The 72,089-nt window shown below is 39.9% G+C and overlaps 1 long non-coding RNA gene across 2 annotated transcripts; it reads right to left on the reverse strand.

Annotated features, from left to right (window-relative positions):
• Positions 1-7,526: 7,526 nt before the first annotated feature.
• On the reverse strand, positions 7,527-31,825 carry LOC135983749 (uncharacterized). 2 transcript variants are annotated; one of them, XR_010601528.1, is made up of 4 exons: positions 31,590-31,825; positions 20,298-20,395; positions 11,171-11,864; positions 7,527-10,383 (listed from the first exon to the last, which is right to left on the reverse strand). It is a non-coding gene; the product is annotated as an uncharacterized LOC135983749 (long non-coding RNA). The 2 variants fall into 2 exon arrangements; XR_010601527.1 differs by lacking the exon at positions 7,527-10,383 and having other exon boundaries at positions 10,824-11,864; positions 31,590-31,824.
• Positions 31,826-72,089: the final 40,264 nt, after the last annotated feature.

Consider the following 72,089-nt stretch of genomic DNA (forward strand, 5'->3'; position numbering starts at 1 on the left):
GCAGTCAGAGATCACAGTAACAAGGTATATAAAATATTATCAGTATTGAGGTAAGCAGGGTCTGAATGAACTCTCCTCTGACAATAAATTGGGGAGGGAAAGAGACTTCAGAGCATTTACATGAACACACTTACTATGCCAAAATATCCAGCAGATAGAGCTGTGTTGCTCAAAGTGATCAGCTTTGGCTGGTGTTAGCTTAAAAATCACTTTAGTACTGAATGCAGAGATAGTGAAATGTTATCAATGTTGTTGTCTTTATTGTGTGAATAAAGGGGAGAAGAACTGTGATTGACCTGTCCCTAATGAAGGGGTCACCCTCAGCTGAAAGGACTTTGTTAAGTCAGGTGTTCGAATGCCAGACCCTTGTGAAAGTAAGAGGAGTGGGGACAGGTGGGACAGGTGCCCTAGCAAGGAAGTGTGGACTTTCTCTAAGGGTCCCCAGTCTGGTTTAACCTGTTTCTCCCCACTGTTCAAAAATAGACCTAAATAGGCTTCATTAGGAGCCTTTTGTTATTTAAAGTACTCAATAAAAGCTGAAATCATTTGTGCTAGGGTAGTGTTTCTGCCCAGTCTGCTGAGAGCTAAAAATCATGAAGAAACAGTCATACAGAGGTCACAGCAGAGAGACAGGTAGCAGCAGAAGGTAACTGATGGGTGACTGGCGAAAATGGCAAGCAGGAGCAGCTGGCAGGGTAGACAGGTGGCGAGGAACAGTGGCTGGCAGGGCAGCAAGGAACAGCAACTGGCAGGGGGCCAGGTGGCATGAAACAGCAGCTGGCGGGGAGGCCAGCGGAAAGGAGCCATGACTGATGGGGCCAACAGAGAGGAGCTGCAGCTGGCGAGCAAGTGCTCAGATAGCAGAGCAACCAAGATGCCTTCTTCCCTGGCGTGACAGGTTTGGGCCCTTTAGGGTGCCACCTGATGTGCTGGGATGCCACTGAGTCAGCCTATTCTGTCAGCCTGGGTCCCCTTTATCTGGCTTTGCTGGGTTAGACTCACCCGCCTTTTCCAGCCAAGCACTCAAGCAGGGCCACACCCAGCGGCACAGAGAGTCAGAGATCCGCTTTGGAAAGATTCAGCCTTAGGGGCTTGCCCCAACACTCTGGTGCCCACTACCTTTAAGGGGTACAAACCCAAAGGTTTTATGACATTCAGCCCCTCCCTCAATGTGGAGGGAGATATGCACAACTCCTTCCTCCTCCCCCCAGTTAGTAATTACATAAACTGGGTTATATTATAAACAAGAAATAAGTTTAATTACAAAAGGTGAATTTTAACTGAATATAAGGGATAAGAGACAAAAAAAGCTGATTACTGACCAAATAAAGCAAAATACGCAAGCTAAGCTCAATATACATAAAAAACAGGTTACAAAATGTAAATTCTCACCCTAAATGTTATTTTAGGCAGGTTGCAAAGTTTCTGTGGTTTAGAGTTCCAATTATATTCATTTTCAGACTGGACCCCAGTCTCTGTCTAAAGACTCCCTCCTTGCCTTCCCTTCAGGTGGCTTTAGCAGTCTTTCTTCTTGGGCAAACAGGCCATGGAGGGGAGGAGTCCCATTTGCCTTCCTCCCCACCCTTAAATAGGATTTACATAAGGAGGGAATCCTTTGTTCCCCAAACTTTACCCCCCTTCCCTTCCAGTGGAAAGTTGCAAGAAGTCCTAGATAATGTTTAGTATCAGGTGACAAGACCACCTGACGCTGTAGTATCACAGTGTCCATGAGTCAGTGGCAGTATGGAGCAGCCGCAGGAAGGCCAAGCCTTTTTACAGTCCATTGTCCTTGCTGATGGGTCATCAGCCCTCTCTGGTTTTTCCATTGTTATACCTGAAGTGTTAGCAGTGGGCATCACCCAAAGTAGCATAGTTGAAATACAGATGCATAGTCAATATTCCTAACTTCAGATAGAAAAGTGATACAGACATACAAATTGGATAATCACATTCAGTAAATCATAACTTTTCCAATGATAGCTTACAAGAACCATCTTGCATAAAGTACATCTCAGTTATGTCTTATTCATATCATAAGCATATTTTCATAAATAATATGGAGTGGCATGTCATACCCAATTGGGAGATGAACTTACACAGATGCACCTCTGAACCCTGGGTCCTCAATGAACAAGGACAACCATTGTGAGTAGGGTATGGTGAGGGAGCAGAGGGGGGCACAGTAAAGGAACTTTTGGTTGTAGAACTCAAGAAAATGAGCCAGAAGACTCTGTCCCATGCACTCTGGGGTGGGTGTCCTGCTCACAGGTTTATGTTTATGAATCCTGCTTGTGGCATTTTCCCTAATTAATCTCGGGTGACTTCTTGCCTTTCATTCAAAGTTTGTTTTCTACACTCAGACTCTGTGCTTGCGAGTGGGGAAGTATTGCCTCTCAGAGACACCCAGGGGTGGTGGCAATTTTTCCAGATTACTGTGTGGGGGCTTGAGCTGGTTCTATGTTGTATTGTTGAAAAGGAACCCCTAGATATTGAACCCGGCCCTGGTTGCTGCTGGGTCCACCTGGCAGAAGGGTTATGTCAATAACATAAGAGTGTTAAATGTTAGAAGAGGCCTTCATACCTGGTGCTTACTGAAACTGTATATATATGTATTTTTAAAAAATCAGAAAAAATAGTTAACTTTTGACATATTAGCTCTCATATTTGGAGACTTTCTACATATTTTGAATGTATGTATTTAACAGTTGACTGAAATCTCATATTCAGTCATAGAGCCATAGAAATGTAGGGCTGGAAGGTCCTTGAGAGATCATCTGCCCCTTTGCTGCGGCAGAACCAAGTAAACTTAGACCATCCCCTACACATGTTTGTCCAACATGTTCTTTAGAGCCTCTAATTATGGGGATTCTACACCCTTTCTTTAGAAGCCTATTACAGAATTTAGCTACTCTTACAGTTAGAAAGTTTTTACTAATATCTAAGCTAAATCTCCCTTATTGCAGATTCAGCCCACTGCTGTTTCTCCTACCTTCAGTAGTCACAAAGAACAATTGATTCCCATCCTCTTTATAACAGCCCTTAATGTATTTGAAGGTTGTTATCAAGTCCCCCTCAGTCCTCTTTTCTGAAGACTAGACATGCCAAGTTTTTTAAACCTTTCCTCATGGTCAAGTTTTCAGAAATTTTTATAATGATTGTTGCTCTCCTCTGGACTCTCTTCAATTTGTCCAGCTCTTTCCTGCAGTGTGGCACCCAGAACTGGACACAGTATTCCAGCTGAGGCTTCACCAGTGCTAGAACAGGAAAATTGCCTCATGTGTCTTACATATGACACTCCCATTAATACACCCCAGAATGATATTAATCTTCTTCACAACTGTATCACACTGTTGACTCATATTCAACTTGTGATCCAGTAGATCCCCAATCCCTTTTAGGAGTAATACCACACAGCCAGTTTTTCCCCATTTTAGAGGGATGCATTTGATTTTTGTCCTTCCTAAGCGTAGAACTTTGCACTTATCTTTATTTAATGTCATCTTGTTGATTTCAGACCAATTCTCCAATTATTCAAGGTTGTTTTGAATTCTACTCCTATTCTCCAAAATGTTTGCAACCCATCACAGCTTGGTGTCATTTGCAAATTTTGTAAGCATACTCTCCACTCCATTGTCAAAGTCATTAATGAAAATATTGAATAGTACTGGACCCAGGACTGACATAGCCCACTAGATATACCCTCCCAGTTTGACAGTGAACCATTTATAACTACTTTTTTGAACATGGTCTTACAATCAGCTGTGCACCCATCTTATAGTAATTCCATCTAGACCCCATTTCCCTAATTTGCTTATGTTTAATTTATAGAGCTAAATTCAGCATGATGAGAGTGGGCTTTGCCAAGTAATATAACAATACTCGCCTTTTAAAAATATTTTTTTTCAGCCATAAACCTCAAAGTGCTTTCTAAGAAGGTAAGTATCACTACCCCCATTTTAGAGATGGTGAATCTGAGGCACAGGAGAGAAGTGACTTTCTAAAGTTATCCAGCAGGTCAAGGGTGGATCTGGGAATAGAGCCCAGGTCTCCCATGTGCTCACCAAGTACTCTATCCACTAGACAACACTGCCTAATAATGCATAAATAAACCTAATAAAACACATTAATAAATATTCATTCAAGTTTATTTATGATATTCTTTACTTTCCCTAGGTTATTTTGTTTTAGCACTCTCTCATTATTTCATTTATTACTTCAAGATTCCAGATCTTCATACACTGTTATATGTGGAATTTATCTCTCAGATTGCCTCCAATTACTGTAATTCACAAATGGATAAATCAAACTCTCACTGAAACCAATGAAAATGTTTCCATTGACTTCAGAAAGTGAAGGAAAGAAATCTAGATTCCTGACTTCCTTGAAGTGGCTAGTACAGTGCATTCTTCTGTGCTACAATACAATACAATATCATGTTGCATTTTGTTCTTTTTAACTACTACAGTTGCATTGGTTTCAGACACTGCTTTCTGATTTGTAATTTGGTAGCTATGCATGAAAATAGCTGGTTTGCTTTAGCTAAAGTTCTTGATAAAAATGAGAAGTCTTTAATAAAAATATAATTCTTAGCAAAACCTAAGTTCTCTTTTCAAATCTGGACTCTGACTTAAAATGAGTAGAATTTTGGATTTTGTGTGGATTTGTAATTTAAGGTAAATATTAAAGGGGACTAAAATGTGTAATATTGGAATTTGCATGGGGATCTTAGCATTTCATTCAATAATGCTTTGACAGAACCTATATTTTGAACTAGAGAAACTCAAGATAACTGAGTTTTTTCCCCCTCTAATATTTGGGATTCAGATATTTAAGGAAGTAACAACATTACAAGCGGTGGCTCTTAGTAGTTTGTGATAAAAAATGTTTTGTTAATATGACTCTAAGGAGAATCCTCCATGGAAATAAGTAATTTGTTTTTGTGAAGTTAGAAGCTTATGGTCGTAAGAGAACTTTAGGTGTGGAGGGGAAAAGTTTTCACCTGGGGCTGTGGATCTCAAAAAGAATATTTTTTTATTGGGAACACAGGTTTGAGAGATTCAGAGAAGGAGACATAAATTAGAGAAGTAATTTTTGTTGGCACTGGTGCTTTTGACAGATTCATGACAAGATGGAAGAATAATTTTTGTTAGGAACAGTGGGTTGAAAGATTCATGATAAGAAATAGAAAAATCATTTTTTATTTGGAGATATGGGTGTAAGAGAGTTGTGATTTAAGACTCCTTGTGGGGAACTTTGGGTCTGAGAGATTCATGCTAAATATAATTTTAATTGCTAACAGTAGCTCTTAGTAACAACAGCTAATAATTTTGTTGAAGCTAACTTTAAAAAAAAATAAGATTATCTTAAGGCTATCATGTCAAACTCATTTTTCTATACATGCCTTCTTTTCTCTTTCCTACCCTGCTTAACATTTAAAAATCCAAAGAATGAGGGGGGTTTAAAATCTTCAAAGGTCAATCATTAATTGTTTTTCCCCCTTGCATTTACTATATCACAGTGTTATTCATCTGGCCCTCTGTAAGATAAAAGCATTCAACTGTTGCACAAAATATTTTGTTTGTAAATCAATATCCTCATTGGACTTTTCCTATTGATCATCTCACATACTAGATAAATGCAGTTGTTCAACCCTATATTTTTTTAATTTTGTTTTAAAATTCAGTTCCAAGACTCTTTTTGACGGAATATATTGTTTTCTGATAGTATTGTTAATTAGTATAATACCAAAGACATCAAGCAGGATCTAGGAACTGTATAAACACATATGATGAAATAGTCCCTGTCCTAAAGATCTGACAACCTGATTTGAAACAAGATGCAACAAGGCAGTGTAAGAATCACTTATTTAACATCTCTATTGTCACTTCTTTTCTCCTGCTCTTTGTCTATTCTGCCTATTTAAACTGCAAGATCTTCCGTGCACGACTCTTAAATTTTAAACTTTTCTGACTTAATCATAGAGGCTTTATTCCAGAATGTTTCATAAAGAAAAGTGTAATATTAGTGGATCTGGCTGGTGCTTTAAAAGCTGAATGACCATTTGCAAAACAGAGAGTACACAACAGTAAATTTAAAGCTGCATTTTTTCAGCACTTAAAAACTTTTACAAAAGTCCTCTGATTCTATTATAAATATAACATAACTGGAAATCTTAAGACATACACACAGGCTAGATCTGTTGTCACAGCAGGAAATTTCTTATTTTAAAGCAAGTGCCACAGCAGGACCTTCTTCAACTGTCACAGCAACATGTTTGGCTTCTAATATGTAAGTGATTTTTTACGTTTTCCAGCAGCAGTTCAGTTAATCCAAAATTCACCATTAAAATTCTTATTGTTTGCAGAAATGTTTAATGTAACACTGCCTCTACAGTACAAGAAATGAACAGAAATATCAGCAATTAGATGATGCCAGAAACCCAAAACACGTCAAGATACAGCAGTCATTTCTTCAGGACAGGGTAAAAAGAAGATGAGCTGGTTGGATTCTAGCGGACTACATTTCAGGTATTTAAACTGAAGATACAAGCCACAATCAGAAAACAGAGATAATTGTTTAAAGAGAAATACATACAAATTTTAACCATCCTAACTTTGAACATCAGACAATCCCAAGACTGAATTTATTGTGTCATCACCAGGTTATTGAAGTAGGACTCAAAATTCAGCCCACTTGTTTGATTAATGGTGCAATAGCAGTCTTGTTTTGAAAAAAAATATTTAGGACTAAATTAAACAAACCTACCTTGGCTGTTTTTAGGCCTGCTGGAGTAGGGGGTGTAATGGCAAAAAAGAATGGTGAGGTATAGAAGAGAAACCAAGAGAATAACTCCTTAGTTGATGTCATGCACTGCAGTAAGGAAGGAATGGATGGCTGGGATAGGTGGAGATAGTACAGTGCAGAATGATTAGTGAAGAATGATTAACACTATTGTGGGACTGAGCAGCTATCATTTCCCTCCATGCCAGTGTTTCCTTGACATAGATGACATCAGTAGAGATGGAGATGAGCTGAATACTTGCTTCAAGTTCTACCCCAGCTGAAGCAATATTCGTGTGCATCTTTGGTGGATGTCAGATGTCTTAGATGAGCTGAAGGTTTTATATGTTGTAACCACCATAGAAACTTTATTTTCTCCTGCAGTAATTACAGGTCCATTTTTAAATCAAGGATTGGATTTTTCTCTAAAAAATATGCTCTAGTTCAAACAGGAATTACTGCAGGCTTGTGTTATGCAGGAGATCATACTAATACTCTTGGGGAAATTCTGCGCCCAAAACTAAAACATTCTGCACCAAAAAATTTAAAATTCTGGAAAATTCTGTATATATTATTTGTCAAAATAATGCAATATAATCACACCAGTTTCATGTATTTTGATAATTTATTTAAACTTCCATACAGAAAAAAAATCATAATAAGTGTTCAGCATTTCCTAAACTCATGAAAGTTAAATTACAAATACTTGGTAACCAATACCCTGCATTCCAGTTATAATCCTGGATTTTCATTTAAATTACATTACAGAATACCAAACACCAAAATAAAAGTAAAGTAGAATGTCACTTTAAATTGCTCAGACTTTCACACATGAAAATCATTCACATTTTCTAATTATTGTCCTGCATCTTTTTTTAAATGGTTAAGTAAAATACATCCTGAGCTGTAATCTGACCCCATTGTGCCACTTTGGCACACGAAAAGAGGGGGAAAGCACATACATCTCTCTAGCTGAGGATTCCCTTGCTGTCATTTACAGTAAGGCTCCTTTACAACACTCTGGCAATGGAAAGGAGTCTTAATTGACTAAAAATGGGAACAATTAACTGACAGTGGGAACATTAGCAGCCTGTCTGCTTAGTTGTTACATTTCTGCTCTACCTCAGAGACAGAGCCTGTCTCACACAACCTTACGCCTCCAAGCCTGGGATGCCTCAACAGCGAGCGAGAGAGTGAGTAAGGGCTAGTCTACACTGGCAACGCCAAAGTGCTGCCGTGGCAGCGCTTTAATGTGCCTTGTGTGGTCACGGCGCAGCACTGGCAGAGAGCTCTCCCAGCGCTCTAAAAATCCCACCTCCACAAGAGGCATAGCTCCCAGCGCTGGGAGCACGGCTCCGAGCACTGGTGCACTGTCTACACTGGCGCTTTACAGTGCTGAAACTTGCTGCGCTCGGGGGGGGCGGGTTTCACACCCCTGAGCGAGAAAGTTGCAGTGCTGTAAATTGCTAGTGTAGATGAGCTCTTAGTCTTTCTCACTCATTGGCACGCTGGCATGTGCCCAGCCCCACCCCCTGGCGTCTCTCCATGGACACACACATGTCCAGCCTCCCCTCACCCATGTGGATCTGCGTCTTTGCGGGCTGCTTCCAGCAGACGCGCTTTGGCTGCCAGGGAATATGTGCATGTTCCCCACAGATTTCTTTGCTCTCCCATTTTTCTGTTGGGGGAGCAAAGAAATCTGTGGATGGTATGAATGGATGAGCAGAATTCCCCCCAGGAGCATACTAGATCATCTCAGTGGTCTCTTCAGGCCTTGGAATTTATGATGCTCCATGTGTAGTTGGCAATTAATTTATAGTGATATTACAAAAAGAGAAATATAATGTACGACAAAGGCAGTAACACATTTATATTGTGTAGTGACTTACACACGTATTAAATCAAACAAAGACAGTGTGACTAACTGAATTAAGGATAACAACCTGAAAGATGACTGTTTTATTAATGGCTTTAGTCTATTTAAGCTTAACGTTTAGAGCTATCAATCCCGCAACTATGCTGCGGATATGAGCACCCATGTTTCAGATCATCATATAAGTTCATGATAAATTTCTTTTCAGTCTGCTGAGAGGTACTCAAGTTTTATTTTTTTCCCCCTCTAGAGACACAGTATCGTCACAGTGAATGTCATGTAGCTAATTCTGCATTTTCCTAGCTAAATATGACTTACTATAATTACATCTTATTAACGGTGTTGGAAATCTGGATTGCTGGTTATGAGTACTATACTTTGCCAGAGATCATATCACACAAGGTCACAGATTTTTATGGATTCATTTAAGAGTAATGAAATATCTGTGACACTGAATGATTTTGCTCGGGTATTTTTAGATAACTGAGTTTGAAATGAAATGAATTTAAAAGCCTGCATTTCATGTAAAGCCTCTTGAACTTAAGTGGGTGAGTCTGGGAGAACAGAGAAGTTTGCTATTAAACTATGTAGACCTTGAGGTGGGTGTTTTAGCTCACAGGATGGGGTAAAAATGCTTTTGAATCTAATTATTTTCTTTCTCAAGGGCTGTTTAGAGTAACAAATATGAATAATAGAAATCCAAATAACACAACAGTGGCTGCAATAATTTCCTTTTTTTCCTATTGGGAAATCTATCACTCTTTTGAGAGAGACTCCTTGTGCTTTTAGGAGAATGCAGCTCAAACCAGTAATATCTTTCATAGTGTAAATAATAACTGTGTCCACTCTATAAGCTAAAAAATGCCCATGGAAAGTTCAACTTTTCTATGGCCAAGGAGACTGTCTCCTGCACACACACACATCTCATTCTTGAGGCTGACAATTCCATTATTCCAGTGGAATGTAGCTCAAAGCCTTCTGAAATAGCAAAGGTGGACTTGTTCTTTAAAATGTACTTATCAACATGGAGATAATCCTTCAAATTAAAGCAAGACAGAACAGAGAAAGAAGAGGGTGAGGAGGCCTAAGAAATGTAAGGAAAAAGCCATGAGTTTGTGCCTTCTTTGTCCCGGTGTTCAAATGTCTGACATTTGGAGACAAGGTAGGTGAGGTGTCAAGGGAAGTAAACTAAGATTTAATACATCTCAGTACTATTTCCTACTACGAGTTCTGCCAAAATCACATAGGTATTGGTAATGCATTTACTGTATAATACATTTATATTTTTGTGGTTTACTGTGTTTAGACTTGTACACATGTAAAATTAGTTAAATGACATATGTTGTGAACAGGAGTTAAGGGAGTATACCAGGTCTTGGGTTTCAATAGCCCCCCCATATGGTGACCCCATTTTCTACCCAATGTCCTGGACCCTCCATTGCCAGAGGTCGAAGCAAGCTGCAGTGACCACTTCAGAACAGTTTTTGCTACACTCTGGTCTGTACAGAGTAACATGGATCATGTTCCTAAAGCAGCTGCCTGGTCCACTGAGCACACAGGGGTCCTCATCATTGTGTGGTCAGAGTACACCATCCTCCACAGTTTCACTCAGAACAGCAGGTACCTTCACTTGTACTGGGAGATTTCATGGTGGCTGAAGAAGCTGGGTATTGCATTGACTGGACTGCAGCACACTGCCAGGAACACAGTAAGCACCTCAGGGTCCTGTACTGGAAAGTGAAGAATTTGCATAAACACTCCAGGAGAGACTTCATATTTACCCATGATGCAATAGGTTGGATTGGGTGATCTCCAGAACAACCAGTACAGAGTCTGCAGTGGTTCATGACCCCCTCCAAAAGCCTGCCGGTCTCATCGTATGATGGAGTACCTATGATGGGGAAAGCAAGGAGGAAGCCCTGGGAGACCTGAAGGAAGAGGGACATATGATTCTTCCCCTTTGACCAGAGGGAGCTGATTGAGCAGCTACCCCCAAGAGGACTGCAAGCCGCAGCCAGAACCAGAATACAAGGTTTATACATTTTATGATGCATCCCAACCCTCCCCACCAATATCTTCTCTTGGTCTGATGCTATATGCCCAAAGCCCAGTCCCTGCTCTACTCCACCCCAAAATGGTGCCGGAGCCAGACACAGGTATAAATGAAAGCTTTTATTGAAATCCCATGAACCACAGTTATGTATTTAGTGGAAGTTCTAACAAAGTTTATTAACAAGATGTCATTGTCCTCCCCTCCCCTGTCTTTGCATTTCTTGGCCAGAACACTGCCAGTGCTAGTCCAGGGTAGCGTGGACTGGGAGAAAGGGAGGGTTGAGGTGGGATTGAAAAGGGGATGGCTGCGGAAGGACATTGTAGAAAACATAGAGTAATTCACGGATCCCCAAAAACACCCTTCCCTGCTCCTGGTTTTCCCACCCCTATGAATGGAAGCCACACGGAATGCAGGCGGTGGGATTGGGATGCAGGAATACTTAGGTCCAGGAAGGGAGAGTTTACCTTTGATTGATTGTCCAAAGAACATCAGAGCAGTTCTTTCTCCCTGTGAATTGGAAATATTTTTAACCATTCCCAGTCCCTGGTGTCTGGCCTCTCTCTGCTCTGAGGCACTCTGCAGGACCAGGGAGAAGTGGGGGTGGATGATGAATCTGCTCTGGCAGCTGCACAAACACAATGCTGTGCCACTTAGCTCTGGAGGCAACTGGCTTGCAGTGTTAATTGGCACATTCAGGGGACAAAATTAAGTTGGGGTACGTCTCTTTCTTCGCTGTCCCTTTAACTGCTGTTCAATGGACACAGGGGCTGCATATGCAGAGGATGCTGGTAGGATGTTAGGGTGTGTGTGGCCATCTTCAGTAGTTCACTATTCCTCTGCCTTAGGATCTCCATCTGCTAGCTTAGAATACTGTCAATTCCCCTTAAAAATGCTTCCCAGTCCTGTAAGTATATTTCAGTAATTTTTTGTTGTAGCAGAAATTCAAGTTGCTTCTTAAGGTTCAACAGCAGCACAGATGTGCTTGGTCCATCTTAATAGCTGACTAAACCCCTCTATTCAGCAATATGGAGAGGGGTGACCATTAGCAGAAACATCGCTTTGGCATAGATTGTTGGATCTTCTCCAGAGGACTGGAAAGCCACCACTTGTCCATTCTGGTATCTTGAAAACTGCTGTGTTCTCCAGATAATGGCAACCCTTTACAGAAAAATATAGGTAACAGTTAATGTCACCCAGTAAGAAGACAAACCCTACCCCAATTGGGCCCTTGATACACTGTAAGCATTATATTAAAAAAAAAAAACAAAAAAAAACCCATGAGTACAGTTATCTTACATTATTAACCTGTGCTCCTTTCCCAGTAGCACCTAAAGTTATCTGAGAATGCAGGAAAATGTAACAATTACATTCCTAAAATGCTAAAACGTATCAATGTTGTGGCCTTTGGCAGCACTGTTATGTTATGTGGGGGGATTCTTTGCTTCCTTCACAGGGAAAATATATATAATGATACTCTTGTCTTTTCACTGCCAATGGGGAAAACAGTTCCACCAGGAGGGCAGGAATGGTACCCAGAGACAGCAAATGAAGAAGGACCTTAGAGAACCTGCTAATTGGCATGGACAGAAGAATCCAGGAACAGTTTGATTTCCTCAGAGCACAGGAGGATCATACTCTTCAGCAGGAGAAGGCACTGATAAACTGGTTCCTGGAGCAGGAGACATGCCTCAGGTTCTGGGACTATGCCCAGAGGGAATGGGAGTTTGCCCAAAGGGAACGGGATCATGCATTGATGCAATCATGTATTCAACTGGTGGTGGAACACATTCAGGGCCCACCTGCCATCATGGCTGCAGCCCCTCTCTCAGAACTTCACCACCTCCTTTTGCTTCTCCTCCTCCCCCACTCCTCCGGTTGCTTCTCAGGGTGTTGTTGTTCGGAGAATCCAACCCCAACCAGTGACAGGAAGGAGTCTGCTGGAGAACGGGCAGAACACGAGCTGCTAGCACCTGAAACCCCTTGCAGAGGAAACCACCATAGCATGCAGGTAGGGGAAGATAAGCCCATGGCTGTCCACGAAGCCCAGTAGGTGTCCGGTCCCCAGACCCCACACAGGAGAAATCCCTGTTTGTCCCTCTGGGCAATTTTCCACAGCCATTCCCCAGGTGGTGGGCAAGGAGATGGGTTTAGAAACAATAAAATGTACACATTGCTCAAGGAGTCTGAACCATTGTGTTTTCATTTGCATTTTTTTTTAAGGTTTACCGTTATGTTACATGGGTCACTTTCAATAAATATTACGATTTGATTTACTTCTGTGTGTACACCCTCCTTACTGATTTGATAATTTCTCAAGGTGTAGCATAGGTTTTCTTGATTCATAGCACAGGAATTTGATTTCTGTAAGTGTCTCTTACCATAACACTGGGAAGAATTCTCTGTCTCTCCCATGCCACTTTCCTTCCCCACCCCGCAAGCCCTAAACATTTAATTTAAAAGAAAAAAACAGAGAGCTAAGGACAGTGAACTGCACTCAGAACTAACTGCTCCTTTCACCAGCAGCAAAATAAAAAAACACAGGAAAGGTTTACATGCATGTCTTTTTGGCTTTGGTTATACATTAACTGTCCATACAGAAGGGAACAAAACTAAATTAACAGCAAAGACATCATGCAGTGAAGAGTGCTTAATCAGACCCCGGCCCTGCTGCCCCCAGCAAACCTTCAGAACTTGGGTGTAGTCATGCATAATAGGCAAAAAAAGTGCTATAATCACTGCTGTAAGGGATCAGTGTAAAGAAAGGAGTTCTGAAGCCTCTCCCAACCCTTTACAGAACTGTTTTTCTAGTCATTAAAATTGAGTGCTCTGGATAAGACACTGTTAAGACCGGTTTAAACATGAAAACAGAAATGTTGCACTATGATGGCAGTAGAACTGTATAGACACACTGCACAGCACAAACCCACCCCCAAAGGTGTCAGCCTTGAGGAGGCACCTGTGACGGGTTAGGCCCACGCTTCGGGGATGCCATCTGACGTACTGATGCCTCTCCTGCTCCACTAGGTTGGATTCCCTCTCCCTGTTTTGCTCTCCGGCCTCTTGCAGCACACACACAGAGGTAGGGCCATACCCAGCTGCAGACCCAGACTGAAGCCAGCTCTGTGTGAGAGGAATCACCCAGTACTCACGCGCACACCCCTTTTGGAGAATAAACCCAAAATAATACTGTCTTGCACTGTACAGAAAGAATTGCACAGTGCAAACTCATAAAAATTCACCCTCTCCATCAATCAAAGAGAGATATGCACAACTTCTCCCCCCCACCGTTAGAAATTGCACTAACTGGGTTTAATAATAAACAAAACAAATTTATTAAATATAAAAGGCAGATTTTAAGTGATTATAAGCAAAAAGAACAAAGCAGATTACTGAGCAAATAAAGCAAACCACGCATACTAATCTTAAGATCTTAAAGAGACTAGTTTCAAGAAGTAATCTCTTACCTAAATGTTATTTTAGATATGTTGCAGAGTCTCAGTAGCTTAGAGTTCCAGTTATTTTACTTACAGACTGGACCCCTGTCTCAATCTGGACTCACTCCGGCCTTTCCCTTCAGGTTAGTTCCTTTGTCCATTCAGTTTTTTTCAGCAGTCCTTCTTCTTGGGTAGGCAATGAAGGAGAGTCCCAATCAACTCCCGCCCCAGCCTTTAAAAAGGATATACGTAAGGCAGGAATCCGTTGTTTGATCCCCATCCCTCTATAGAGGAAAAGTACCAGCAGTGTCCAAAGTGGTATTTTGCATCAGGTCACCTTATCACCTGACCTGGTAGTGTCACAGCTAAGTCCCAGGATGCCTCTCAGGAAGGAGAGAGATTAGTATCTTCACAGTCTTATTGTTTCTTTTTAATGGGTCATTCAGGAGGATTGCCTACTGTTGGGCGTTCCCCCCAAGAACACACCCAGTTGTAATTGTTACATAGTCAATATTCCTAACTTTAGATACCTAAATGATACATGCATAAAAATTGGATAATCACATTCAGTAAATCATAACCTTTCCAATGATATCTTACATGAGCCATCTTGCATAAAGTATATCTCAGGTATGCCATATTCATATAATATCATATGTCATATTCATATAATTTCTATGCAGATTATGGGGTGTTACATCACAGTGCCCTCACACTTTTCTAAAGTCAATAGGTACATAAACATCAGCTGCAGGGGATCAAAACCTCCAAAAAGGTAATGTGGGCAGGATAGGGTGAGCTAGTGTCTATCACCATAGTCACCAAAGTTGCCATCTGGCTCCCAGCTCTTCCAGAATGTGTGAACATATTGCATCCTGGATTTTCCTTGTCTGCTGAGAACCAGGACTAGTGCGCACCTGGGTGGGATCCAGCAGTATGTGCAAAGCTGTTCTGTCCTGTGCTCACTCCATACAGACGCATTCACCTGTGCCCTCACAAACTTTATGAAGGGCCAAGTTTGTGAAGGCAGAGGTGAATGTGTCTGTATGGAGTGAGCACAGGACAGAACAGCTTTGCACTTACTGCTTGATCCCACCCATGTGCAAATTTTACTGTTAATTTGTTCCTTTCATTTAGACAGTTAATTTATTACCAAAGCCATAAAGACATGCATGTTCAGAACTGCAGGTTGGCAGAGAGGAAAGAGCTGAGATCCTCTTGCAAAATAGTTGAGCACTTTGGAGTCCATACAGGACTGGACAGTGTCTCTCTCACACATACTCTTTCACACACACGCACACACACACACACACACAGAGTTCATGATGATACTTTTATCCTGTATTTATGCTTATGCCAAATGTGGCATAAAATGCACTGCAATTCATCACAACATTTTTGCACAATATTTGAACCCTCTTATGTAACTATCAGTAAAATAAGTAAATAAAAATGTATAGCTTTTTAACTCCTCCTCTTTTTTACAATTACTTAAACACTGAAGTGCCACTTATTTAAAAAGTGAGAGGAATGTTCAAATTTTAATTCGTTTTTTTCCAATTGAAGGATGCTACACTGCAGACTTTAAAAGACTGCCGATTTAATTCCTATATCCAGATTACCAGCTTTGCTCTCTTCTTCTCCTCCTCCAGTTTTACTTTAAGTTCCAGATCCTCACCTGGTGTAAGTCAATGGTGCACAGCTGATTGACATCAGCTGAGGAGCTGACCTTATGCACTAGATTTTTGAAAGTGTTCAGCCAGCAGCCACAACTGAGAGCAAATTTTCAAAAGCACTCTGAATGTAGCAACTGTTCAATGCTTTGCACTTTTGAAAATCTGGCCCTAAATGTTTAAAACTTTCAATCTTCTTTGGGGATCCAGGAATTATTACTGGAACTTCACAAATATTTTTACATCTATTGTTATGTATTTTTAATCTGCCATTAGGAAATTAGTTGGATGTCTTGGAAACATAAGTGCACTATATTTAATACAAACTAGTTAACTGAACTTCCACAAAATCATTACTGACTATCATTTAGAGAATGGCAGGTGGCCAATGAAATACTCAGTGAAGTTTTCTATACATTCATCTATGGTTTTCAGACTGGACAGGTTTTGCAATTAAACATCTTGCTCTGGAACACTCTTTATGCACGTAGCAAATGTTAGAAATATCATGAAAATGCATATGTATTATGACTTTAGACTGCTCAAGGCTCATTCTCCTCGCTTGTGCCAATGTTTTACTTGTATAATTCCATTTAAGATATTCCTAATTTACACACTGTAAGTGAGAGGAGAATCAGACCTCTAGCTTCTTTAACCCAACTGCAAATTATTTTTTTTCTGACTCTAATGCTTCATGCAGGTTTTTACTGACAATCAGCTAAAACGCCCATTACTTCACAATATACTGTATCACCAATACACAGATTGGAATTAGCATGTGGTTATCCAAAATACAGCTTGCTTGATGATATTTGGTCTCTGAAATGTATTTACAAACATATTAAAAACAAATCTTTTTTTCATTCTAACTATAATGTCAAAGTCATTAATCTATTTCATTGTGGAAACTATTGAAATAAAGTAAAATTGAAATGAAGAAAACACGGATAAAGATTAAAGAAAACAAAACAGCAAGGATTATTTCATAATATTGTGCGGTAATGTATTTTATCTCTCCACAACAACCCCTGATTTTTTCTAACCCTAAATTTGTGTACCTGATTGACAGTTCATTATTTAATCATTCATAAGGAATACACACTGAAAACAGGAAATGGTTAAAAAGAAGAAGAGATGTAGGGGTGATAGTAAACATCAAAAGCACTTACAAAACCATCCAACAAAACTAATTTACAAAACCCAAAAGATTAAATCGGATACTGAGGGGGTAAACTTTGGGGGTAAGGATACAAGACATTAAAACAAAGGAGAAACTGCAGTGGATGGGAAATTCCCTAGGGTAGGAGGATAATGAGTAAAGTAGGATTGTCTAGTAGTTAGGGAAGGTTATTGCAAGTCAGAAGATTTGCATTCTTTTCTGGCCATTTCCACAGACTTGATGTGCAACTTTGGGCAAGACTATTGACCCCTCTGTGCTTCAGTTCCTGTGTTGGAGAAATAGGCTTACTGTTTTAAATCACTCAAATACTATGGTAATGAGTACCCTAGAAATGCCTGTAAATAAGAGAAATTTCTGGACCAATAGCTTGAAAGAAATTGCCTAGACACTTGAGGAGTTTTAGGGCATAAAAATACTTTGCTATCAGATGGGTAAAAAATAAGAATAATAACCCAAATATGCATCCTCAAAGAGGATCTCATCAATTGTAGTGAATTGCATAATGATCTAGAAATGAAGGAAACTAACTGAATGAAATAGTCTCTTGAACTACTTCTGCCAATACAGGGGCAATTCTGAAGAACTGAAATAGGAAAAGAACTTCTATTGGAAATGGTCAAAGAGGAAAGACCCAAGCAATCCTCTATAGCCTGTGAAAGCCCACAAGGGAACTTTAATGGTAGAGGGCTTAGAAATGTATGTGTGGAAAAAGTAATGTGTTACAGGAGGGTTCTGTAAAAATGATATCTGTATATATGTAAATAGTGAATAGATAATGTGTCAGTAGATGACACTCAAAAAATATACACAATATTTTCTTGTTTTTGTAGGGTTAGCAAAACTTGTGCACTGCAAATAGCTTCTTGTGTGCAGTCATTAAAATATGAAACAGAAAAGAGGCTTAAGTATTAATAAAAGGAAATGAAAATATCGATTATAAAAAGGATAACATTGAAATGCTACATTTAAAAATTGATCTTCAACAGGACATATAAGGAAAAGTGGCATGAACTATTGAAAAATAACTGTTATGAGTGTGAGAAATGGAATGTATTCAATTCAAAAACTCTGAATGACGTGTTTCAAGGGTATCAGCTAAGAAACATAACCATTTAACACTCATTTTGAACAATTATAGAAAATTGGAAGGTACAGTATCAGATGATTGAAATAAAGAAAATGTGTACCATTTATTAAAAAAAAAAAAAAAGTAATCCTGCAATTATCATTTGTTTCATCTCACCTCCAGCCCTCATACAACAATGATAAAATCCCCAAACATGTTCAGTTTAGACAGAGATGTAATCAACAATTAGGATCAGTTTTATAAAAATCTAATCATACTGGGCAAATTTGCCCCCTCTTAAATTTTACAAAATTAATGGATTTAGAGAATGTAGAAGATTTAAAACATAATTAATTTGATAGATTAACTGATTAAATCATGCTTGACAAATTAAAGTAAAAAAGACTCAGAGATTGCAATAAGGAGTGAACACTAGCTTAAAAACCATGGCAAAAAAAAAAAAGATAATGATAAAAGGCAACCCACTTAGTTCTGGTCTACACTAGGAACTTACTTTGCTATAGTTACGTTTCTCAGGGGTGTGAAAAAATCCACATCCAGGAGAGACATAGCTATATTGACCTATCCCCGGTGTTGACAGCACTAGGTCAGCGGAAGAATCCTTCTGTGAGCCTAGCTACTACACTTCAGGGAGGTGGTTTATGTCCACCGATGGGAGAAGCCCTCCTGTTGGTATACCTAGTGTCTACACTTAAAATGTTATATTGCATTTTAAGTGTAGACACACCCTTAGTTGTTGGGAAGTGTCAACTCAGCTGCAGATTTCCCAGTGGCATGATGTACTTCAGCACAAGAATAAGGTAAAGAGTCTTAATGAGTTTTAGCAGTGCGATTAGAGCAGCATTCTTGGTTTCACTGTTGATAAATAAGATAAGGGACAGACAGGTCAGTAATGAGCCCCCTTGTCCATGCTTCCACTGGGAATAGGGAAGTTGCCTACATCTGTTCCTACTTATGTGCAGTTGGGGGACAGCTTGCCATTCCCTGAATAGCCCTAACCATTCCATAGGACAATAGGAGGGAATGGAGTTTTCAGATCAGCATTTCTTACTTCATATGATACCTTCATAATGAGGAGAGTCATGGTCTGTTGTGAGGCTGTGGAAGGAAGTGAGGATTTCATGCAACACTAAGGATGCAACATTATGGGGAATGTCCCTGGCAACCCATATCTTCTCCAAGGTTTGCTCAGCCAGAGCTAGTTTCAGAAAATCCTTGCCTGGTTTTAGTTTTCTGTGTAAATTTTCCACACAGTCCAGAGAAATCCAGATTTGTCTAAGATCTTCCCATTACAGATAGAGACATTGGAGGAAGGATGGTGCTGTGTTTCACTGCTCATGGGAAGAGGCATCTTGTACTGTGTATTTGCTGAAGTCTTTTTCTTGGGGATATTACATTTCCCCCTTAGATCATTATACTCCTGCATGGGTTAATCAACTATGGAATATAAAAACAAATTTTACCAGATGGTATATTCTTTTTATCCTTACTTTAGGTTGAGTAGAAACCTGGTAGTCAGCTTGTAATTGCTGACTATTTATGTAGATATAGTGTTCTATAATTTGCTTTATAATGGCCTACTATCTGGACTAAATATGTGTTTGATTAAGAAATCTCCTTAACTGCTGGTGTCCTTCAAGTGTTATCCAAAATAGCTAAAGGATTGGTTTACTTGAGGGTAGGAAGAAAGTTAATTCTGATTGCAAACCACATGCTTAGAAAAGTCTAGACTTTATTAGCACTCTTGCCAGCTGGGGAGAAAAGCTTTCCGAGTTACTGAATTTCATTATCTTAAGAAATAACTTGCTCAGCTAAAAAGTGTTCCCAGTGCTGATGATTGCAGAGGGAAATAAATTAGTAGATCAGAAATCCTCCACCATGAGGATTACAAAATCAGATCAGATTTTCTGCATTAAAAATATCCTGGGAGGAAACTCATTTCTGTATGTTTTTATTTCCTATATCTCAGCTATTTCTGAAAGAGAGGTAAACAAATCAGAATGGTAGCTTTGAAGGCCCATTTTAAACAGGTATAAATGACTGCACAAGGTGCAAATTAATAGAGAATCTAGTCCAGTATTCTAGTGACATGTTTTGGATTTGAAAGGTTCTTATGCATCAAAGATGTTGCTAGGAAAAGGTGCATGGGGTCAACTTGGAGGGCTAATGAAGATGCTCATTTTAGCAGTTATATTTATAAACATGTGAAATAAATACCTTATTGATTGTTGCTGCAAAAAAGCTCCAGGGTTCACTTCTTTATCCTAGGTCTCTTCATGCTTATCACAAGTTTGTTGAATAGGAGTGAATGTCTACTGGGGAAATAGGTAGAGTTAGCCTGAAAATGGAAATCTCTTCCAGTGAGAAGTTTAATGTTTTTGAGCAGTATTAAAAAACTTTAAAAAGGCTTCAAAAAACAAAGGCAATATATGGAAAGCCATCTCTGAACAGAGGAACAGTCCCACAGAACACATTAATAGCAGTCTGGTATAACACCTATCAAGATGCATGCGTACTTACATATAGTCTTATAGCCCCAGCAGTACTACAAGTGGCATAGGTGGAAGGAGTAATAAACAAAATGAAGTACACACAAATGCCAAAGGCTACTATAGAGAAAGGTAGATGAAGTAATATCTTTTATTCAACCAACTTCGGTTTCTGAGAGAGACAAGCTTTCAAGCTTACAGAGAAGTCTTCTTCAACAACACTGCAAAAGACTCACATGACCAACAAGTTAAAGACCTCCTAGAACAGGGGTCGGCAACGTTGGCATGCGGCTCGCCAGGGTAAGCATCCTGGCGGGCCGGGCCAGTTTTATTTACCTGCTGACGCGGCAGGTTTGGCCGATCGTGGCCCCCACTGGCCGCGGTTCGCCGTCCCGGGCCAATGGGGGCAGCGAGAAGTGGAGTGGGCGAGCAATGTGCTGGCCGCAGCTTCTCGCCGCCCCCATTGGCCCAGGACGGCGAACAGCGGCCAGTGGGGGCCGCGATCGGCCGAACCTGCCGTGTCAGCAGGTAAATAAAACTGGCCCGGCCCGCCAGGGTGCTAACCCTGGCGAGCCGTGTGCCGAATGTTGCCGACCCCTGTCCTAGAACTACGACTGGCAAAGCCTGCCAGGTGAGTTGCTGAATTATCAGGCAACCAGGTAGATTTGATTCAGAAATTCTGCTGCAGTGCCTGATAGGAATTTGTAGTTTGGTTATTTCATGTCCCCATTCTCTTCTATGGGCCAGGTTCCCCAACCATACTATATCTCCCATGAAGTGTCATGGCAGCTTATCAAAAGGGGAGACTGTGGTGCACCATGGCAGCTTATCAAAAGGGGAGACTGTGGTGCACCCAGCCTATAGAGGAGAATGGGGGGCATGAGGTACCTGAACTACAAATGCATGAGGCACCATGGCAGAATTTCTGAGTCCAAATTTAGGTTTTCATCTGAACGTTTTCAACCATTTTTTAAATAGTTTATGATTTCTTGTCAAATTGTTGAAATTTGCCATGGGGAGATATTTTTCCAACCAGCTCTACTGCTAAGCCATTCCTCCTAAGGAATTTTCCCCACTAATCTGGTAGAGATTTGTATGGTCTAAGATGCCATATGGTACATATTTCTGGATATATTAGTTTCTCTGTTAGCCCGTATCACAAAGAGTACTGAACAAAAGTAGATAATACTGCAATCTCAAAGAGACTAAGTCACCTATAACAGAACAACTAAAATGATACCCTAATGTATGCTGTGAGAAAAGCTTGAACATTAGGCTCAGTAGTATTCACAGAGAAGAATAAAAACAAAAAGAAAATCTGAAAAAACATTGTGTGTAAAATGTACGTGGGCCAGGTTAGGAAGATCTATTTCACGCAAAGTAAATATTTTACTGAGAAGCATTAATAAAAATAAACACTCAAGGCCAAAACCTCAGCTGATGTAAACTGGCATAGCTCCATTGTCCACAGAATTATGATGACTTACACCAGATGAGGATCTGACCCCAAATGTTTACAAGACAGAATTACTTTTTTGAATGAGGAGAAGAAAAAGTTCTGAGAAAATGCAAGAAGAAAAATCAAAGAACATAGTCCATTTATCTTCACTTTTCTTAGAACAAACAGACAAAAAATTGAAATAATAGAAGAAAATGAAGTGACACAGTCAGATCCATATCCAAATCTACATTTCTGTTTTTGTCCTCTGTTAATCTGAAATGGTTGCTGCTCTTTCTGGTACCAGTTACAATATTATGGACTAGAAGAAAGATTAAGATTCTACATCACTGAAGATTTGAAATAACTAATGTTTGCTAACATCTTTAATAGACTTAAGGATATTGTCTTAATAGAAATGCATCTGCAAGTGTTCTTCAAAATCTGTCTTGAAGGAAGTCAAAGAAGATTAATCTAATTATCTCCATAAAATCCCAGAGAAAGAGGTCACATTTAAAAAGATTCCTTTGCATTCCTTCCAATCTTATTTTGGATGGAGACAGGCTAAAAGAAAAAGAGAGAGTGTGGAGAGGGGAATAAGTGACCAGCTTTTAAAACAATGCATATTTCCTTAAAGTAAACACAAATTGTACCTGATGATTCAAGGAAAAATTACTCTTAAACTGTATAGGAATTGTTGATGAAGTACTGCCATCTTTTGGTTATACAAATAAAGAATATGGGGGAAGGATATAACTGTCTTAGAAAGAAATATCCAGGCTGAAGTACTAACATGATTTTTTTGTCTCCATATTGACCTACTTCGCTTTTTTGGATAATGCTTTTCAGCTGAAATTGTCCATTAATAGGCTTCTTCATTACATTTTATTACCACACTCCTATCAGTGAAACAGATGCAACAAAATGGTTTCATGCAAGAAGAAAAATCTGATGTAGGCCTTGTTGACTGAGAATAAGCTAGTCCAAGTTAGTTTGTCTATAGTTTCTGTACTTTCTAGTCTGTGGCTAGCCTTACATGTTAGTGCTAAGTTACTAGTAATTGAAGTGCTATTACTTTTTGAATGCATTTTGCGAGAATAGTTTAGTAAATGATTTTGCAGATGACATTTATTGCAGAAAAGTTATCTGGCAATCAATTGCATGTCTTAAATCAACATGGTATTGGGTAAATAAAAACATGCTTCCCATTTCTGAGTTGATTTAGAAATTTAACTGTTGTAGTGTGAGATTCAGTGTTTATATGTGAGTATTTAGAAGTAATTTCATAAACCTGCTAATTTATTATTTGTACAATTTTCCATTAATATTTACAAGAGGCAGGTAATTCCATGTTTGCAGAATTGTAATATGGTATGAAACTTTTTGTTGGATAAGGAAGCATTGTCATTAAGAACCAGATGAGAAGAATAATTAAAAAGCCAATGTAAACTCTGCCTGTGGAAGCTTAGTGTGTAGATTCTACCACATTCAAGACATTTTCAAAATCACTGTAATGTCTGCTTCTTTTTATTCTGATGAAAATCCCTCATTCTTTTGCAGCTGTGTTAATTGCAAAATTTTCAGTCCTGTTTCAGAGGTTGAGACCCATTTGGAAATGCTGCTCAAAAAGAAGGATTTTTTTTTTCTTCACAATTTTTTCTCAGTTTAATTCATTCACTTTTAGGAAAATGAGAGAGGGATTTATTTTTAGGCCCCCTCCTGTGGTCACATGCTCAGCTGAAGTATCGTTGCCTTATGCCACATTGCTGATCAAATCTAGCCCTAAATATTTTGTATCTGGACCTTGGAGAACTCCAGTGCAATTCAGAAGTGCTGTTTAGCCATCGTAGGAGCGCCTATCCCACTTCTGCACTCCAAGCTGTTAGTATAGGGGGCATTATTGGATTAAATGGGGTATGGCCTAAATACCCCTATCCTCTGCCAGTCCCCATTTGGGCTTTCACCTGCACAGGTCAAAAATAGATTATGGTATATAAGTGGTATTATTCTAGCTTACAAAGGAAGAGGGTGGAGTGTCAGGGTTTACATTTGTGTGTTTGGGGGAAGGTAGAGTTTTAGTGGCAATGTTTAGTCTCAAAATGGGAAAGCAGATAGATTCCCTGAGGCTCTCTGTTCCTTATTACAGACTTAGCAGGTTGGTCTGGAAATACCTGCCTAGCCCCAATGGCAGGGATGTTGTTTAATGGGAGAGTGATCCTGATTTAAACCCGGATTTGAGAGAGTTTTAGTTTGGGTAGGTCTAGTTTCACTTTTGATTGTAAATATTTTGAAAACCTATAGTCTCAAGCAAGGCTATTGATTCTTGATTATCTATGTCTGCATGTGTGTTTATTTTCTGGTAAGTGCAACAACATGGGGAGAAATTTTGAATTAGTTATGGCAATTTGTACTACAAATAACTGAAAGGTAGGTCACTACTTCAAATAAAGTCTTAAATTCTGTTATCAATTATACCTGTGTAAATTCAGAATAACTTCACTGAAGCAAGATATACACTAGAGGAAGCAGAATTTGGGCACAGAAATTGTTATTTTGACACTCAAGGATAGCTAGATTAATTTTGCAATCTATGAATTAAAAAAATGTTGTTTTCCGTCTAAGTTGATTGACATGGTTTCAAAGAAAGTTCTTAATTTTGTGAAGTAAAGTAACAAGTATCTCACGTCTTGTGATGCCCTTTGTAGTCTGTGAATCTTTGATATAAAATATATTTTAGATATGGTTATGGAAATCCATAGGGAGATAACTACAAAAAGCTATTGGAGCTCCCAAAAAACCTCCCTATGGATTTCCATAATCATATCTAAAATGTCAAAATGTCTTCTATAGCAGGGGTCGGCAACGTTTGGCACACGGCTCGCCAGGGTAAGCACCCTTGCGGGCCGGGCCAGTTTATTTACCTGCTGACGTGGCAGGTTCGGCCAATCGCGGCCCCCACTGGCCGCGGTTCGCCGTCCCGGGCCAATGGGGGCAGCGAGAAGCAGCGCGGGTGAGGGATGTGCTGACCACGGCTTCCCGCCACTCCGATTGGCCTGGGATGGTGAACTGCGGCCAGTGGGGGCCACGATCGGCCGAACCTGCCGCGTCAGCAGATAAATAAACTGGCCCGGCCTGCCAGGGTACTTACCCTGGCAAGCCGCGTGCCAAACGTTGCCGACCCCTGTTCTATGCCAAAGACTACAAAGGACATCACAAGACATGAGATACTTGTTACTTTACTCCACAAAATTAAGAACTTTCTTTGAAACCATGTCAGTCAACTTAGAAAGGAAACATTTTTTTTATTAATAGATTTTAAGGCCAGGAGGGACCATTATGGTCATCTCGTCTGACCTCCTGCATAACATAGGCAAAAGAATCTCACCCAATAATTTCTGCATCAAGTCCATAACTTCTGTTTGAGCTAGAGCATATCTTTTAGAAATACATCCTTTCATGGCTTAAAGACTTCACTGCTGGAGAATCCATGGCTTCCCTAAGTAACTTAGCAGTTAATTACCCTCACTGTTAAATTTGAACATATGAGTTATTAAGAATGTTTTATTAAGGGCCAGATTGTGGCCTGACTTCTATGGCCACACAAGGGAGTAAGGGGCCTAAGGCATTCCCTTATGCCATGAGCTGGCAACCTGAATCAGCTAGCAGCGCCGTGAGAAGAACAGACTGAGCTACAGCCTCCATCCCCTCACAAGTAGCTGTGGGGGGGGAGCAGGAAAGGGTGAGGAATGGGCGCAGCTTTGGCACAGCCCCTTCCATGTGTTGACTAGTGTAGCTAAGCTGCTTTGCCAAGGGAAATGCCCTGTGCGGGGTATATACTTGGCACAGCCTACTTCCCGCTCAGATCAGGGGAAACCCCAGAAGGTAGATGGTGCCCTTAAGCATGACCATATGCTTTCCAGTCTGTTCCAGGGGAAACACAAGAACATGAGGCCCCTTGCTTGAGGCTCATGGGAAAGCCATGAGTGAGCCCTATATAAATATCTGTGATACAGACAATTTCCCCAAGAATCAAGTTGCTGTGAATGATTGTAAGGATGCAATGTGCTGTAAATGCTCATCGGAGAGCTGTAAAGGGATACACATACCCAGGGAAATTACAAATGAGCAGTTTAATGAGAAAAATTTGAAAGTGATAACACCTGCACACTTTCAGTAGTCTGAAGGCTAAGTGATTTATTCTCCATTCAACGTGTACACATAATTCCCACTAATGTTAATGGAAATAATGCACATACATTTAGAGGAAAAATACCCTTAAGCATTTCTGTCACTTTCCCAGCCTCAGTCTGCTCCTGCAGGGCAGAGACATCACCAGGGGATTAATAAATCCTCTCTTACATGCATATCTCAATTTATAATTGTGATCATTTACAATTAGACATCCTGGGCCTTTTTTTCACTGAGGCCTCAATCTGGCTTCTACCTCTGTCCACATACATCTGCATGCACATTTTCTCAGCACTACCATCTGCACATAGGTATTAAAATCTACCACTTGTGTACATAGAGGTAGGCACAGTTAAAATGTATGTGCAATCATGATTGTTTCCTGCTCACATAGAGGCCAGGGTCTTCAAATCCAGTTCCCTAAATTTTAGGAATCAGGGTTAACTGTAGTGTTTTGTCCTTGTTTGGTAAGAATATGTTTTTCAGTAAAACTGGTTATAGAGTCCCATGTTGTATGTGAGATACTCTTGAGTATGGTATAGTTGTTGTATTTCCTTTCACAGCCACTGAGCTACCCTTGTAATAATTAAATGCCAAAAACCATTTTGAGAATGTTAAGGTTGCACATGTAAGCATTTAAAGTCAATAAATGCACATACATGTCATACAACCTTAACTGAAGCAATTGCTTCTGTTATAATATTTAGCTCTTATACAGTTTTACATATGTTCACTGTGCTTTACAAACATTAACTTAGTTAATCTTCAAACTCTCTGATTTAGTTAAGTCCTATCCCCATTTATGAATTCTGAAATTGAAACACAGAATTGAAGTGACTTAATCAAGGCCTACTAAATAGTCTGACATTAATGGAGCCAAGATAAGAGCTCAGGAATCCATGATTCCCAGCTGTGTGCTTTTTCATTTAGATGACATTGCCTCAATGAGAATCTGTGCTTTGGGATATCATGACAATGTAATATATTATATGAAACAAAATGTTATTGTATTCTCTGATAGTCTATTTGCTATTTTATCTGCAGTAAAGATATGTTAACTAAGATGTACTGCAATGTACATGTTGTAAATAAAGTAAAATATATCTAACTGTATTGACTAGTATAAAATGTTTTGTTTTCAAAGGAGTTCAGGCACAGTTTGATGGTGATTTTACCTCCTGTAAAGTCTGATACAAAGCCCATTCATGTCAAAGAAAATATTCTCTTACGCCTTAGTGGGCCTTCAATCAAGCCCATAGTGAAGAACTATGCCAGATTTTGTAACTTCCATGGACTCCAGAGACAAACAATCTCTAATTTGGAACTTTGCTACCTTTTCCTCAATCCCCTAGCTGTCAGTGATCTCAGGGAGTTGGCCAATAACAAGTATCGCTCCAAAGTAGTGCTTTAAGGTAATATAAATTAAAGATATAGAGTTCCAAAGATATTGCTGAAGAAAAGTTGCTTGAAAGTAACATCTACCCACAGCACAAAAATAATAAAAATCTGTATTAATACTAGGACTAATGGAAAACTGCAGGCATGATAATCGTGAACGTTTCAAAACTGTTTAGGTCATATAATGATTTTCCAGTTTCTGGCAGACAATGTTTAAGAAGTTGTTATGCTGCCTCTGCCCTTTAGAAATCTCTGTGAAAACCAGACCACTGTGAATTGCATGTAGCAAGGAGAATTCCTGAAGTGATTACACAAGGAAAACAGCTCTGGAAGCACATGGAGGAAAGCCTTTGCTACAAGCAAAGTGTGACTGAGCCAGGGAATACAGATATAAGTAGATAAGCTTTTTGCAGAGTTTGTTATATACTGGGAAACAGATAATTGTAAAAAATGATTGACACGCAGTTAGAAAAGTAATAATAGCAGTTATCTAAGTGTGACTAGCTTAGTAAAGGAGCTTTGCTCTGTATTATAGAAAGACACTACTTCCTCCATAATTAATGTTGAAGCTACCTTCCTATTAGAAGCTTGAGTTTGAACCCCATTCCTAATTTTGCTCAGACTAACCTATCAGCTTAAAACTCTGCAGGCACGATTTCTGCCAGGGTAGAATTTTATCTGGAACAAATCAGAAAAGGAACCTGAGGGATATGATGGTTAAAAATACAAGGTAATTTCAGTTTCCTAATGCATTTTTGATTCTTCAAAATCTCTATGACTAATAACTCCAATTTTATTTTATTTTTTCATTTTGTTGGTCTTGACAACAGCTGGTGCCCTTTCATTGGTTTGGGAAATAAGGGAAATAATTAAAATATTTCCATATACAGCACAGACTCTGCAAATTTAAAATGGCTTTTGGCCCCAGTGCAAATGGATATGATTAGGGGAGTGGCAAGCAGAGAACTACTTTGTGTAAGAAGCTGAAGGGTGAACACAACAACCTGAGAAGATGTAGTTTAGGACAACAAGGAACAAAGGGACAGGGGTAGGAAAACAGTTCCAGGTGTTTGGCTAATAATTCCTACAGGCAGGTGACTGTTTTGATGGAGTCCATAATCTGTGGAAGTATTGCCAGCTTTCAAAATGGTGGGAAAGGAGAAATTGGACATATCTGAGCCAGCCATGAAATACACTGATGAATCCTTAGATGAGATGTCTTCTGTCTGCATGTTCCATTTGGAGGTTTTTGCAGAGGTTACCTGGTAAAGACAAGTTCTGGAAACTCAGATATGGGAATAAGCATTCAAGTAATTTACCTACGCTTGTTATATCTGACCAACTCTGGAAAATGGAGTGTAACTGAAACCACAGTCTGAGCTAATGAAAATGCAAATCACTCTTTTTTTTTTTTTTTAAACAACTTCTGATGAGCACTGCATTCCCTTAGTGAAAATGTGGCAGATACGACAAGGAAGAACTGGATAAGATGGAGTTAATGGTTCTGACTACTTCTTGTGCTTGCACTGTAGGTAAAAACACTTTTGTTGGTTCTTTCAGGAAATTTCTGTGATGAGAATACATTGTATAATTACTGATGTTGATTACATATTCACATGTCTTTGAACCCATAAAGGGGGAAAAAAGGAAAAAGGTTGAAAGAAAGCCATTCTGAAATAAAAGTGATCAGACAGGATCACCTGGTAGGTAGCTCTCAGTAATCCCCTACTTAGCCTCATATAAAGCAGATGGAATATTTGTCTCTATTTGACGTAAGAAAAACATCTGTTCTATTCATTCTGCTTTTTGTTTGTTTGTTTGTTTATAACATATCAGTCTATTCTGCGGTTGCTGTGAGAAAGAGGGTGCCGAACTCCACACAAACAGAATAGGAGCCAGATCTTCTATTGGTGTAAATTGGAGTGCTTCATTGACTACAGTAGAGCTAGGCAAGTTTATGCTATCTGAAAATCTGGCTCTGTAATTCTGATCTAATTCACTTTGTGTAGCCATACATGTGTGAATTCAAAGTGGATGTAAAATGCTACCATTCTGACTTGGTGGTATTTTACATCTACTTGGCACAAGTGCAAAAGTGTGAAGTGGTGGGGAATAAAACCTTCTATTTGCAGATAATTTCTATTGGCTTCAACATTTGTTTGCAAAAGAGCAAAGAAATGACCAAATACCAACTGAATAAAGTAGCCAGGACAAAAGTGAATCACTGACTGCAATTCATAAGTCCTTGTGATACCTGCTACTCAGCAGCTAGTAGTGTGTCTTCTCAGCATTGTGGTGTAGTAACTCTGTCTTTCTTATGTTCCAAGGAAATACTCACGGTGTAAGGGCTGAAACCTTTCTAACTTTCTTCTTGAAATGGTGTGATTGTGATTATGTTGTCCTTCTATCTGCCTACTTGCATAAATTATCTAATAATCATACAGATTCACACTTAGGAACCTTCTTCCACATTCAGAGGAGTAGCCGTGTTAGTCTGGATCTGTAAAAAGCACCAGAGAGTCCTGTGGCACCTTTAAGACTAACTGATGTATTGGAGCATAAGCTTTTGTGGGTGAATACCCACTTCGTCAGACGCATGTGGGTATTCGCCCACGAAAGCTTATACTCCAATACATTTGTTAGTCTTAAAGGTGCCACAGGACTCTCTGGTGCTTCCTCCACATTGTTCTGAGAATTCCACAATACTAACACATCTTAAATTTAATCATTAATTTTTGATGTTAATAAATGTATGTATGTGTAATACAGAACCACAGATTTGTCAGAGGGAACATAACATGATTAGCCAGATTTGGAATCTGAAATGAGTTACCTAAAATGAATTGTTGTTGATATTAAGCACTTAAGAGGCCACTCTTGTTTAAGAATTGAACCCACTGCTGTACGTCAAGAACAAGAAAAAGAACTGCAGCTAGGGATTAGGATTGAGCACCACTTGAGGGATAAAGTCCACAGAGCTTTCAGTCACTGAGACACTGTATTCATCAGTGGAGCTCACCAGAAACATTTCAATGAAATGTTTCTTACTATGGCCCAATGAGCATTTAGTATTTATTAAATAAGTGCAACAGCTCCAACAGGAGAAACTGACTGCATAGCCTTCTGAGGCCATTCACCAGGGATGTGAGAAACCAACATTCAAGTCCCTGCTCCAAACAAGCCAGACCAAGGCTTAAAACCCTTGATTTCCTAATAGACCAGGCCTAGTCTTACAGTCTCCATTTAATTCTGAGGTAAAATGAAACCTCAATTTTTTTTCATGAAGTAGAATTTTTGTTTTCCACTAAGTCATATTCACTACTGTAGTTATTTACATCTATGAAAAGCAGGTAGCATTTTTCACTGAATTTGCACAGCTATAAATGACTGCAAAAGGTGTAAGGCCGTGAAAAGTCAGACACAATGGTATTCAATAGAAATTAACCTGCAGGACATAAGAAATGTTAAGGCATTAGAACTGTATGTTATAAATGGACAAAAAAAACAAGATTACATTATAACTTTTGTTCTTTCTCAACTATATGTTGGATAGATTGAACTAGACATCTCCATTAAAATAAGCAGCACGTTTGAATCCATTACTAGTAATTACACTGAGTTAAATGATTAATTAAAATTGAAAAGTTGTACCATGACAACTGAATTAACATTATGACATAAAAATGATGGCACTGGAGAATATGTTATACAAAGTTTTACTATTGTAGCCCAGTTAGTTAATTTAGGGTTTAATCTAAATTAAATGACAATAATTGGAATAAATGCACAATGCAGGGACTCTACAGAAAGCATCAAATATTAATCCTAAAAAAAGCACACAGAAGTTAGGCAAGAAAGGTAATTGTTGTTACAAAGAGAAGATGAAATCACTACTGCTGTAAATGCATAAAGACATTTTATGGAAAATTGGACATTAATCTGTATCTGAAAGTATAGAAGAACTAAATAACTGACAATAAAGAAATGAGAATCAACCTGTTACAAATTGTTGTGCAATTAGATCTGGAAATCATCTGTACTATCTTGCTCTCCAGGTGATCTTTCATGCCAATTTTCTAGAATCTTACATCTGTTTAAACAAAAAAAGCATGAAAAAAAATTGTATTCCGTGACTGTCACAGTTGTGACTTAAACCCTTTCAAGAAATGGATTATAGAGATAAGGCCACAGGTCAGTACTGACACACTATCCACTTAACCCTAGCTGTGCCTAAGTATTGCAGCCTGGTTGATGCATAGCACTTACTAGCAGCTGTCTGCAACAGCTTGGTACATTGGTGTGAGTTAACTGTGGTTCAAATCCTGAAGTCCTTTTCAGTTCTTACTCAAGCAAAACTATCCATGGCTTCAGCTGGAGCTTTGCCTATGTAAGAATGGAAGGATTTGGCCCTATAAATACTCAAGGCTCTCAAAGCAGTTTCCAGATATTAAGGTTCAGAACATTCCTTATGAAGCCAGTTGGTATGATATTCTTTTTTACAGATGGGTAAATTGAGGCCCCATGAAGGGTTTGTGTGATGGGGTGTGTTCCCTGCATGGGCAGTGAAAGGATTAAGTGAAGCCAGAATGCAATTAGTGCTCCTAATTGCACCTGGAGAGTAAGTGAGGCCCAATCTAGTATTAGGCCCAGCTGAGGAGGAACTGAGTGTCTAATACAGGAAGGGCTTCAGGGAAGTAGAAGATTGAGGGGGAGAGTAATACTTGAGATGCGAGCTCTGGTAAAGGATTGATAGAGACAGTTGGAAAGGACAGGACTAGGGTGAGCTTTGACTAGAGGCCCAGAAGCTAAGGAGGTAGCCTTGGCATCAGTCTTCTGGGTAAGAGAAAGATGTAGAAAGAGACAGACAAGGATCTAGACCTCAGAGATGAAAGCTTTGGAAAGTGTTGCTTTGAACAAAGAGCAGTGAAGTGAGCCTAGGAAAGACTAGGGGAAAAGACCCAGAGAATGGTTGAACTAGGAAGTTGTCCAGTGAGGCAGCAAGGAATGTGACCTTTGCTGCTGGTTATAGGGATTCTGTAGAAGACCACAGCGTAGGAGGATGGGGGTTCCCATGTTGGCAACTGAGGAAGTTGGTGTGAAAGCCCTTTGACTCAAGAAGTGTTAAGACTATTGAGACAGGACTGGGCTGAAAACCTGGCACAAGGTGGTTAGTTTGGTTGATGGGACTTTATTATCCTGAAAAGAGAGGTTGGGGTGGGGGACTGTAAGTGAACTGGCCAGAAAGCCATGTCACAATAAAAAACAAACAGACCACTGCAGGACTGGACCTGCTGTCAGAAGGGTGTGCCAGAGGAGGAGAGCCTGCTATACCATTCCCAGCCAGGAAGGGGAGTGCCAGCTGGTAAGTTCCTCTTCTATAGTATGCTTATATTGTGAATTAATGAAAGAGCTGGACATATAATAATAGCCAGGTCTTACAGAGTGCTTTCCATCAGTAGATCTCAATGCACTTTACCAAGAAGGTAGGTCCATATCATTATCCCCATTTTACAGATAAGAAAACTCAGATATAGAAAGGAAGCAATTTGCTGAAGGTCACCTAGCAGGCCTGGAATCAGCACTGATGTTTCCTGATTCACAATCTAGTGCTCTATCCACCTGTGCAATACTTCCTTCCTAGGACTATTGGCTCTCATTTTTTGTTGTAGCATTATTTGATATTTTATCCCTGTTACGGATAGAAAGCAAAATGCTTCCCTCATGCAACCTCACTTATTGCAATGTTAGACTTGTACCCATCTAACCCATTGCTCATAATGTTGATGTGAAAGTTTAGACATAATATGGAATTTATTTTCTCTTGTGGAATAAACTCCAGATCATAATGATGGGTTTTAAGGAAAAAATGGAAATACACAAACATACAAGCATCACTCCTGCTAGCACAGGGAAGTGTAAAATAAATCTTCTTTCTCTACCTTGGACTGTTACACCCAAGAGAGGATTGACTGAGTCATAGCAGGTGATATTAACCCTGCTTGGCCTCCCTCAACTTTTATCCATACTTGAGCTGGGGTGTGTGATTTCCAGCTGGAGGAGACCACCTGTGCGAGCTCTGATCAAGCTAATGTGCTAAAATTAGTGTAGCTTTTGCCTTGGGAGGGGCTACTTTCCCTCCCCCCCCCCCCGAGTACAAGTTTAGAATCTTGGACAGGTACGTACAGAGTGGGGTTAGCCCTGCTCGCACCAGAATGGTTACACTCTATTTTTAGCATGATAGCTCAATCAGAGCTAGCATAAGTAAGTCTCCTTGAGCTGAGAATCACAATCCCAGCTGGAAGTGTAGAGATACCCTTAGACGCTCCAACCTTTTTGCCCAGGAGTCCTAAGGGGGTATTCTATGGAGAAGATGTGCTGAGTCAGCCCCACACTAGGTATATCCCCTCTGAGCCAGCAGCCCAGCTCTGCTGGGAGGCTTCCAGCAGATATGGTGGCTGCTTTCAACTACTGCAGCCTCCACACTGGCAGATTGGCTGGGGTGCCCTTGATGTAGACTGATTTGAGAGGAAACTAGAGTGAAAATAGGCTGAATCTAGCCCACTGCCTCTATTTCACGTACCATGATAAAAATAAATGGATATGTGTGACAGATATGGTAGTTTCCTGCCATATCCTGGACAAACCTTACTGAATTAACTTTCAGAGTAGCAGCCGTGTTAGTCTGTATCCGCAAAAAGAAGAACAGGAGGACTTGTGGCACCTTAGAGACTAACAAATTTATTAGAGCATAAGCTTTCGTGGACTACAGCCCACTTCTTCGGATGCATATAGAATGGAACATATATTGAGGAGATATATATACACACATACAGAGAGCATAAACAGGTGGGAGTTGTCTTACCACTTTAAGTATTTTAAAGTTTATTGTATTAAAAATGCAAATATTTATATATTATTGTGCGATTTAGGGGTGAAATGTGACTAATGTAAAACCTGAGGAGCTTCAATAGACACCTTTAAATAGTCTGCCAGACAAGAATTAACTTTTAGTTGAGTGGGTTTCCTAGGAAATATTTGGGATGAAGGAAATGAAAATTCCCATCTTTGAACCCAATCTTCGGAAGCTATGTGCTGAGGAGAAACCCATCATCTGCTGGTTACCTGGTCCCAGGATCAAAGGCCCAAACTGTATAAAGGATTGATTCACAGATTTGTGGGTGTGCTTGTTCCGAGATAAGGCTGTTATGAATTTGTAACCACAAGAAAACTCCTACCAGAGCCCTTGTGGGAAGCTTATTAGCCTGTGTGTAGGTTTGTTCTTTTACTGAATTGTTTTTTTTCTTTTTCTGTAAGTATTTCACCTTATTTCACCAGAATGTGTTTTGCTTAGAAAGAGCTGTGGGGTAACTTATAACTTATGACTTATAAATGTGGGGCAATTACATGTGTACATAGCCTCTGGAGAGAAAATGATATGCAGATGTTTAGTCTATCTAATTTGCTGGAGAACTCAGTGTAGGCAAATAACTGGGCAGCCTGAAAAATCCCCAGTTGGGGGGAGAGACCTACAGGCCTCTGCCCAAAAGAGGTGATGGCTGGGAGCCTAGAGTGGGTGCCCTTGCTGGGCCATAAGAAGAATACAGGTGCCATTGCCCTGCACTATGACATTATGGCTCACCTTTTGGAACACAGGTCAGAAATAAGGCTCAGCCAAAAAGACCTAGTACTAGTACAAGTAACGGTAAGGATTTTTGTGAATATTCAAAATAACTTTCCTTAAGCAGAATTAAAAACAAACAAACAAACAAAAACTTTCACAGATGCTTATTGGAAAATTTTGGTTAGCAAAATTGTTTTGTCAATTTTTTTCATTATTTTGCTTCTCCCCCCCTTTTTTTGCTCTCCTTCTCCCCACTCTTTTCCCTCCTCCTATTTTTCCTTGTCTTCATTTATTGATTTCTCCATTTTGCCACTGAAAGGTGGAGGTGTGGAAGGAGAGTAAAGGAAATACTCTAAAAAATTAAAACCAAAAACTGATTCTTCTCCTCCTCCCCGCCCATTTCTGAGGCTTTGTCAAAAAATGGGAAACTTTGAAAAAAGCTTGGTTCCTCCCCCCTCCCCGCCAAAAAAAAAAAAAGAAGCCATTTTTTGATTACTTCTGTTTTTTTTTCATTCAAAACCCTTTGAAGCACCACTCCACTTAATACCTTCTCCACTAGGTCTGGAGGCCTGAATAAGCTGTAAAGTCGGTGGATCCACTCCCTGGGGAATACTCTGGCATAGGTTTGCTCTAACCCAGTGGTTCTTTCAGGCAGTATATCAAGTTTTCTAGATCTTTGCATAGTTTTATAAACAGCACTAGTGAAGTCAGTACAAACTAAAATTTCATATGACTTGTTTATACTGCTCTATATACTGAAATGTAAGTACAATGTTTATATTCCAATTGATCTTTAGAATTATATGGGAAAAATGAGAAAGTAAGAAATTTTTCAGTAATAGTGTGCTGTGACACTTTTTTGTGGTTTTTATGTCTGATTTTGTATGCAAGTAGTTTGTAAGGTGAAACTTGAGGGTATGCAAGACAAATCAGACTCCTGAAAGGGGTACAGTAGTCTGGAGAGGTCGAGAGCCACTACTCTATCCCCTCTACACAGGGGTGGCTCCAGGCACCAGCGCAGCAAGCATGTACCTGGGGTGGCAAGCCTCGGGGGGCAGCCTGCCGGCCGCTGTGAGGGCAGCAGACAGGCAGTCTTTGGCGGCATGTCTGTGGGAGGTCCGCCGGTCCCGCGGCTTTGGTGGCAATTCAGCGGCGGGTACGTCGAAGGCGTGGGACCGTCAGATCACCCGCAGAAACCCTGCCGAATCCGCGTGACCAGCGGACCACCCGCAGGCGTGCCACTGAAGGCCACCTGACTGCCGTGCTTGGGGCGGCAAAAAACATAGAGCCGTCCCTGCCTCTACATCCCTTAATCAGCCAGGGATATCTGGAATAGTGTGTGCTCCACCAATGCCTATACCAAAGAATTCCAAGGTGGTGAAATCTGCTGACTTTTCACACACTGCATTGGCAGAACACACCGGCCTGCCCATGGCAGGCAGTTGTCTTCAACTTGCCAAAGTGCTCAGATATTGTTTGTTAATGAATCCTTTGTATTCAGCCAACAAGGTGAAGCTTTAATGCACTAGTTCAATCATATCAAGGCACAGTGTACAACTTTCACTGTAGGACCTTTTACAACATGTGCAACCAGTGGGTGGAAGGAGGATGGAGTCTCAATTCCCCCTGGCATCCCAAATATTTTTAACTATCCTGAGGATGTCCCCCGTGATGCAGTTGCAGGTCTCATGCAGTCTCACCTCTGTTCCTGCCAGCTTTTTTATGTGATTGAAATGCTGCTTTGTAATTCATTCAGTCTAAACGAGGGAGCAATTAAATGTCCCTTTGTTTTGGGATAGCTGAAACAATAGAGGCCACAGCCCAAATCAGACAGGGGTAGGTTCCCAGGGAATGGATTGCCAATGCACATGTTGGAAGTTGATTGATTGGATTACAGGATTGTGTGTGAGCAAAAAACTAACAGGAAAGCTAGGGGAACACTGAAGAGATAGTGCTAATGTGGCCCTGGGATGAAGCCAAAAGACAGCTTGTTTTTGGGCAGAATGTTCACTGGAGCCAGACATGGATTTCTTAACAAGAAAACTGCATCCATGTCACTGGTTTCAATTCTGTTAAAGGAAGCAGAACTTTGTGTGTATATTGTAAATAAGTAGTATTGCCCCAAAGAACTCCTAGATTCTATCATCTCCCCCTCACCCCCATCCTAAAGGAATCAATCTGGAGAAGCCCCAGATATTGGCTAACTGCTCAGGCTAAAAGGGGCAAAAGTAATCCAACAACATTAATAGCAGAATTCTGTTGTATAGCACAGTGGTTCCAACTAGGAATCTTGGGGCCCCTGGAGGACCACAAGCAGGTTTTGGGGGTGGGGGGGATGCCAAGCACCCCTGTATTAGACTTGCTGGAGTATAGGGTAGAAGTCCAAAGCCCCAGCATGTGGGGCTGAAGCCCAGGGCCATGAGCTCCGCCACCTAGGGCTGAAGGTGAAGCCTGAGCAACTTAATTTCGTGGGGCCCCCTGTGGCATGCGGCCACATGCAATTGCCCTGCTTGCTACCCTCTAATGCCTGCCCAGGCTTTTATATGCAGAAAATTAGTTATCGTGGCACAAGTGGACCATGGAGTTTTATAGCATGTTTCAGGGGCCTCCGAAAGAAAAAGGTTGCGAACCCTGGGTATAGCATTGTAAACGGTTTGCCGGCAAACTAACAAACTATTTTTCAGTTGTATGTAGTCATAAGGATAACCTAAAAACCTAAGCTATCCATCTGCTTTCATCTGATAATGGTCTTTGCCTACAGGTTTATTTGATTTCTAAGTCTTGCTATTTTCTTTCATTATTGCTTTCACTCTTTTTTAGTGATTCTCCCTGCCTGATCTCCTCATTTGAAATCAGTTATTTTTTTGGCAATACCATAAACACCTCTCCCCACCCCCCAAAAAATGAAGAGAGATCTAGAAGAGTGGAAATTTGGGAGAAATCAGGTAATAAAGCCAGGTTGGGAGGACATCTTGCATTCCACAGCTTTACAATATTTTTCTTTAAACTGTTCAGTCATGGCTCAAGTAGGATTTGACTTTGTTGCCATGTGTTAGCTCACCTTGGGTGGTGTGTTTGTGTTTTCTGAGTTCTCTGAAAAACATTTTTATACTAAAAATGCTGAAATCCTGGGCAATACCAGGAAAATGAACCATCTTACATTTAGACAAAATACTGCTCTAGCTGTTTAAATTAATTCCCTATGATATGGAATGATGTAAGCAGTACGCTAGTCTTCAGTAAGACATAAGTTTAAGACTAAAAGTGGAGAAAATAACACCCTTGAAAAATCAGCATAAAATTGTTAAATAATCTAAGTGAATTATGCAAGCATTAATTAGCTTATTAAGTCACTGATAAAGTGATAATTGTCTGAAGTACCAGAAAAATATCAGACCTACTTCATCTGATCATAGTGCTGTTTTTTGTCTATATCATAATCATGTAAACTATGAATTTTGTTAACCAGTGAAGTGAACTCAGCAGCCATTTAGAAGTTACAGCATAATTGAGGGGTTGTTTGTGATTCTGACCTCCCCATGTAGAAGGATCAGTTAAGTGTGGATGCAGTTGATGTAATTTAGACTTCCAAAATTACCTGACTTTCCTCAGCACTATGGCAGGAACAATATAAATGCCTACCATATAACAGTTAAATGTGTAAGTGTCATCAATTGCACTCACAAAAAATGGTGACCCCCAAAATTGCACCTCATTATTTTTGCCCCCAACATGCAGAAGTCCAGACTTCAAGAATGACTGAAAAATCAGGCCCAGGAAGTGAAAAACATTATTTTCATTTGAAACCGAAGAGAGGCTCCCACTGACTCTTATAAATGCAGAATCAGACAAGAGAGTATCGTGTGAAGGCAAGATTCACAAAGGTACATAGGTGCCTAATTATCTGTTCCTAAAGTCCCTTAGGCAGCTCAGTTTCCATCCAAGGCCATGTGCAAAGCCACTGATGTTCTGATGTTGCCCCATAGCTAATGAACTGCTTGGTGTGCTAGGTTATGCTTAAACTTCAGTGCAGGCGTGGTCCTATTGGGGGGGAGGGGTGTTGAGAGGGCTGAAGCTGCTCCAAAGTTTTCCATAGCCACCGATCCCAGACCAAAGGCATAGTTTGGCACCCGTACTTCTGTGCTGCTGCTGGCCATGGCACTGTCCTCAGATCCGGGTGCCTAGCCAGCAGCCACAGCTCTCTGGCCGCCCAGCTCTGAAGTCAGAGTGGAGAGACAGCTACTGGCTGGGCAACCAACTCTGAACGTAGCACCACTGCCAGCAGCATGAAGAAGTAAGGGTGGCATGGTATGGTATTGCCACCCTTACTTCTCTGCTGCTGGTGGTGGTGGTGCTGCCTTTAGAGATGGGTGGCGCAAGCAGCAGCTGCTGGCGAGGTGCCCAGCTCTGAAGGCAGCACCACTGCCAGCAGCAGTCTTGAACTACAGAAGCAAGGGTAGTGTGTGCCCACATGATGTATAGTGCTGGCGCCACCTCTGCCCCAGTGGGATTCTCAAATGAGGTGCTCCTCTAACTTTCTTGTCTGCAAGGCCCAATCCAGTAGGTGTTCTCTGAGAACATCTGTCCTGCACAACAGAGCAGCAGGAAATTTTTGAGCATGGCTGGCTGGCCTGTGTGTGTATATTAAATAGCCTGATGGTTAGGGTGCTTGCCTGTAACATGGAAGACCTCAGTACAAATCCCTGCTTTGGAAGGATTCCCAGTCTCCAACATCCTAGATGAGTGCACTAATCACCCGGGTATGCTGGGGTGGGTGCTTCTCCTGTTGGGCACTGTTCCACTGTATAAATCATTAAATATTTATAAGAGCAGAGATTTGAACCTGACTGACCCACATCAGTGCCTTAACCACTGGACTACAGATACATCTTTTTCTCTCTGGTCCAATTAATATTTAATATATTTTATTAATATGTAATATTTAATACAGTGCACAGGGAGCTTGGGTGTCCAACTCAGAGCTGTGAATTCCACAATGTGACAGGACACCTGGGACTTTAGACATTCCAACAGTTCCTTTTGTAACTCCTTTTGGGTAATGTATAGAACAGCATATCCTCTGTAAAATAGCCAATGGTAAGTCTGTCACACCTCAATGGCCTCCTCCCTCAGGAAGTCCCCAGGGAAGGCAGATCAGCATTGTATATGGCTAACGCTGTTGCAAGCATCGCAAAGCATTTTGGGGAGGGTCAAAGGTGTGTGAGTGGGGAACAGAAGATTCCTTTACGGGAGTACGAGAGGCCAAGAGAGGGGGAGAGAGAAAGAAGAGCAGAGAACCAGTTAACTCTATGCTCCTGCTAGGCCCGAAGATAAAATGCTCAAAGCCACAGCACACATCTGACTCTCGGCTGCTGGCCAAGAATGAGCGGGGCCCGGAATGGAACAGACACAGACCTGCAGAGCCAGCCCATAACAAGCAAGGCAAGCAAAGGCCAGCACAGAGGAAAACAAAGAGAACAACAGAGTCTAGCCGGTGTGTTTTGGGGAAAGTCGAGGAGACCACAGAGCCAATTTGAACTGGCACAAAAAGCACTAGGAACAGAGGTCATGGAATGGAACACCCCCAAAGGAGCCCAGGATTTAAAACCCTCCTGAGAGCTGAAGCAATTCGGAGAGCACAGGAGATTTTTCGGATGCCCTGGGCCCAGGACAGCACTCCTGTCCATCCTTCCTCTTCTCCCCCCCCCCCCCTTCTTATTACGTCACACCCAAGCCTGGCCAGCTTTGGGGCAGTGCGTGTGAGAGTATGAAAGTGGGTTATGGCTTGGGGCTCTAATACTTTCTTTCTTCCCCTAAGTGACATGGGAGCGTTCCCAGCACTCTCTGCTGTTTTATTATTTTATTAATAAAGCTTTAAAATCTAGACACTTGATGCATTTCGTCATCTCCTCCCCAAATGATCCTGTGATCAACTGATGCTCCAGGCAGATTGGTAAAGAAAATCTGTGACAAGTCTTTATCCTTGCTCTGTCATTTTTCATTCCTATTTGGCCACCTCAAACTAAACTTAGATTTGGTAAGCTAAGAGAGACCTTACCTGGTCAGTTTATGGATGGGAGACCTTTTATTAATTTATTTTTATGTAACTGTCATATGCTATTTTACTATCTTTGGAGTCAGTACTGAACCGATCTCATTATGGTGCCATGGGGCATTGTGTTCCTGATGGTATTGACTTGTGAATGCAGCCATAATCTTCTGAAGATGGTTATGGTTGTTTCTATAGTTATAGCAGAGCCTAGAGACTGTGAACAGAGCTCAATTATCCTAGGCACAGTACAAACACATAGCAAAAAGAGGAGCTAACCCCTACTGATGATTCAAGCCAAAATCCTAAATCTAGTCTAGACTTGAAAACCACCTCTTTAACTTAACTTTGCAGTAAATGAAACATTTCCTCCTTCTCTTAAGTGCATGTAAGGATAGGTAGCTGCTTTATATCAAGGAACACTAATCCAGCAAGAGAAGATAATGGGATTAGGATAACAGCGTATAATTAATAAATTAGAATTCTTAAATATTACTTTTAAAAGCATGAACTGTTTGAATGCAGGGTAACTTAGAATTTGTAACCAGGGACTGCATGGTTTTGAATCAAGGTTAATTGTGAATAGTTTGCAACGTTCTTACTGATTCGTGATTAGATTTTCCCTAGTTATGGATTATAACTGGGGATTTCTTGCAACTAGTTAAAGTTGCCTTATGGAGAACAAGTTGGAAGTATGGTATAAGGATAATCAACATCTTTCCATAGTCTGTCCCCTGTTAGACTCATGCACACTATTGACCATAGCTGGGTTGCACAGTATAACAAAAGGCAGAATTTGATCTCCTTTTATGGAAGAAAAGGACACTGGCCAAATTCAGCCTGGGATTAATTGATTGTAAATTAGTGCTGGCATGTTAGAGGATAAATAGCCTATTGGTTAGGGCATTAGCTTGGGAAACTGTGGCAGAGCATGGAATTGAATCAGACTTCCTGTGTGACCTTGGGTAAATCACTTGGTGTCTCTGCCTCCATTTCCCATCTGTAAATTGGGGATGATAACTCTCTCCCACATAGGGGTATTGTGAGGATGAATACATTGATGATGAGGTGCTCACTACTATGGTAACATACATAATCTAGACAGGTGGCCAGAGTTCCAACTTCTTGAGCCTAATCTTAGGATATCAGAGTTTTAACCTCTACTTTCTGCACCTACGGGACTAGCTTCTGTGCAGCTGGTACATCCCCAGCAAGCTGTTCTAAACTATGTTGGGTTCAGAACTAATGTAAAACTGGCCTCAGGAACAGGGATCTGTAAATGACTACTTAGTGCTCAGTGCAGTTGAGAGCTGCTTATTGGAGTCTGCATGAGGTCAAGCCCATTATCTTTCAATCTGCTAGAAGCTATTAATGAGTATCTGAGAGCTGTTTTACAATATTTTTAGCTTGGGTATTTGTGTTGTCTTATTTAGAGAGTACAGAATTACAGGTCTTATTATGAAACAATGGGCGAAATAAACACCCACTGGCCATTTAGATCATTCCGGAGCCTTAGCTACATGCACAGGCAGTGATGCTGCAGTGTGAGGTAGAGAAGCAATTTAGCGAGTATCTTCTAAATAGAAAGATGCTCCAGCATACTATCCAAAAGAGATTTAGGGGTCATTGTGGCTAAATCCATGTACCTCTAACCCAATGTGTAGCTGCAAACATAACAAATAAACATAATATAAATCAGAAACATCATTTATATTACCCTCTGGTTAGATATAACTAGAATACACTGGAGAGTGCTGAACAACATCCAGTATTTTGCACTGTTGTAAATGAGTCTAAGGCATGATACAGTGGATAATCAAGCCCTATATCTTAAAGACCTAATTAACCTAGAGTGTATGCAGCATTGAGCAGCAAGAACCAATTATTTTACTTGGAAGCTCAGTTTGAGGGGAAAGAAGGCATATTTAGTTAATAAGGGACATTAACTTTTTAGTGACCTCATGGAAATTCCTAAATTCAGGAAGCTGAAATTGATCCAGATACATTTCTTATGCTGGTACTGAAGACGTCAGCAGAATATGATCTAAAAGTTGGGATGCTGGGAACTAAAGCTGAAATTCAAGCACATGTATTTCATTCACAGCATGAGCTAAATTGTCAATAAAGGAACCAAAGTAGGAAGCATCACTGTGCTCAGGAAAATACATCAATACTTGTAGTAAAGAAACCAGATATGTTGCAAGGGCTGAGAGTTTTTCTTTGCCCAAACTATCTGGTAAATGGTGATATATGGGACCAAAAAAGATCAGTAGCTCATTTACAACCAGTGAATTCCAAAATAGTGGGTGAAACTCTCTGGACCACACAATCAGCTTTGTGATGCTTTGATAATGCCAAGTGGATATGTGTGGGAGCCTCCAATAGGGGATGAACCAACATACCCAGAGCCAGCCCAGTTATCTTTAGCTTGTGGATTGTCCTTTGACAGGAGCTTGGCCCACAGGCTGTGCTAAGCTATGCAGGGGACAGGCCCTCCCTCTTCTGGCCACAGCAGAACTGCTATACTTATTGTTGCAAAACAGTTTCCATTATAACTCTCCATTTTCAGTTGCTCAGTTTTCTGAAAGCCTCGGCTTTGGGGTCTATATTTCCCATGCTTTGTTTTTGCCCCAACGTCAAATTAAAGCTTTAACAAAACCTCTCACCACTTGAACAGGGAAAAACATACTATCCCAGATCTTAAACTGCACTGCCATTTTCCCCAAGAGGCTAGTGGAAAAGCTGGCTAAGGGTAAGCTTTCCAAAAGCATTAAGTGATTAAGTCCCACTAACTTTTGGTCTAAGTCATTTAGGTGCTTATGGAAATTCTAACTTAATCATTTTGGGAAGGATTTTCAAAAGCACACAACATCACCCAAACTCTGCTGCAAGTGAAGGGAATGGAATGTTTATCATTGGATCAGAACTGTCCTGTTGAGGTCTTCTGAAAATCTCCTCCTTAAGTTTAAATGGTCTTGCATGCACCGCTTCAAATTTAATACATTCTTTGCTAAATGTAAGGAAATGTGGTTGCAAAATGAGTCATGAACATCTGTAAAGCTCTCAGAACAAGTGCAAAAGAAAACTGTTAAGGTGGAAGTGTTTGTGTGAACTGAGTGCACCACATGGGCATGCAGAGCTAAATTGCCTATGCAGTGAAATGTCTAATTGGATGGATTGCTCAGAAAAGGAGAAAAGACCAGGCTGACTTTATACAGGTATCAAGGAAACAAGGTGCTGGTTTCTGCTGTTACTGAGACAGGAAATATACTAAAGTAAACAAAGTATTGACACAATGGGACCTTCAGTACCAATGACTCCTCCTGCCTTCCGCATTAAAGTCCTGATATCTTAGGAGACTGTGCAGCGGGTTGGGAGCCATGAGATGTTTAATGACCTTCCCCCCCCCTAATTGTCTTTAATCTTTTGATCAAATTAGGAAGGGCATGCAAAAGGTATCTTTTAAAAGGTCCTTGGAATAAATGAGAGCAGCCTTTGGGCTACTCTGTTTTAAACTAGCTTCTTGTGTCCCCGAGAGGGTATTCCAGCAGCATAGCTGGATTTTCAGGATGCTCTTGCCATACCCTCTGTAGCCAGCCAAATTCCCAAACACAAGAAACAAGGACTAGTGAGTGACTTATGAACTGCTGTATATACACGCACATCCATACACACACACCTACACCACACAGGGCTAATCCTCAGGGGCCTGGTTAGTAGCTTCAGAAAGTCCAATCCCAGAATCTGAAAAGGAATCTAGACTTGCAATTAAGAATTATGACACTTGAACAGAAGTTGAAGAATTCAGTAAGCAGAGAGCTTTTACTGTTCATGGAATAAAATCTGTGCCTCTTAATAGAATTAGGCTGACTGTCCTAATGTTCCTTCACAATATCTGGTGACTTCCATGCAAACAGAATGAAGGCTGGATTCATTTAAAGCCTACAGTATTTGGCTGGAACAAATGCACAGAACCTTTCAAAAATATGCCAAAGCAATTTTTTTAGTCCGTTACGCATGGGACGCCTGAAGTTGTGCAACTCTGAGTCTCACTTCAATATAACTGCACAGAAAAGTAGTACCCTTCATTAAAGGAAATAATTGAGATGGGGATAGGCAGAATGAGTTAAGAATTGGTTCATTTACCTGTAATATAAAACTATAATATAGGGGTGAGGGCAGGCAGAAAGAAAAAAACCTCTCACTGAACAATCTCTTCACCCTGTTGCGAAAATTAGGAAAAAATTGTAGGTCCAACTGTGAGCTCAACTGTAAAAAGTATATGTAAAAAATCTAGATGTCACAATAACCTAGAAAAACATATGTTAATGAGAAAAGGTATGAAAAGGAGACAGACTAATTTAGTCTAATCCAGTGGTTCTCAACCTGTGGCCCAATCAGGGCCAGAGAGGTAGGGGTGTGTGTATGTATATATGTGTGTGTATACATACATGTATTGTGTGGATACGGCCTACCTAACACATAGAGAGCTGCATATATGGCCCACAATGGTAAATAGGTTGAGAACCAATAGTCTAAACAAAAAAGGCCTATTAATATATTTAAAGATTGTGTTTAAGATCATGCTTCGTAAACAAGAAAATGTGGGTTAGGAAATCAGTGAACCAAAATTGATGTGTTGGAAACTAGGCCTGCTTGATGAACAAAATAATGAGGGGATAGGCTATTCCACCCATCACTCCTTTTGGGGTCTTTAAAGAAAGACTTTGAGGGGGAAAAGAGGAGAACTGACAAGCTATTGGAGTGAGCTACATCATCATGGCTCCATCCCCATTGTTTCCTGAGATTCTGGCTCTTGGTCATCCTGATCTTGAGATGTCCTGACCTTACCTGACCAGACCAGACCAGAGAAAGGGATCCAGATGGCATCCCCACCACTACCAGCTTCAGCCGAATCTCAAATACCAACAAGGTGAAATGGGATTGGACTTTAATGATAGGAACAACAGTTCAAGCTCATCTCAGCTAATTTTTTACTGAAAAAGACAGTTACTCTATTTTTATATGATCTAAGATTGTCAAACAAGGGTTTTTTTCCTTCTAAAACTCTATTCAGCTAAAGGGAAAGGGGACAAGAAATCAATGCCTTACAAAATACTTTACATTTCAAATGCTTTAACTGCTTTTTTTTTCTTTTCTGTTGTCAGGGTACCCCCTCCCACTCTGAACTCTGGGATACAGATGTGAGGACCTGCATGAAAGACCCCCTATCTTATATACTACCAGCTTAGGTTGAAACTCCAAGGCACAAACTCCTTTCCTTGTCCTTGAACAGTATATTGCTGCCACCACCAAGTGATTTACGCACAAATTCAGGGAAGGTTCACATGGAATGCCTATTCCCCCCCCCCCCCCAAGCCCCTTCACCCCCTTTCCTGGGGAGGAATGAGACTAAAATACCAACCAGTTGCCTTAGAAATGTGAGCACAGACCACACCCTTTGTCTTCAGGACACTGAAATCAATCAGGTTCTTAAAAAGAACTTTATTTTACTTTTTGCAGGTGTGATGATTTATCAAGGGAAAAAAAATCAGGATGGAAGGTAACTTTTATAGGGTAATAAGATTTTAAACACAGAGGATTTCCCTCTGAGTTCAGCTTCACAATTACAAAACAGGAATGAAACTACCTTTTTAATATAAGAAAATTCACAAGCCAAAACAAAAGATAACCTAACACATTTCCTTGCCCTACTCACAGTTTTTGTGGTTTTAGATGGATTATTCCAGGTATCTGTTTCAGGAGATATTGTACCTTGATTGGTTTCTCCCTCTTTCCAGGGAGGGAACAGCCCCCAGAACAACAAAACAAATACTTTTAAATCTTGGGGGGGGGGGGGGGAGATCTTCTTTCCTCATTGGTCCTTCTAGTTGGCACCTAACCAGGTTATTTGAACTGCTTAACCCTTTACAGCTAAGGCAATCCAGTACAGCTGCCAAGCATACATAAAGGTTGGTTCCCTTCCCCCTATATTCATGACATTTGTATCTTTAATAAAAGAGTTGAAGGGATTTTAGTAGTGTTTGCCACGGGTTCTAAGCAGGCTGAGATCTCTGTATACCAAATCCTGGACCTTGTTTAATGCTGGGCAGTGACAGGGTTATGGTAACTCCTTTAGCCCATACATTCCATCTAAATTAATATGACAACCCTGAGGCCTATGAAAGTTGAAATATATGAGTGATCAGTAACAGAGGTAGATGCAGAAATGGCAAAGAGAAATGAGAAATAATTAACCCTAAAGCTGAGCTGCAATAGCTAAGAGTGCCTAATTATTTTTGTTAGTCTTCTCCATCTCTGCTAAATTGCTCCCAAAACCACAGTGTGTTATTTTGCAGTGTAGATATACCATTATAGTGCAATATTTACTATACAGATAGTGGCTGGTGGTGATATTAGACAAAATATGATTTTTTTCTTCAAAGAAGCCAAAATATTTCACTCAAAGTTCTGTATTAATATGCCTAGTAAGGAATCTTTGTCAAAAAATATTACCAGATTTTTTTTGTCTGTATTGTTACTTGCTACTGATATTTTGAAATAAATTACCAAAATAATTGAAACTGGAATGATTTATAGTGTGTTATTTTGACAAAATGTGCAGAATTTTAAAATATGGTGTGCTAAATTTTTAATTATTTGGTGCAGAATTCCCCAAGGAGTGTGTACAAATGCATACTGAAAAGACAGCCCATGTTGAAGCTTACATTCTAAGTCTGACAAAATAAAACGGATGGATGCTACAGATAAGGTGAGCCTAAGGTAACAATGAGATGATTATGAACAGTGAGATAAGCAATGGCTACTGGCATCCCCACAGCAAAGAATAATTGTAAGGAAGGACTTGACTCTATAGTAATACTATATAATTTGTGTTACAAGCAAACAGATAATGGAACTGGGCAGACAACGCCACTTCTGTTTCACAGAGGATTTCAATATTTCTAATTCTGGTTTTGTTCCATATTGGGATGAAACAAAAAAAAATCCACCACTCAATGTGTGAATCAGCCCCGGGGCAGTTAATCTGGTGGGATACCTCTGTGCTGCACACTCTGGGGTCCCTGACTCTGAGGAAGTCTGGCAGGCAGGCTGCCATGGAGTTGAGCAGGTAAACTGGCAGGAAACCAGGTAGGTATCAATTAAAGCACAACTTGGTTTTTATTGGAACTTTGAATCTACCCATCTCAGCAAACACTTCGTCACTGGAAATTGCTATTTCATCAAATCCAAGTGTCACTGGAATTTCTTCAAGCTCTCATAATTTACAATGGCTTTGGAAATTTTTTTAGGGGATCTCTTTCCACTCACATCAGTTAGCATGGGAGAGAATGCAAATGTGCGCATTAGAAAAGTTGAACAATGGGCAGTCAGGATTGGCATCACTGGCAGAGTAGAGCTACATGGATCAGCACCATGATCTGCAGCATGGGTATCCTAAGCAACTTAGTTGTTCTACATCCTTATGTTTTATTTTTTATATAAAAATTTAAAACAAACTATCCATTCCTGGTTGCAAAAACATCTCCTGAAGACCTACTAGTCTACCAACGAGTGCAGGAGGAAAAGGTAGGGAAGCAGATAATCAATATTGTTAACTGTGTTTTTTCTACAGCAACAGTAGTATGGAAACATCAGGAGGATAGATTAATTTCAAAGGCATTCTTACATCAATGAAAGCCTAAGCAAGTGAAATCCTTCTTTACTCAAAAGCAAACTGAATGGAATCTAGCTCAGATTTCAAGCAAAAATTGCTCCAGAGAAATCTCTTGCCTATAGTGTGTGCTGCTAAGAGCACTAAATCTAATTTTTTAAGCAAGAGCTGGCTTTAATCCTAGCAAAGCAACTAGAAACATTAAGATTCACACAGATAAATATACATTTAGGTGAGAAAGTAAGATCCTGTTTAGTGAACATTAGCAAACCTTTAATGGAAAGATGCTAAATTAAATAAACACTTTGTGGAAACCAATGATATATCTATAGTGCAATTAGCCACCCACAGCTGACTCGGGCTCACTGGACTCAGGCTGTAGGGCTGTTTAATTGTGGCGGAGGTGTTCCAGCTCAGGCTGCAGCCCAAGCTCTGGGACCCTCCCACCTCACAGGGTCCTAGAGCCAAGCTCCAGCCTTAGCCCGAATGTCTATACTACTGTTAAACAGCCTTGCAGCCCAAGCCCTGTGAGCCCAAGTCAGCTGGCATGACCAGCTGTGGACTTTTAACTGCAGTGTAGGTATACTCAAAAAGATATTCTCCCTAGAGCTGTTTCTATCACAGATATTAGCCCACTGGAGTCAATGGAGTTACACCAAAGGTGACTGTAGCCCATTTTCTCTAACACAAGCATTTCTAATAAAGGATGCATTTCAATTCTTTCACATGGGTTCTCTGGGTCTTTTGATGGGTCACTGTCATTAAATGGGTTGGATTTTTTTATCTTGTTCCAGATCTCTTCATTTTTTTATATAACATCGTGTTATTGTTATGTAGCCCTAGCTTAGGGGGGTCACAACCTCTCCCCTCCCTTGAAATTAAACGTAACTGTCTCACCCAGTTTACATGACAGGGAGGGGAGCAGAAGATCCCAGAGAACTCTAGCAGAGAAAGATGGTTATGCATTCTCTGTATCCACTCTGATTGCTGGATGCGTCTGTGCCACTGGACAGATTTTCAAAAGTGCTCAGTACCCAAGAGCTCCCACTGAGAACAGGAGCTATTGAGTGATCTGTATTCTTGAAAATTTGGTCACAGGGTTGTGGGAGGTGGGACCAAGAGGAAGAGTCATGAAGAACTGCTGTATAAGGCATGCTCTTCTCTCAGTGCAGTGACCCTGATGACAAAAACAGCATTGCATTGTATTGCTCTGTCTTTTCTGGGCTCTCGGGGGTATTTGATATTTGGTCATACGCCGAAGGCAGCAGAGCACTTTGGTGACTCATGTAACTGCTTTGGGGCTCAATTGCCACCACGCTGTCTGACATTCACAGAATCTTTGTTGCCAAGTGTCATGGTGCCTTTGTGGGTCACAACTGAGAATACCAAATTCAGGACAAACTGCTGAGCAGATACACCCCAAAACTGGCAGTTATTCTCTCTTAAGAAATATCAAACCAGCAACCAAAGTAAACTTCTGTTTCAACACACTTGCTAACAAGAAGTCAGAACAGCACTTTCCATAGGCATTCCAGTCCTTGTATCACCACCAAAAACACTTTAAGATGAGTGGTTCTTTACAAAGGTTTATTTACAAAAAGAAAGAAAGGTGAGAGTCAAACTTGGTTAAAAGAATCAAATATATACAATAATTGCCAAGCTGTTCGTTCAGGCTTGTAGCAGTGATGGAATAAACTGCTGGTTAAAGTCCAGTCTCTGGTTGCTTACAAATCATTGGAAGGTCCTCAGTCCTTTGGTTAGAATGCTCCCACTAGTATACATCCATAGTCCAGAGGATTCAGAAGGAGAGAGGCTTGAGGAGGAAAGAGGCAAAATGGAGATGTTTCCAGCACTTTTTATAGTTTCTACCACATGGATGGAAATCCATTGTTTCAAACAAAGCCCTCAGCACAGCCAGTGTAAAATCACAGGGAACAAGATGGTGTTTGGAGTCACATGGGCAAGTCACGTGTCCATGCATGATTTTGCTTAGTCACAACAGAAAAGTCCATTAATTGTAGATAGGTGTCTTCCATTTTGAGTTGGGTGTTCTTTAATGGGCCAGTCACTTGAATAGTTCCTTCACAATGTGGTAGCTAAACACCTTGTTGGTGCTACCCAGAAGCAAACACCTTAGAAATACAGGTACATAGCTAATATTCCTAACTTCAGCTACAAAAAATGATACATTCATACAAATATCATAATCCTATTCAGTGAATCATAACCTTTCCATAAACATATGCCATATTTTGTACAAGATTTATTGCAATTATATAACAGTGGTGGCAACAATGATCTACATGGTCATAGTTTAATCAGATAACATCACAACAAGTCCCACAGAAGACAGTCCTTTGTGAGATTTGCTGGTATGTCCTGGCCCTCTTCCATACAGTCCCATTTATAAGGCACAATACAGCTACCAGTTGCTGTTAAAAGAGCATGTCTCTGATCAGACCCGCATTGCCTTCTTTTTCCTGAAGGTTACCACAAGGGAAACTAAGACAATAACTAACCTCTTGCTAGTTTTAGTGTACTGTAGTAGAGAATTCTGAACTGTATTTAAGAAGTGCTAAAGGTACTTCACTGGGTTGTAGTAGAATCCAAATACATTATTAATACATTTGCTCTTTTTAATGAAATACTGTAAATAGCACAAGTCACTTCAACTTCTACAACCTCCTCTTCTCTTTGGCCTTCTCATTTCACATATCACGTCCCTCAACAGACTCTAGTTAAAGTTTTCTTCCCTACCCACTCATTTATCACCTCCATGTGTGACTCTCAGAACTGGGTTCTGGTGTCCTTTTGGAAAATATTAAAACTTTCTCTTGGTTGCACAGATCTCTTGCTTACGCATCATCCCATGTCTTCTCTGCTCACACCCATCACTCTCTTCTTGGTGTGCCTTAATGCCTTCCAAGTTTATTTTTACCACAAGAGACCTTATGTCTTTTCTTTATACATACCCTGACTGCAGAATATTACAACACATCTTAAACAGAGCTTACTAGTTATTTATTAGTAAACTATTTAGGAAAGTTAATTTCAAGTGTAACCATTCCTTGCCCCTTGTTTGCTATGCTAGCTCTCTTGACTGCAGTGACAAATCCCACTTTTCATACAAGGCACTGAAAACCAGCCTACTAATTACAGCCAAGCACATTCTTCCTCTGTGTTTGGAAACTGCCTGGTACATTTTGGAAGCTATCATAATGCTAATAATAATGTATAATAATTTTGCATGTCCTTGTTTACACCCAAAGAAATTACCTATTGTTGTAGAACCTTCATGTGCATGGCAAGAACAACTACAGAAAGAGATATTCAGAGAAATTTCACCAGAGAAGAAACTGCTGGCAGGGAGGAGATGGGCTACAGTAACTATCGTTTTCTTTCTTGTTCAAAACAATTATTACATATCAAAGTTTTATTTCTCAGTAATGTAGTTATAATTGCTCCTATACATGTCTTATACAAAATATTAAAGTGATCTCACTGTGAGTAATTCCAGGAACTCGTGTGGTTTGCACTATTTTTATTACCCCCACATTGAATAAGAACACTTTAGAATGTGAGAAAGATACAGGCAGAGAAACCATTATGAACTTGTTTAATAAATCATTCCCTTTTCATCCAGCCATCATGATAGGTTTGCCAAAATTTCTGAAGCACTTCTGTGTTGCTGTTATTTCCTGACAGTCTCAGAATATCAGGTAATCCTGATTAATAAAATGGAATGATTTTTTTTAAATGAATGAACATATCAGTTTGGATTTTCTTTTATGGTACCAATATGTACGTGTCATCTCACTTGGTATATAGGTGCCAAAAGTGAGCTGATTTGCTTTGTAGTTCTCAACCTTTCTACTTACAAGATGATAGTCTTATACTAAAGCTGTATTAAAGTATAATTCAGGAAAGTAGGTGTATGGCATGAGTTCTTATCCTGGATTTTCAGAGTGTTCTTTCAAATGTTCACACATTTAGTGACACTTCTGTACCCACTTTCCTTGAGTGCCAATGGCTGCATGTTAAATTCTTAATTTTGACGTTTTATAAAGGAAGGTGTTCTCCAGAAGAGAAATACGATTAGAGTTCTCATCATAAAATTTTCTGCAAAGTGGAGTAAATTCTGCTGCACATGCTGGAACTGAGTACAGATCCTTGACTTAGAGGAGCTTCATGGGAGCTTGGGGAGGAATCAATTTCCCCCCATCCCCAAACCAGGCAGGAGCAGGGGAGCCACTTGTGTTATAAATAGCTGCCCTTCCTCTTCATTTGGAAGTTTGGTGAAGGTCAGTAGATTCATAGCTGTAGATCTACTGTGTTCAACTCACAACTCCCTGTCTCCATCCTCTCTGCATCCTCCCCAAATTCTGTGGATGCTGTGTCATATAAGCCTACCGCTTCCTCAGTCAGGACTTCTCTCAGAAGTGAAGGGGCTGGGATGGGGCAAGCCGTTCCCTAATATGAGAATGGGATATGATTAAAGTATAATTCCATATACAAAATATTGCTATTGTTACCTTCCTGAGAGTCTCACTAACAGTAAATTGAAGGCCAGATTCAGATCCCACAATGAACAAAACTTTACACCAGGAACGGTTCCATTAATTTCAAGGCCATTACTGACAGAGCAAGGTGCCACTCGCTGTCAGTACCTGGTCATGAGCTCATAGATAGGTTTTTTTTTATACTGAGAGGTAGCATTCAGTACAATTTGGTTTTACCTAGTAAGTTGTATTAGCATAAACATATTTTAATATCTACACTGCATCAATGATTCTCTGCATATTGCAGAGCAGTTGCTTTATCCAGATAATATGCATATCATACATTGCAGTAAACAATTTGCAGTCATGAAGGATTAATTTGCCTTTGATATAACCATATATACTGAATGTTTTTCATAACAGAACATTAAATTAAAGGTGCAGGGCTGAATGTGAAGTTATACTGCTGTAAATCTACAGTAATCCCTTCCCCAGATTTATGCTAGGATATGTGAGAGCAGAATATAACTTAAGTTCTTTCTATCTGAGGGAGGGATACCTCAGTGGTTTAAGCATGGACCTACTAAACCCAGGGTTGTGAGTTCAATCCTTGAAGGGGCCATTTAGGGACCTGGGGCAAAACTCTGTCTGTGGATTGGTCCTGCTTTGAGCAGGGGGTTGGACTAGATGACCACCTAAGGTCCCTTCCAACCATGATATTCTATTATTTATTTATCTGTCTATCACACACAAAACTATGTTAAAATAACATGTTTAAGGTTGCAAAGTCAAACACTCAAATGTTAGGAAATGCCAGCATTATGACTGTCAGTGCCACCTGTTTGATGTTCCCCCTCCCCTACTCCATAATATTTTCTAGTCCCAATCTCCCTCCCCAGGCTTCTCATCCAATCTTGATCTTCCCTCTTCTCTCCCCCATCCCCGGTTCCTTGTCCAAGTCTCTTTGCCCAGCCAGTCACACATTTTCCTCTTACACCCTGTCAGTTCTGTCTCTTCTTCCCCCGGCCTCCATTTCTGCCCATGGTCCCCTGCCTCAGTCCCTTTTGCAGCTAGTTCCAGTCTCCCCTTCTCTCCAACTCCTCATCTGTTCTCCCCCCTCCAGCCCACTGGCTCACATTTTCCCCTTGTCTTCTCTCACCAGGTCTTAGTCCCAGTGTTGTCTCCTCATCCCATATATGCCAGTCCAAGTCTCCCTTCCCCTCCTCAGATTCCAGTCCCAGACTACCCTCCCCCAAAACCAATCTCCTTACCCAGAATTCCATCCACAGTTTTTCTCTTCCTCCCATTCCCTCTCTGACGAGATTCCTTGTCCCTGATTTATCTCATTTTGGTCCAATTGTTGGCTTTTCTGCATTTGAATCAAACAGCTTCCTCCTCCACACTGCCTGAATACCAACAAGGGGTCATTGAGAGCACAGGAGAGACAGGCTCCATAATCTCAGTTCTAGCACCTGGCCCAAAGCAGCAATTAGAGGGGAAATTCTTCTGAATTGCCCCCCACCTCCCCATAAACTGGGGCTGGAGCATGCTCAGTCATTCTGTGGGGATCATGCATGCACTATCTAGTCAACAGTAGGATCCATATGAGGCTTGAACATGCTCAGTAAACATGGAATTGTCTGTTAAAATCTAGCGAGTCTCTACTGATCATGCCTGAACTGCAATTTTCCCAAAGGCTTATAACTAGGCCAAATTATGGGAGATTTTCATGTGGATAACAAAAGGCACCACCCCCCTTGACACAAGGTTCATCCCACCGTGCCATATTTCAAATCCCCGATCCAAATCATAGGAGTACTAAAGCATTCCAAACAAAAGGTCTCAAGAATTTTTTTATCATGAGTAAACAGTATTTTCCCCCAGGCTTATTCTCAGAAAACAGTTAACCATTTTGGATTAACCTTCAAAAAAATAAATAAATAAGGACAATAAATTTCTGATTCTGTACCACTGAAGTCAAAGAAAGATTGGACATTGACCTCAATCATAGCAGGAACATGACCTAAGTCTGTTTTTAACTCAAAGAAAATCATTCAAAAACTTGGGGCTCATCTATTAGGGTTCCAACCTTTTTTGCATTGAAGCCTATGCAAAGACTTCCACTGATATGAACTGGAGTCCTAATGTTATTTTAATACCCATCTTGACCCTATCATTTTCTCCCTCATTGTGGCTGGTTTGATTTAGTTTATTTTCATATATCGGGCTGATTTAATGTAACCTCTTTATAGCATATCACTGGATGTTTACTTCATACAGATTGAATGTGCTCCTGTTTTGAATATCACTCCCCAGATACTTCATTTCAAATGAAGATTGACATTGAATGGGGGTGTTTCTAATGGGGTTTCTCAGAGATCCGTACTAGGCAAACACTAGTCAAGATTTTCATTAATGACCTGGAAGTAAATACAAAATCACTGCTGATAACATCTGTGGATCATACAAACTTGACATCAGAAACCTACCCACCCACCCCCCCCCACCCCCCCGGTCAGCGGGCCTTCTGGCCAGTTTGCCTTGGAGCACTGACTCTTTTCAATTTTGTGGAGCACTTTAAAAATGTGGTTTTCATTTGGAATCAGAATGAAACCAAATTTCAAAATATCTAAATCTTCTGAAAAACAGAATCACCTTTCTCTATCCAGCTCTAATAAATATCTTCATGGGGAGAAATTTAGCAGGAGTGTTGTAAACAAGACATGGGAAGTAATTCTTCCACTCTACTCAGCACTGATAAGGCTTCAGCTGGAGTATTGAGTCCAGTTCTGAGCACCACTCTTCAGGAAAGATGCAGACAAATTGGAGAAACTCCAGGGGAGAGCAATAAAAATGATTAAGATTTAGAAACCATCACCTATGAGGAAGGATTGAAAAAAAACTGTGTTTGTTTAGTTTGGACAAGAGAAGAGTGAGGGGGGAACATAAGTCTTCAAGTGCATAAAAAGTTGTTATAAAGAGGAGGGTGACAAATTGTTTTCCTTAACCATTGAGATTAGAACAAAAAATAATGGGCCTAAATTGCAGCAAAGAGATCTAGGTCAGACATTTGGTAAAACTTCCTAACTGTAAGGGTAGTTAAGCACAGGAATAGACTATCAAGGGATGTTTTTGAATCTTCATCACTGGAGGTTTTAATAACAGTTTAGATAAACACCTGTCAATGATGGCCTAGATAATACATAGTTCTGCCTACATAGTGCAGGGGCTGACCTAGATGGCCTATTGAATTCCCTTCTAGTCCTACATTTTTATGACTGTATGAAAATACCAGGTATTAAAGAGATTTTTAGCCTAGCAGAGAAAGGCAAACAAGAGTCAATAGCAGGAAGCTAAAGCCAGACACGTTCAAATTAGAAACAGGGAACAAATTTTTCACAATGAGGGTGATTAGCCGTTGGAACAAACTACCAAGGGAAGTGGTGGATTCAGCATCTCTTTGTGTGTTCAAATCAAGATTGGATATCTTTCTGAATGATATGCTTTAGTCAAACACAAGTTTTTGGCTCATTACAAGGGTAACTGATTGAAAGTGTCCTGTGATATGCAACAGGCCAGATTAGATGATCTAATGATTCCATCTTTTTCCTTATAATCTGTAAGTAGATCCCAACATATCAACACCATGAACCTGAAACAGAGTACCGTACTATAAAACTTCCTCCATTACTTTATTCTGGGAATGCATTTATTCCAAAGTAAGGCATATTGCCAAACTACCCTGATATCTTTTTTGATGAGGTTACAAGTATGTTTGATGTAATATACTTAGACTTCTTTAAGTCATTTGACTTTATACTTCATGACATTTTTATTAGATATCTAGAATAATACAAAACGAATATTGCACACATTAAATTGATAAAAATTGGCTAAATTATAGATCTAAAAATGTAATTATAAACAGGGAATCACCATCACAGGGGTACTTTTCTAGTGGGGTCCAGCCAGGCTTGGTTCTTACACTGTTTAACACTTTTATCAATGACCTGGAAGAAAACATAAATCATCACTGATAAAGATTGCATATGACACAATAGATGGGGACTGGTAAATAATGAAAAGTATAGGTCACTGAAACAGAGCGATCTGAATTGCTTGGTAAGCTAAGAGCAAGCAAACAATTTGTGTTTTAATATGGTTAATGTAAATGTATACATGTAGAAACAAAGATTGGAGGACTGTATCCTGGAAAGCATTGACTCTGAAAAAGATTTGGGGTCATGGTAGATAAATCAGCCGAACATGGGTTCCCAGTACATGTCTGGCCAAAAGGACTAATGCAATCCTGGGATGCATAAACAGGGGAATCTCAAGTAGGAGTAGAGAGGCTATTTTACGTCTGTATTTGGTACTAGTACAGCTGCTGTTGGAATCCTGTGTCCATTTCTTGCATCCACAATTCATGAAGGATGTTGATAAATTGGAAAGAGTTCAGAGAGAGGCCATGAGGAAGATTAAAGGATTAGAAAACATGCTTCATAATGATAGGATCATCATTTAACATAACAAAGAGAAGGTTACAAGGTGACTTGATTATAGACTCTGAGTATTTACATGGAGAACAAATATTTAATAGCAGGCTCTTCAGTCTATCAGAGAAAGGTATAACCGGATCCAATGGCTGGAAGTTGAAGCTAGACAAATTCAGACTAGAAATAAGGCATACATTTTTAACAGTGAGGATAATTAACCATTGGAACAATATACTTGGGGTCATGGAGAATTCTCCATTACTAGCCATTTTTAAATTAAGATTGGATGTTTTTCTAAAAGATATGGTCTAAGAATTATTTGGGGGATGTTCTATGCTGTGTGTGATACAGGAGGTCAGACTAGATGATGACAATGGTCTCTTCTGCCTTTGGAATCTATTAATCTATCTCCCCTCACCATGACTCCTGGTTTTATCCCCTCTTAACCTTTAACTTTAGAAGACATCTCTAAAAATGTCCTTCTGATATATCCAGGGTAGGAGTATTTATTTATTTTTTAAACACTGTTTTTCTTTAGTTGCAAACTGCTGAGGTGTGAGGTTAGGGGAAACATACTGATGAGATGTTCCAATCAATGAGACTTCAGAATTGTCCACATTCTATTCTAGAATTACATGAGTCATCTACTCACTGGTCCTTCCATCATATTTATTTGAATTTGATGAATTTTTGCAAGTTACTGATAGAAATAAAAATATAGTCTTCCTAACGTAGGGAAAGTTTGCCCTGTAGTTCAAACCAATATGTTCTTGCTGCAAGGCATGACACAGATTATTTAACTGTTCCTTTCAGAACCTTGGGAAAACATTAGTATACCATAATAAATCTAGGTTTACAATATAATAGACATTATTCCCTAGAAATAACATGAATCTACCAGATAATAGAACTCTGAGTACAGAAAGTTAAAGATTCTTATAGGACCTCATAACTTTGGGCTTTTTTTGTTTGGTTTGGTGTTTGTTTTTAAGAAAAAATACATTCAAGCAATCCCTGTACTTGCCTTTAAACAAATTTGTAAAGTTTATGGACCAGAACTTCAGTTGGCGTAAATTGGTATAACTCCAGTGAGGCTAACGTAGCTCTGCCAATTTACACCACCTGAGGATGGACTGCTAGACCTTCAGCAAAAAAAAGCATACTAACTGGAGTCACTGGAGAAACTGTCTAACAAACTTTGAAGCATGTAAAATACATGGAAAATATCCAGCCTCCTAGAACCTTTTTAACTGAAGCCAAAGCTGGTAGGTTGTAGTTGTTCAATTAAGCATCCTTGGCCCTTGTACAGGATGATGATAGGTCATAGTGTAATGTAACTGGGCATGTGTAATTTAAATGGATTATTCTAGTAAACAGCTCTATTTATGGTCATAAAAAAGTTGAGGATATCATAACACATGGACACTTCCAAATAGAGGGGGGCAGATCCTCAGATGGTCTAAACCAGGGATCGGCAACCTTTGGCACGCGGCTCACCAGGGTAAGCACCCTGGCGGGCCGGGACGGGTTGTTTATCTGCCGCATCCGCAGGTTCGGCCGATCATGGCTCCCACTGGCCGCCGTTCGCCGCTCCAGGCCAATGGGGGTTGTGGGAAGCGGTGGCCAGCACATCTAAATATTTTCTCAAGTGATTTAGGGACTTAGTTGATGGGATTTAGACTCTTATCAATGTCATTTTGGCTCCTAAGTGCCTCAATCCCTTTTGAAAATGATTTTAGGCTCTTAGTGTTAAATGCAGGAATACCTAAATACCTTTAAAAATCTGGGCCCTGGTCTAATGGCAACTCAAATTCTCCCTGGGGTTTTTGGAACCATTTAAGCTTGAAAAAGGTCTTCAAGTTTCATTATATCTTTGTTTTCCCACTTGTGTCTGTCTAGAGTCCTGAGTTCAGGATGGCTGGACTATCAAATCTGGTCCTTTATTATTTGCATTACAGTGGTACCCAAAAGCTCCAGTCAGGATTGGTGCCCCATTGCTAGGTTCCATACAAACACACCAAGAGGCATGATCCCTACCCTGTGAACTTAACATTTTCCTAAGATTTATTCAGGTGGAATACTTGAGATTTAGTTCTGCTGTCAGTTACCCAGGTTTAAATCTGGAGTTCTATGATTGCTTTGAATAGAGGACGTCTGGATTTACACTAGTGTTAGTAAAAGCAGAATTTGGCCTTCACTATTTGATCCAAAGCCCATTGAAACCAAGAGACAGACTCCCAGGGTATTTCTACACTGTGATAAAAAACCTGCAGCCATGACTCTCAGAGCCCAGATCAGCTGACTCTGGCTCATGGGGTTCGGGCTGTGGGGCTATACAATTGTATTGTAGATGTTCAGGGTTTGGCTGGAGCCCAGGCTCTGAGACCAACTCCCTCATGGAGTCTTGGACTCTGGGCTCCAGTCTGAGCCCTAATGTCTACACTGCAATTATATAGTCCTGCAGCCCAAGTCAGCTCTGGGTCTTTTATTGCAGTGTAGACCCCCATTGACTTCAATAGGCTTTGGATCAGTTCCCTAATGCTTCCTGCAGGTCTTTGATAAAATACAACTCTGACCCTTTTGAAATATTTCTCTTTTGGCTGTGGCCTGGTTGGCTTCCTGGAGAAGGAATAAGGTTGGATTCCCACATATTACTTCTTCCGGCTACATTTTTAGGTGATATCTAACATTCCTGTAGTCTTCTGTGAGGTGACATTTACTCTTATGTGTTTGATGGCTGTTTAGTTTTGTATTGGCTGACTCCTCTGTTGAATATCTTCTCACATGCTGAATTTGTTAGTTATTTGTTTTGTTTGTCTGGTTGTGACACACAATATGCTGCTGCAGTTTTGTTAGTATATCACCGGGGAACTGTGTTATACGATACCAGATGTACTGTGTTTTGCACCTCAGTACAAACCTAACTTTGTTCTTTTTGCTATGGTGTAGAATTGCACCCACTCTGATTTATACAAATCTCTATGTGGTTTTTATGTTTGTAATTTTAAAACTGTTAACTAAAATCTTAAGTAGAAAATAAAAACAAATTGTGGCCTTAGCTTAGAATAGGCAATATTCAGAGCCAGTATCTGCTCTTTTATTGATTATGTATTCTTAAGATTTATAGTGAAGTTAGATTAAATCTATAAAATGCAAGCTTAAACCTAGAGTAAAACAACCAAAACACAGAAACATAATTCTGAAGGAATCTGGGAACGAATCATGAAAGGAGAAGCCTGGAAATGATAGTAGATGGCAAATTTGAGTTGATTTTGCAATGAGAAAAGGCAGTAAAAAAGGCCAGTGTGATCTAAAGATGAATACACAAAATACTTCAATATATCATGGAGAAGGAGGTAATAATACATTTCTATTCTTAAATTCTGCACACTTCATTATGTGGAAAATGCATACAAACTGGAGGGAGCAATGAATATGTCACTGAAGATATTGACTTATGAGCAGAGCTGAGTGAACATCTCATAGCAAATAACTTATTCTCCAAATAAGTTGCATTCTTTCTCTTCCTCTTCATGAATCACCCAGGAACTAACTACTTGTATGACTTTGTGTAGTAGAAATGTTTTGGCACCTGTTTTATGCAAACTATTGCTTGGCAAATACACTATTCATAATTTTGGATGAGCGCAGTCTTCGTAGTCATGAGGTAGTGGATAAATTAAATTTATAAACGAGTGGAGGGGAGAGACTAAGTCAGTGGGGGTTGTTAAAAAGTTTCCCGGTGATATGCAAACATATCTGATGTGAACCTTTGTGCAGTCAAACATTTTCATGAGCACTTGTGAGACTTATTAGTCTGCTAGCATTCTTGCAAATCAAACCAATCAAACAAAAAAGAAATCGTTTGGGCAAATGTTTGCAGACAATGAATAAAAAGGACATGAACACCATTGAAGAGAATTTTCAGGTTTTATTCATATGAATGTTTTCATATTTGCATTATTCAACCAGATCTATTTGTGAGAAATTACTAAAACAAGTAAATATGCACAGATGATTCTGCAGGGGTATATGGATAATCATGTTCAAATTGTTAAAGGAGGAATAATTTCACAAAGGACAAAAAGGAGTCAGTAAGGCTGGTTCACAAGAATTTAATCAAAGCAAGGGGATGAATTAGGGAAAAGGAATATTTATGCTGAATAGATGGAAAACTTCTTGACAGTGTGATCTAGAAGGCTGTTGGGAAGGGGGAACTGCTGCTTCCCCCAGCACAGAGGGTGCTGCTCATTCATTCACCTCAGCCGAGGACTCTCGGGGAGATTTGGAGGGAGGCAGTGGGACCATTTGGGAGAAGCTTTTTAGGCAGAGCCACACAGCTCTCTACTCTCCAGGGTGGGGCCAGCAGATGCCCTTCCTGACCCACACAGTTCTTTGAAGTATGGGAGTGGGAGTGACTGCTGTCCCTGCTCAGGAAGGTTGGCATGGCAGCCACCCCAAGGATAAGGTCCTTTTGTTTGAGGAAGTGTGGATGGCAGAATCTCTATCCCCACAGAACCCACTACTTTGGGTTACCTCCCATACTGCACTCTACTCTAGGTGATGGCTGAAGCAAAAGGACCCTTCTTTAGTCACCTATGGAAGAGCAAGGACAGTTGCTGTGAGGGCTCCTTCCCCTTCTTCTCCATCCATTCAATGCCCAGAAGCAGCAGAATACAACCACCTTAGGAGGAACGCTGGCCAAGGGCTTCATTTTCTCCCCAGCAACCTAGAGATTGGAAGTGGCTATGGGGCACCCCTCTTCTTTCCCTGCATCCTGAAAACTGGGAGCAGCAGTACTTAAAATGTAAGCTCTTTGAAACAGGGACCATCTTTTTTTTCTTGTTTGTATAGCACCTATCACAATGGGGTCCTGATCCACAACTAGAGATTCCAGGCACTATGGAAATACAAATGGTGTAACCCCTTTGGAGAAGGTGCTTCTGAAATACCACCCTAAACCTCTAAGGGAGTCAACCCAGACAACAGCAGTTATGGTGGCAGGCATTTAGGAAGAGTCTATTTTAGGAAGAGTCTATTTTCCAGACTGCCTAAGGTCCAGGATGGAGAGGGAACTGGCTAGCAACACTATCAGAACCAGTCATAAGCCACAGACCAGAGACAGAAGGGTTTGGTTTTACTTTCAGTGTTGCCTGTGTTTGGGGAGAGAATGTAGCAGGGAGAGAAGCATCACATCCAGGGATGCTTCTACCCTCCATGTTCCTGCTCAAGTGAAAACTGGGATTTCTGGGACATTGAACAGTGTCATTTCAGCAGAGACCAGAAACCCAGGAGGCTGAGGAGAGGGTCAAGGTCAGACTACCAGGAGCCAGCCTAACTACACATTGGAATCTAGACCAGCGAGCCACCAGGACAACCTTTTGTGTGGATACTTCATAAGAAGACCCCTGTTTATTCATTTTACTATTTTGCTTCAAGCTGGCCACTGACCTCAAGGCTACACTACCCATCAAAAATTGAGTCGAAACTCACTTTTTGCCTGGGCAGATGCTCAGAGGGAGCACAGCGGTTTGGACTGCTGTACATCTTGGGATGGGTAGAATTTATGTATTGTTGTTTTTCTCTTTTATTATCCTAATTCCTTTTTCCGTTGTCTTCTATCCTGAGTTTCCCATACCTAATAAAGCCCTAGTTACTGTTTTATTATTTTGGGAATTATGATAGCTGTTTTATTTTTTGTGCTCTGACTGATACACCTCTATAATAGATTGTGTATTAAATATTTTCCCAAGGGACAGGCCCTCTATGTTCTCTACACTAGGAGGGGTTTCCTTGGGGGCATCAGGAGCCCATATAGATGAACCCAGGACCCATACCCCTGACAAGAACAGGGAGAAGGCTGCAGCCACACCTCAGAGCTGGGTTCACATAATAAATACAATAATAACAATACCCTGGTCCCATTCCCCCCTGCCCCGGTGACATTTCAGTTTAGTTGTCTTGTCTGATATGTTTGTATTTCTGATCAATATTTGACCAATATAAATATCATTTCCTTTTTGATATGCAATCCCTACATGCTATTAATTCCAGACTACTAAAAGAATCCCTGCTTTCCATTCATGAGAGAAATTAATTGTCATGGAAATGCTCCAGATTATCAATCAATGCTTTACAATAAATATTATCTAGCTTCATAATTTACTACCAATATACTAGTATGGTGAAGCCACTTTTTATGACTTTGTATAATTATTTTCTAGTGGGTTTGTGAAATGTTCTATTTTTGCAAAGTGGGAAGCATTCTGTTAGCCAGTCAGCATAAATGTCTGATTTCTTTAAGCTGTACCAGAAAGAGAATTCTGGTGACGAAGACCACATTTCACAAGCTCAGCATTAAGGGTGATATTTTCATACAATTTATTTTGTATCAAACACAAGCCACATCGGTGTCAACAACTAAGAAATCTGTTTTGGAAATATTATGGATCAAAATATTAGCATCTATTACTATTATATCTCAGACAGATGCTCTCAGAAAGTTGAAGTGGGATCAGAAAGTCAAGGAAGGCATCAAGAAAACTGTAAAATGATGCATCATCTGCATGACAATGCTATCTGAGCCCATAACATGTAATAATGAGTGCTAATGAATTCAAGTACAGAGAGAATAAAAGAGGCCCTGAGATGAGGCACTGTCAAGAATTATAAAGTGATTCAAATGGGAGCTGTTTAAACCATGAAGTGAATGATCAATCAGGTAAAGGCTATTCAAGCCAACAAAGATCAACTGAGGTGAGCCCCAAACAGACAGCTCAGTCTGTCTAACAAGATTTGATGATTAATAATGACAAGTGTGGTAGAAGTATCTGGTGTTAATAAATAAATCTCACCAGAGGCAAGAACACCTAGTTATGAGGTCATTTGCAGAGCAGTGACCGTGCTGTCCCAAACCAAGATGGATTGTTAGGCTAGTACTTATCACAAGTGAGATATGACACACATGCAGTGACCTTAGATATAAATAAATGGGATATTAGAAGTAGGTCTGCAATTAGAAGGTAGATACATGGATTGTCTAGTTTCACAGTACAGTCCTATTTTGCTAATATTTTCTCCTGCATTCTTATTGGATATATTATATAAGTGAAGAGTGTGGCTGGGATTACTGAGCTATTTGAAAGCAGACCTGAGGAATTCTGAATGGAAAAGGAGAGGCTGAAAAATAGAGCTAAAATTAAAATTAAGCTAAGATACATATATACAAGTAAATCATATGTCCTGATTTCCTTCTATGCTGAGCACTGCAGCTTCTATTAAAGTTTCAAGTACTCTGAATCAGGACAGTAGCTCTGGTACAGTATTATGGTAATACTATCATTGTTCTTCATTATGACTCTCCATTTCATCACAGCATAGGTCAATATAATTTGCAACCTGGGCAACAATCTGTCCAACCTTTATTGCATCCACCTTTATTGCGTCCACCTTTATTGCCAAATTCAAACAAAATATCAGCAGTATTGTCTTGAGTATCTTATTTAATTAAATCTACGTACTGAGTCATGCTCAAGTACGAGTAGTTGAAGGCACACTTTCTTATGACAGAATGGCCAAAGAGTATTCTTCCTTCTTACCCATATTCCAGCTGTGCTCTGCTCAGCAGTTTCAAAAGATGAGTAACATTTCCCTCAAAGAGACGAATGGGGCAAATGAAAGAATGTTTCTGTGTATTGCTCCCAGGTGTGCTGAAGTCTGGCTGAGTGAATGCCGTGCCTGGGATGGGGGATTTAACATGTCACTCTATGTATGGCCACAGAAATAATGGTAGTAACATATTTCCCTTGATCCGAACACATTAGATATGCAAGTAGGGTGCAAAATGAAGCAGATTCAATATACTTTAAAATAAACAACTGATTGCAAGAGGCTAGAGGACCAAGGTGCAGAGATTTCTGATATTACCAAAGCAGGATCCTGACTAGTGATTATTGCTGCCTCATTTTTTGCATGGGTTTCCTTCATTGCTCTCATCCTAACCATATACTTAAGATTTCTGTTATGACCCATTTGACTACTGTCTTGTGTATCTTCCCACAATGCAGATACTCTGATGGTGCTGCCTCACCATGGATGGAGTGTTTGTATAGGCCTTATTCGTGCCCAGTCTTCTGATTTTTGTGGCACTGTTTGAGCTATGTTTTTTCTTACTTGTACTTGGCCTCTGGCCACAGAGTTGCTAATTTGGTGCTCTCAGTAGAGGTATTGCCATGTACAACCACTGGCTACTTTTGCTTCCATTTCTAGAATGTTACATGTATGGTTTGGAAATATAAGACATCTTCCCTGTGTCATATTCACACTGATTAATACTGGTCACTGATATAATTGCCTTGAGCTCTGGTTCCTCCAAGTCACTTCATGTGGCCACCACTTGTCTGTTCTGCTCCATGACTTCTAAGAGTCATGGTGTGCTTTTTGCTGTTAGCAGCAAATTCACTGATATCTTTGGCCTATCTGTTGCAGATTGTCATCTATTTACAACCATTGCATTATGTTGTCTACATACGAAGTTGCTATTGACTCCCCTGCCCCGGAGGCCTCTTTTCTGACCTCTCACACAGTTTCATCTGAACATTTCTGGCCATGGTGTGAGCTGCCAGTCTCTAGCTGATGCTGACTGCCTTCCTGCTTCTTTGTCTCTTTAAGAACAATTTTTAATATGGTTCTCTTAACTGTGCATCCCAAGATAATCTGATCCTACAGATAAAATCCTGGGTCTATTGAAGACAGTGGAAAAATGTCATTAATTTCAAAGGAGTCAGGATTTCACTTTACATGGAAAAGACTTGGTCTGCCACCTGACACACTTTTTTCCCATACCCGTTGGTCTTAACAGCAAACTCCTTGACAGCAAACTCCTATAAATTTAGCACTGCTTTTTATAGAGCACCAGGTCCTATATGAGCACCTCCTGGGAGTTATTGAATGCCTTTCAACTTCTACTCCCATTGAAGCTGAAGGGAATTAAGAGCACTCAACACAGGATTAGCCCCAAGATGATTAAAGGGGAAAAAGTGAAATAAATCCTTAAGAGTATCAAGGAATTTTGGTACAGGGACCAGAGACAGCTGTCAAAACTGCATTTACTTACACAAGATCAAAATTTGTGACTGATTATTGAATATTTTTTTAGTTTAAATATGGAGAAAATGAAAAGGTGTGAATTACGGAAACTAAACCACAGTAGAAAATTAAGTCGAAAACAAAGAACATAACTAAGGCCACTTTTATTTTATTTTGCAACTGGATAGACTTCTTAAATACTGCTTTCTTCTCAAATACAGTAACACATGAATAAAATGGAACATGTTAGAATAACTTTCTATCCCTAGGAATAATGGAGGAATAGAAGAATTCATTTAGAGTAGTAAAATATCTCTACAACCACAGCAACAGTAGACTGTACTTTTACAGAACATAAGAACACCCATACTGGGTCAGAACAAAGGTCCATCTAGCCCAGTATCCTGTCTTCTGACAGTGGCCAATGCCAGGTGCCTCAGAGGGAATGAACAGAGCAGGTAATCATCAAGTGATCCATCCCCTGTAACCCATTCCCAGCTTCTGGCAAACAGCAGAAGCTAGGGACATCATTCCTGCCCATCCTTGCTAATAGCCATTGATGGACCTATCCTCCATTAATTTATCTAGTTATTTTTTAGAGTTAGGGATTAGCTTTCTCTTTGGGATCGATAATATATTATTTGAATTAACTGCCTAATAATTTCTAGAAAGCTTTATGGCAGAATCTTTCAGATGGGTCTGAGTATAATAGAGCTTCATAGGCCTTATCTGGTGATAATGAAATGATTGAAAATTAAATAACTGATGAGAAATTGTGAACTCAGGTTCTTAACAAATCCTATCTCATACATTTCCTTTACACCCTTTTTGTGTTCTTGAGCACATTTAGATTGTGTTATATCCACATTTATGGTTACAGAATTTATCGGCAAAAAACTGATGTTGTGATCCAATCAGAGAAAATATAAAAATGGCTAAAAATTCCCTTTGCCTCCCCTCCTTGGGTGTTCATTACAAAGCCATAAAATATTTTAAAACACCTCTTTACCCAATGGTTTCCCTTCCCTAATACTGAAACAATTGTGGAACAAATCCATAATTTTAAAGGCATCTTCCTCTTATACTAAAACAGGAGAATTCAACATACCCATAGAATGGCATATTATCCCATAGAGTATGGTAAGGAGAGCACTTACATTAGACCTTGAAGACATATATTCTAATCAGATTTTGCCCAGGTTTTTCTGAAGAAAAAAAAAGTTTATGCTAAATAGAACATCAAAATGATGAGACCACAAATTATTTCATCATTGTTCAGCACAATCTCTGATGATTGTATCCATTCAGTGTCCCAATTTCTCCTTTGTATGAAATGCTTTGCATGTATCAAGGAGACATAGCTCCCTATCAGTAATACTTATAAATTCTCCATACTTCAGCTAATAGTAATGAATAGCAAAGCTTGAGTTTTAAGTATCTTCTAATGCAGATGTTTGATTGTGGGTTTAACTGATGGATAGCTCTTTCAGAAAGTAGCCAGGATGCAAATGGAGTGGTGGGCTTGGGCATATAAAGTTAAACTTTCAAATGTTAGGCCCACACGTGCCCACCAAACATGTATTTGTAATTCTGTCTTTATGGGTGCATTTTTTTGGTTTGCATTGAACATCTGGGGTAAATGCTCCATCTCAAACAAGATATATTAGAATTGGAAAAGATATAGAGAAGGGCAAAATTATTGGGATTATGCAATAGCTTCCATTGGAGGAGAAATTAAAAAGATGGTGCCTGTTCAGTTTACAAAATAGACAAATTATGTGGTGAAAGTGAATAGGGAAGTGTTATTTACCACTTCATGTAACATAAGAACTCGAGGTTGCCTTATGAAATTATTAGGCAGCAGGTTTAAAACAAACAAAATGAAGTACTTCTTCTCACAATGCATAGTCAACCTATGGAACTTGTTGGCATGGGATGTTGTGAAGGCCAAAAGTATAACTGGGTTCAAAAAAGAATTAGACTAGTTAATGGAGGACAGAGCCATTAAGGGCTATTAGAAAAGATGGTCATGCTCCAGGTGTCCCTAGAACTCCAACAACCAAAAGTTGGGATTGGACAACAGGAGATGGGTAATTTGAAATTGCTCTGTTCTGTTCATTCTCTTTGACGCATCTGGCACTGGCCACTAGCTGAGATAGGATACTGGGCTAGACAAACCATTGGTCTGACCCAGTATGGCTGTTCTTATTTTCTTATTGTGTGCTGAAATATGGGTGTGTGTTAACACACAGACTCTACTCTCTGTTCTCTAAAATAGTTTCTCCTTGTCATTCAAATTACTATGGTGAAGTTATTCATAGAAAGGTTTGGGACATACACTGGCTATACTTTTAAATTTATATTATTTTGAAATATTTTATTGTTCATTTTATTTTATTATTGAGTGATATTTCCTATTTATATAATTGGAAAGTTCACTAGAAATTGAGACTATTTTAAAAGGGAAAAAACATATTAGAAGATACCGTACTTACTTTACAAAAGGTGTCAGTCAGGATTTCAGTCTAATTTGTAAGATAATATTTGATTTTTCTGGATAGACTCCTTCTTTTGAAATCTAGTAGCTGTTATAATCAATATTACACTCATATTTTAGAGGGGTATTTGTAACTGTAGATGTAACTGATTTATTTATGTGTGTGTCTGTGCGTATACACAATTTTTCTTTTAAGAGGCAGGCTTTGAAAATATTAGGAAAAAGAAAGAGGCAACTCACAGTACTTTTTCTGCAAAGAACATTGTTAAATGAAAATAAGAGGTTGGTTCCTGTATATTATTAGATTCCCACTTCATTAAAATACAGATGAAAAATAGCTCATTTAAATGCCACAGGCACAGGGCCAACAGTTAGAAAAAGCATTTGTTAAATGAATGAAAAATGGCAAGTGCTCAGAAAACATAAACACAAATGTAGAGGATACAATAGCTGAAGAATTTTTAAAAATATTTATCAGGTAATTCAGATTATCAAATAACTGAAATTGAAACAAAGGGTACCCTTATACATGTTATTGTTTCTCACTCCGTTTCAGCCAACTGCCTTTTCTCTCCTCCTCCAAATTCCATCAACTCTTCCATAAAGCCTTCCAGATACAGTTCTTGGAACTGATACTTTAATCTCTTACAGATACTTTACTTGTCACCAAACAAAGCAAATTTACTAATCCTCCATGAGAACTGTAGCTATGCCAAGTCTCAAAGTTCAGACTTTAGCCATTTTTGCTGTAGCCCATTTCAAGAATCTGGTTAGAATTTCTCTACTCGGGGAAAAAATATTTTGTACAGTCTCTGACTCTGAAGCACGCCCAGTCCCATATAGTTCAGGAAATAATTGATCAGGACCAAGACACCTACATGAAGTTAGGTAGGCAATAATACAGAGAATTACTTAGATGACACTTGGCTATCCTTCATGATGTTAAGTATCAGAGGGGTTGCTGTGTTAGTCTGTATCCACAAAAACAATGAGGAGTCTGGTGGCACCTTAAAGACTAACAGATTTATTTGGGCATAAGCTTTCATGTGTAAAAACCCCACTTCTTCTCATGCATCTGAAGAAGTGGGCTTTTTACCCATGAAAGCGTATGCCTAAATAAATCGGTTAGTCTTTAAGGTGCCACCGGACTCCTCATTGTCATGGTGATGCTGGGATTTGTGAAATAGACACTCATTCACACTGTTGTCATCTCCTCCAATTTTATCAAGAGTCTTTCCTTAAAACTCTAACTCCTGAAGTAATTTGGTGACGGGAAAATCTCTGCTTTCATTTAAACAAGGTAGTTTTTAGTACTCATGGTTGTGCAGAAAAGCTGGAAAGTATGAACCCTAAATGCTCAAAAACAAGGAGACAAATGAAGAATACACAAGTTTTTCTTTTTTTTTAATCATAATTTTCAAGCCATTCACATGATTTTTGATGACCTGACTCATGGATTTTGAGCATGAAATTAGCCATTTATACATCCTATCTGAAAACTACGGTGTTTCTCAGGAACAAATTATAGCATAGCAGAGTTTTCAAGGATTTGCTTCAAGACAGACTGGTATGGAGAAGAAGTCAAAGAGCCAACCCCATGTAGGTGGGACAATGGCTAGAAGAAGAAGACTCATGCATTTTGAGCACTTGAGGTTTTCAGCAATGGATTCATAAGCACTATATTGTCACCCTCTGCCAACTGGTAGCAGATGTTGGGTTTGAAGGTTTGTTTCTTGTTAGAAGAGAAAACAGTAACATGGTTTGGATTTTTTTTTATCGCAGTTTGTTTTATTTTCACTGTATAAACCAGTCTTTCAGCAAAGGTCTCACAAATGGAAAGAAACCTTCTTTCAGGAATCTCAGCCAAAAACACCATTGCCTGATTCCCACAGACAACTCTGCCCCAGCAATTGACTCTATTTAGATTAAGGAAAGGTAAACTCCTTCATTGGCTGCCACAGCTACCCCAACAGAAACTGATTTGCAAAAAGTAACAATAGAAGCATTTCTTTAAAACCTGAACATAGCTTGCATGCTAATAAAAATAACTTGCAAGACTATGTATAAAGGCATCACCTGATGGCATCCACCATCGCAACACAGAAACACACAGAGTTCCCTTACCAGACCATTGTTCCAAATTCTTTGTCTTATTTTTTAATTAGTGACAACTTAACAACATTGAAAATGACAAAGTATAAACTGGCCCCTATATCTGGAAACATAGGGGGTGACTTGAAACCACCTCACCTCCATCCACCTCCTATCAGATCCTATGAAGATCTGCATAGCTCAATTGGACTTCTGCCCTAAGAGTTTTCTTCATATATTTCTTCAACATATCTTCCCCTACTGGGGAGGTGATGACCTGAGGCTTTACAGGACCAAACCTGTAAACCAAAGTGGCGATATGGTTGCGGGGAAGGGTGAGCAAAGACCCAAAATGAGAGAGAAATGAAAAATAATAGCACAATATCTTTAAATTATTTGTTAAATGATTTTTTTTGGAATTAATGCAATTGCCTGTAGCCTCAGTTTTGTATTTTCATATAAGAAGTCGATCCACAAACAT

This window comes from Chrysemys picta, chromosome 5 (genome assembly GCF_011386835.1).
Source record: "Chrysemys picta bellii isolate R12L10 chromosome 5, ASM1138683v2, whole genome shotgun sequence".
In the NCBI taxonomy this organism is placed as follows: Eukaryota; Metazoa; Chordata; order Testudines; family Emydidae; genus Chrysemys; species Chrysemys picta.